The sequence below is a fragment of the Anthonomus grandis genome, chromosome 18 (assembly GCF_022605725.1).
Source record: "Anthonomus grandis grandis chromosome 18, icAntGran1.3, whole genome shotgun sequence".
Lineage (NCBI taxonomy): Eukaryota > Metazoa > Arthropoda > Insecta > Coleoptera > Curculionidae > Anthonomus > Anthonomus grandis.
The window spans coordinates 2856856-2928944 of NC_065563.1; the positions used below are offsets into that span (position 1 = coordinate 2856856).

At 33.7% G+C, this 72089-nt stretch overlaps 1 protein-coding gene and 2 long non-coding RNA genes across 3 annotated transcripts; all 3 read right to left on the reverse strand.

The window, feature by feature from the left end:
* Nucleotides 1-32735: 32735 nt before the first annotated feature.
* LOC126746720 (uncharacterized) lies at nt 32736-39299 on the reverse strand. The gene is made up of 3 exons (XR_007663958.1): nt 39152-39299; nt 32840-32869; nt 32736-32776 (listed from the first exon to the last, which is right to left on the reverse strand). It is a non-coding gene; the product is annotated as an uncharacterized LOC126746720 (long non-coding RNA).
* A 67-nt stretch (nt 39300-39366) lies between these two features.
* Nucleotides 39367-39993, reverse strand: LOC126746712 (uncharacterized). The gene is made up of 2 exons (XM_050455054.1): nt 39802-39993; nt 39367-39675 (listed from the first exon to the last, which is right to left on the reverse strand). Exons 1-2 carry the CDS (start codon nt 39964-39966, stop codon nt 39430-39432), a joined length of 411 nt encoding a protein of 136 aa, XP_050311011.1. The 5' UTR covers nt 39967-39993; the 3' UTR covers nt 39367-39429.
* Nucleotides 39994-56654: 16661 nt separating this feature from the next.
* LOC126746727 (uncharacterized) lies at nt 56655-58232 on the reverse strand. The gene is made up of 3 exons (XR_007663965.1): nt 58116-58232; nt 57783-58008; nt 56655-57664 (listed from the first exon to the last, which is right to left on the reverse strand). It is a non-coding gene; the product is annotated as an uncharacterized LOC126746727 (long non-coding RNA).
* Nucleotides 58233-72089: the final 13857 nt, after the last annotated feature.

Consider the following 72089-nt stretch of genomic DNA (forward strand, 5'->3'; position numbering starts at 1 on the left):
GGAGTTTTGGAAGTTATAGCCATTAAGTTTTTTTAATACATCTAACAAATCAACAATTTTTTACCAAAAAACTTTCGTTTGTAGAGGTTTGCAACCATGTTAAATCGATTTAGATATTTATTACTAATTGCGTAAAAAAGTTTCATTTGAATCCTTTGGGAGTTTTGGAAGTTAAAGTCGTTTATATTTTTCTACATCTAACATTTCAATAAGTTTTTACCAAAAAACTTTCGTTTGTAAAGGTTTGCAACCATCTAAAATCGATTAAGATATTTATTAGTATTTGCCTAAAAAAGTTTAATTCGAATCCTTTGGGAGTTTTGGAAGTTAAAGCCATTAAGTTTTTTTAATACATCTAACAATTCAAAAATTTTTACCAAAAAACTTTCGTTTGTAGAGGTTTGCAACCATGTTAAATCGATTTAGATATTTATTACTAATTGCGTAAAAAAGTTTCATTTGAATCCTTTGGGAGTTTTGGAAGTTATAGTCGTTTATATTTTTCTACATCTAACACTTCAATAATTTTATACAAAAAAACTTTCGTTTGTAGACATTTGCAACCATCCGAAACCGGTTTAGATATTTATTAGTAGATACATAAAAAAGTTTTATTCGAATCCTTTGGGAGTTTTGGAAGTTATAGCTTTTAAATTTTTTTTGTACATCTAAAAATTCAATAATTTTTTACCAAAAAGCTTTCGTTTGTAGAGGTTTGCAACCATCTAAAATCAATTTAGGTATTTATTATCTTTTATAAAAAAAAGTTTTATCCAAATCCTTCGGGAATTTTGGGAGTTAGAGCCTTTTTCATTTTTTTACCATTTGACTTTTTAATTAATTTTCACAACAAAACTTTAGTTTGTAGAGGCTTGAGACCATCGTCAGTCGATTTAGGTATTCATTGTTAATATCTGGACAAAAAATTATTAAAATTCCTTGGGAATTTCAGGAGATACGGGCATTATATTGATTAAATAACAGGGAGCGCGGACTATAAATTGGTCGCTGGCAACCGGCATATGCTGCGTTCTCGATTTTGGTTGCTGGATATCGATCGGACGCTAGCTTCACACACATCGAAAAATGGTCGGGTTTTTTGCAGAGTAGGTAGATTTCGATATATATTTTTCACTAAGAGTGGCGGAAAGCCAAATTTTATCACGAAGAGGGCTAATATCACGCACTAAATCACTCACTATAGGACGCGATTAATCATTAAATTAACCTTATATACCATTAGTTTTGTCAACAAATAGGTGACAACTGAGTTGAGGTTAGGTGTGGTGTTGCCAGTTTTGTTGCGTTTTGTCACTCTGCAGCTAAAGCCTTGTCTCCAGTCTGGCTTTCTCTAAAGTGGAGAATTCATTCTGTATTTGAATCCCATCCCATTCCATCAACACCCAACGGGGAGCTTACGCTCCCCGTTGATGAACTCTTGGGTGTTATTGAACCTCCCAACGGGGAGTGTAAGCTCCCCGTTGTGAGGTTGGTTTGGCTTGGGTTGGGTTGGGTTGGTTTGGGTTGGGTTGGGTTGCGTTGAGCTGGGTTGGGTTGGATTGAGTTACGTTGGGTTGGGTATATCTACGGTCTGTGCGCAGCGCCTTATGTTCCCCTCGCGGTGATAGAGAAACGGAACAAACCAAAACACTGCACACATACTCCCAGAGTCGACAACCTACCAAGAAAAGGTAAAAACAGTTTTTGTGAATTTATTTTACGCATAATACCTAACCTTTCACGTGACTAAAAAATATAGAGTGAATTCGCCACTTTAGAGAAGGCACTCATGAGTCAGCCCCATTGGGGACAAAGCTGAAGCTGCAGAGTGACAAAACGCAGTAGACGACAGAACTGGCAACACCACACCTAACCTCACCTTAGTTGTAACCTATTTGTTGTCAAAACTAATCGAATACAGGGTTATTCTAATGACGTTATTCTATTCATGTCCCATAGTGAGTGATTTAGTGCGCGATAACACCCTCTTCGTGATAAAATTTGGCTTTCCGCTACTCTTAGTGAAAAATATATATCCAAATCCACCCATTTCGCAAAAAACCCGACCATTTTTCGTTAGTTTTAACAAAAGCCGCTAAACTGCAGAATTACCTTTTATTTATACTTGTATTTCTTACTTACTTACCGATGGATGTTTTGGAAAAATATGCATCTGGGCATTAGATTTCTTGCAAGTAGGCACACAACATTTAAACACCATTTTGTTTATTTAAACTGAATAGAGGACCGGGAAATTGAAAATCAGAAAGCAGGCACCACAAACACAAATTAAACCACAGACGACAAAATTCATAAAATAGTTAAAAACCGACGCGAAATTTGCTAATCCAAAATGTCTATGTACTGATAAAAACAGAAAACCAGGTATAAACGATTAAAATAATCTAAAATATTGAAAACACCGGGATTCCAAACATATTGACATTGAAAATAAAAACTTGTTTTCGTCTTTCCCCACCGCCACCGCCCACCGCGCTCGGCTTCGGTCGACTTCGCATATTTTCGTTTGGTAGCTAGCGGCTTGCTCCATCTTGGGTCTTTAGTAAGAACTACAGTCTTATTGAACCAATTTTAACATTGGAGTTCTCATAGTGTGGTGCTGAGCAGTAGGTCGACTGGGTTCCCAGGACCCGTCAGTAGTGATTTGTGAACATAGTTTTAATAATTTATCTCCTAGTTTGTGTCAGAACAAGGTGTTATTTTTTCAGTGTTTGAATATTGTACAGGTAGGTGATTTTTTTGTTCTACATTATACGGGTTAAAAAAATTGGCTCAAAACTATCACACTAACCTACATAGTTATTTCAAGTTTTTCATATACAGGGTGTTTTGGACTCTCTAGGTTGTTTAGGTTTTTTTTTTGTATAAAGCAATGAATGATGGATTTGATAATATTTATATGGATGGGCCATGTAATATTATAGGATCTATATACAGGGAGCGTAAATAGTAAAAAAATATGGTATAAAAATATGAATTCGTAAGCATGTGCTTTTTTTGCACCATATGTCTTCCTTTCATAGATTCTTCATCCAGAATAAATTAGTATCACGTAATTTTTTTTTATTTTTAGTATAATGGCGTGCAGTTCACAAGGTTTGTCAAAGAAACAGTTAGAAGAAATTTTAAACGACGAGCAGTTTTGGGAAGAAGACGCTGTGGATGAAAATTCCGACCAGGAGGATCGAATCGAATAATACGGTTTTAAACGAAGTTACTATATTGGAAGAACTAGAGACCTTTGCCGATCAGAGTGACCTGGATAATGACGAGGAAATTTTCAGCGACTACAACACTGCCAGAGAGCAAGAGATTTCAGACTCGGACGAAGAAGAGCTTCCAATTAGAAATGCTTGGTATGGGAAAGATTTCACCAAATGGTCAAAAACGCCAATTATAAGGGGGCACACGGCAGCTCATAATTTAATTACTGTTTTACCAGGACTTAGAGGGGACTGCTCGAAATGATCCTCCGTCAACACCCCACGAGGCTTGGCGTTTACTGCTAACTGATGATATGCTGAGAAAAGTAGTTACTTATACTAATATAAAAATAGGTATGTGTCGAGAAAAATATCGAAAGTTTCGAAGATTCAAAAAAAAATGTAGACCTGCATTTACGAACGATACCACCTTATCCGAAATAAGAGCATTTTTGGGCCTCTTATATTTACAAGGAATTTTTAATTCCGGTCATTTAAATTCCGGTCATGAGGACATTAGATCAATGTGGGCGACACATGGAACTGGAAGGCCTATTTTTCGAGCCACAATGAGCCTTGCTTGGTTTTTATTTCTATTAAGTTGTGTCAGGTTTGATGACGTTACCTCTAGAAAAGAAAGGATTAAAACAAATAAATTGGCTGCAATATCAGAGCTTTTTGATGAATTTGTAAGAAATACTTTACTTACTTACAAAAAGTTATCCTTTAGCCCTGGATATTATCTAACAGTTGATGAGATGCTAATATCGTTTCCCAGTAGGATTTGTTCTGGTTTGTTAGCCAGTTGCCGATTTCCCTCTACCAGATCTTACGTTGACACAACATGTTGGTTCAGGGCCTACCAGGCTGTTGCTGGCTCCCTGAGTTGCAAGTTGGATAGCCCTTCTTGCAGCCTTATTGTTGCCCATATTCTCTGCTAGGATTATCTCTGGCCTATTTTGGGCTTCGGCGAGGTTCCTGAGATCCTCCCAGCAGCTTTGCACAGTCCTCGACTTAGTCTCGAACTGTTGTAGTGCAAGTGTTCCAGCCTGGTCTCCTGTGAAAATTGCGAAGGTTTTGCCTCTTGGCAGCCCTTCTCTCATCAGTTGGACACAGGTTTGTATTCCTATTATGCCTGCCTGTAAATTTGTTGTTTCCAGGCCCAGGTTTAGTATGAGTTGTCTGCCCTGTTGTTCGTCCTCCACCATGCCCACAGCTACCCCGATCTTGGATCGTTTGGTTGCCGTGTGCCATACTGAGTAACCTCTTTGCCTGAGCCTGTCCGCTTCTGCGTCCAGTGGTCCCCTTTTCTCTTTGATGACAAAAGGTTTGTCTAGGTATGTGACCTTGGTTCTGTCTGTTCTTAGGGCCAGGCGCCCAAGGTCCTGTATCTTGTCAAATAAAGCATTGTGCCCATCTTTCGATAGGATTGTTGCGCCATTTGGCAGCAGTCTTTTCGCCCCCGATATAGCTTCAGCCCGTACCACTAAGTGTAGCGGGCTTAGTCCTATCAGGTTCTCTAGGGCAGCAGTCGGCGTTGTTGACATCGCTCCTGTTATGCCCAGACATGCTATTCGTTGTGTTTTGTTGAGTATCTGTATTACAGTCCTCTTTTCTGCCGCATGCCACCATATAGGTGCTGCGTATGTAATGATGGGTCTAACCATTGTCGTGTACATCCAATGTACCATTTTTGGTGACAGTCCCCATGATCTACCGAACATTCTCTTACAGTACATAAGAGTTTTCGTGGCTGTATTTGTAGCCTGGATTACATGCTTCTTGAAGCTGAGTTTTTTATCCAGGGTTATACCTAGATATTTGACCTCGTCTTCAACTCGCAGATTTTCTCCATAAAATTTTATGTTTCTAATGGGCTCTAGTTTCCTTCGTTTGGTAAAGGAAACCAGAGTAGTTTTTGTGGGATTTACTCTTAGTTGTTCTTTCTCACACCAGTGATCGACAGTAGTCAGGGCTCTTTGCATTTTTTCGAATACATGAGCCTGACTACCCCCTCGTGTAAGGATGACTATATCGTCAGCATATCCTATAGCGAGGATAAGCTGCCCCTCCAGTCATGTCAGCAAGCTGTCCGATACAAGGTTCCACAGCAGCGGTGACAGTACGCCCCCTTGCGGTGTTCCCCTGCACACTTTGGTCTTAACCGTTGTGCTGTTGAGATTTGCTGCTCCTTTCCTATGATTTAGCATTTGGGTTATCCAGCCGCATCATGGGATGTATTCCTCGTGCTGCTATCGCATGGTTGATTGAGTCATATGATGTATTGTCGAATGCTCCCTCAATGTCTAAGAAAGCTCCTAGGGCGATCTCTTTGTTGTTCAGAGATTGTTCGACCCTCTGGTTTATCTCGTGAATCGCTGATTCGCAAGATTTACCTGTTTGGTAGGCATACTGGTGTCGATGTAGAGGGTTGACCCGTAATACATTGTCCCTGATATGCCTTTCTATGAGCTTTTCCTCTGTTTTTAGGAGGAATGATGTAAGGCAGATTGGTCGGAAGGATTTAGGTTTCGCATAGGAGTCGCGTCCCGTCTTTGGTAGAAATACTACCTTTGCTTCCCTCCAACTCTCTAGTATATGCGCCGTGGCTAGACTTGCCCGCATTATTTTACATAGTGCAGGCAGCAGCAGTTCGCTACCCCCGCTGTAACATGACTGGCATTATGCCATCCATTCCGTAAGATTTAAATGGTTTGAAGGAATTTATCGCCCATTTAACCTTCTCGTAGGTTACTACCTTTTTAGCTAGTTCCCAGTGTTCCCTTTTGCCCCTGTTCGGAATGATAGAAGTTGGGTCCTGGGTATGTTCTGGTTAATGGAGAATTTTCGATCCCGGAAAGTGCGTGTTCAGCATTAAGCCAAGCGTTTCTTCCTCGGTTGTCATATATTCTCCATCGGGTTTTAGACAAGAACCTAGGGTTTGTTGTGGCCCTTTGGATATTGCCCTGTGGAGTCTAGCATATGCTGGTGTCTCTGTTAAGTCCCGGCATAGCTTCCTCCACCCTTCTTTCTTTGCTCTTTTTATAGCATCATTGTACCTGGTTAAGTGTTGTCTGTATAGATTCTGCTCGCCAGTTCTTTTGGTTCTGTTAAAAAGCTTTCTTACTGTCTTCCTTAGCTCGCCCAATTCTTGGTTCCACCATGAGGTGTTCTCTGCTTGACGTGGTTTGCTTAGTGGACATGAATTTTCAAAAGCAACTTTAATAGCCTCAGTGACTGACTCTGTCAGCACTTCGAGCTCTACATTGTCTTTTGCCTCCGTTGGACAGTTCTCCAGTTCGCGTCCTAATATCTCATTGAAGAGGTCCCAGTCCGTTTTCCTGGCGTTCCTGTAGGTCTGCGGATTTGTATCCATAGATTCTAGATCGAATCTTAAGTATCTGTGATCCGACAAACTTGGTTCAGATACATGACATTTTTTTAACGAGGTCGCAGATGCGTCCCTTGCCAATGGTTAGATCAATTACTTCTCTGCGGAGTATGTTGACGAAGGTCGGTTCCTCCCCCACATTAAGTATATTTAGACCGGAGGCAGCACAGTAATTTAATAATGATTCGTCTTGTTTGTTTGTTCCAGTGCTTCCCCAGATAGTGTGGTGAGCATTGGCGTCACAGCCTATTATAAGGTTTTCCAATCTTTGATGGTCTATCTACCTCCGAACTGTTGTCGGAGGTGGTTCCCCTTGTTGATCGTGCGGAAAGTATGCTGATACTATTATTGTATCGTAGCTCCTCTCCGCTGTTTTGATTTGCACTTTGAACGCCGCTGTGTCCCTGTCACAAAACTCCCACAGCGGTGTGGCCTCTATATCTTTTCTTATAAAGATACAGCTTCTTAGGTTAGGTCCCTCTTTTGGGTCTGACACTAGTCTCCCGTTGAGGTTGTTTCCTAGTCCCCTTATCTGGCCCCTATAACTATAAGGTTCCTGAATCAGGGCTATCTGAATATTATTGTCGGCTATGCATTTTTGTAAGGCCGCAGTGGCTGCTTTGCAGTGTTTATTTGTATCAGCCTCACACCCATTGCGGAGAGCGATTTTAGGAAGAAGAGGTTCCCGGCAATCCCCCTGTTTCCATAGAGGTTGCCTGGTCCCTCTTCTCTTTCTCTTGGCTGCTGGCCGAGAGTCTGATCTTTATGCTGCCAAAGTTGAGGTATAGCGATTGATTCGCTTCTCTTACTTTGGCCCAGGATTTCTCGTCCATGAGGAGCGTTACCAGGCAACCCTTGTCGTCCTGGTCCTTCCTCATATCGAGCACTTTCCACAAGCTGGTGTTGATGTTGTTTTGAACATCCAGCTTGTGTAGGAGTGCTTTCGGTTCCTCAGTAGGTCCCGGCATTCAGGTTATTGCCTTCACCGGTCTGGGAAGTTTGCCGTCCTCCGTTATCTGGAGTTCAGCTCCTTCCCAGGGAGTTTCCTTCTGCACCAGTTCGACGAGCCAATTTTTAGCTGATTCGTCGACACAGGTGATGTGAAGAATTCCCCCACCGTGGCTTACGCCTGCAAACTTGGGCGCAATTTGCGATCCGCTCTGCAGAGCGAGCGTTTTGTTGAGCAGCCAGCCCTTTAGGGTTTTGCCTGCTCCTCCGAGACGAATGCCTCGGGGTATTTTTTAGCTGTTATGGCCATTCTTAGAACCCCCGCCGCAGCATCCCGATAGGACAGCCCTGGTTCCCGTCTTGGGACCCTGGGCTTCTTCCTGGGTCTTTTTGACTCCGGCGGAGTTTCTCCCTCCGAGCGATGTCGTTTTTGCGTCTCGCTCGTATTGGCCTTGGTCTGGGTGGGTGTTAATGCCTCTTTGCCCCCCCCCCTTCCCTTGGCCGCCAACAGTTTGGCTTTTCGTCTTTGAGCCCCCGACAGTCGTTTCCTCCCGGCAGGTCCCTCTTTGGCTTTCTCAGCGGCGGTTCCTTGCGGCCCCGCCGTTGACTTCTCAACAGCGGTTCCTTTAGGTCCCGCCATTGCTGGCAAAGGTTGCTCTTGGCCCCCTTCTTTGGTATTTTGGGTATCTTGGTCCATCATAGATGTTCCCACGAGTAGCTAGGGAAAGGGTGGTCCACCCCTGCAGAGCCCCGCATGCAGGGGTAAGGCTGTATACAATGGGGTGCGCCTTGTTCCCCAGGGTTGGCCGCTAGTGACTGGGCCTCCTCCCAGTCTTGCATCCCTTGGCGCGCTATACCCTAAGAATTGGGAGATTTTATAGTGTTCTCACCACGCGGTCCGGGTGGTTAAGCCCAGACCCCCGTGCTGTTCATCAGCACGTACCCCACGCTCCCTTTCAGGATAATGGGGGTCGTTGCGCCGAATAGACGGTTTACGGTATATAGCTGGTCCACGACGATGACCTTCAGTTGGCCCGGACGGGTGTAGGCCCGTTGGCTTCCCTTATAGTCACCGTTAACCGGAATCATTTCTGGTTTTCCGGCCGTTCTCCTATCCGCCACCTGGAGACGCGCCTGATAGGTTGCTAAACCCTTGCAGATGTTTACTGCGGTATCAGGTGCAGACAATCTTAGAGGGAAAAGAATTTTGTTACGAATTGATAACACAACTGTCATTGCTTTTATAAATAAAATGGGGAGTATTCGCTTTAGAAAATTAAATAAATTAAGTAGGATTATTTGGGATTGTTGTGAAGAAAGGCAGATTTTTATTTTTGCATCTTATATCAAATCCTCAGAAAATAAAGAGGCAGATTTAGGTTCACGCCAGTTAAATTTATAAACAGAGTGGGAACTCGACAGTAGTTATTTTAACAAAATAATTGAAACATTTTATGAGCCGAGTATTGACCTTTTTGCAAGTAGGATTAATAAGAAGTGTAGGGTTTTTGTGTCTTGGCATAGAGATCCTAAAGCCTATGATATAGATGCGTTTACATTAAATTGGGAGAATCTGGATTTTTATGCTTCTCCCCCTTTTATTTTGATTTTAAAAACCCTAAATAAAATTCAAAATAATAAGGCTACTGGAATTGTGGTAGTTCCTGATTGGCCTACCCAGCCATGGTACCCAGTCTTTTATTCCATGCTAATAAAACCCCCTTTAATTCTTAAACCGTCTTGTGATTTGCTCTTTTCTATTGACAGGTCACCTCACCCGTTATGGAAGCGCCTTACCCTGGTGGTAGGTGTCTTATCAGGGAAGCACTGAAACTAAGTAATGTTCCGGTCTCAGCCATTGATATCTGTTTGGCATCCATCACAGAAGCCACTATTAGGCAGTATGATGTCGGTTTGAAGTTATGGTGGTTGTTTTGTAAGGAGAAGCAAATTAAGGTAAATACTTCTTCGATACCTGAAGTTTTAGATTTTTTGGTGTCTCAGTATAATAAAGGAGCCTCTTATAGTGGTTTAAACTCCTATCGTTCCGCTATCAGCCTTATCTTAGGCCATCACATAGCGGAAGATAGCAGGATCAAAAGATTTTTTAAAGGAGTTTTTCACCTAAGACCTTCTAAACCTAGATCTATAAATACTTGGGACCCGTCTTCAGTCCTTTCTTTTAGTAGAACTCTTAAAAATGATGATATTTCTGTTGAATACCTCACTTATAAGTTAGCCATGTTAATGGCATTGGCCACAGGACAGAGAGTACAAACATTAGCTTCTATTCAAATTGCAAATATTTCAAAATTCGAGAGGAAAATTGAAATAAAAATTGTAAATAGAATTAAAACTTTTGGAAAAAATAGACTTCAACCGTTACTTGTATTACCTTTTTTTGCTGACTCTGATATTTGTGTTGCTAAGACTCTTTTGTGTTATTTAGATCGGACTAAGAGTTTAAGGCTTTCTAATGTGGATTTATGTAAAAATTTGTTTATTACTTTTAAGAAACCCTCCCATAATGCTTCTTCTCAAAGCATTTCAAGATGGATAAAGAAAATCATGGGTTTATCTGGTGTAGATATTTCTACTTTTAAGCCGCATAGCACTCGACATGCGGCAACATCGGCTGCTTTGAGAAGAGGTCTTATAGGTTAGTTATAATACTATAAGATTAGCCGCAGGCTGGTCAGCTGCATCAACGACTTTTGCAAAGTTCTATGATAGACCTGTTTAAGATCAGGCTGATTTTGCAAAAGCCGTTTTCGATAATTCTTAGTTTTGTTTTTGATACGTATATAATATATTACATTATGTTAATTATGTATTAGGTTTGTAATACCTTGTTACCTGATTTGATACATTGAGTTTATTTTTTGTTCAAAATTGCTCTTACAATTCAGAATTAGATATATTTGATTTCATTATAATTTTTGTGTTTTTTGTTTTACCTGGAAGTATAAGGCCAAAAATGTCTTTCTTTAAACATCTACAATAATATTCTTATTTACGAGACGAGGACCAATATAATTAATTGATCAAACGAACTTACCCTCAGTGAAGTAAATGAAGTGTTTTCGCGACGAAGGCGGTTCGCGGTTCGTGCCGGGGTGTTTATTTATACAGGGTGTTCATTTGAAAAGTTCCCACCACGGATTTATCGAAAACCACTATTTAAAAAAAAACGCCGAAATACCTCAAAAGGTTTGTCAAGGGGGACAACTTTCTAACCTAAAATTACTTCACCCTCTGCCCCCAGGGTCATCCCCTTAAAAATTTTAAACGGCAAGGGGTATCGAGTAATAGCTTGTTTAAAAAGTCTTTTATTTTGATGTTTGATTTTTTTTAAATTGGTCGATTCGTTTTCGAGAAAATTAGAAAAATCTTTGTTTATCTTAATTTGTTCAGATAGAAAACAAAAACATGAAAATATCAGTTTTTATAAGTGTTCAAAATGTTGCCCGTTTTTGGCCAAACAATGATATAGGCGATGTTCAAATTCCTGACGGACATTTTCAAAAACATATTGTGGGATATCATGGCAGCTGTCGATGATGCGTTGACGAAGTTCATCCAAACTTTCAGGTCGGGGAGTAAACACAATAGATGTCAAATGACCCCATAGAAAAAAGTCTAACGGCGTTATATCAGGAGATCTAGCAGGCCATTCTAAAGGCCCCCTTCGCCCTATCCATTTATCTGGAAACTCGTCGTCTGAAATAAATTTCCAGCAAGACGGCGCTCCTCCTCACTATGTTCTTCCCGTTTGGCAATGGCTTTATAGAATGCATACAACTTCTAGCTAAATATGATGGATTCTTGAAGATCATTTACATGCATGCAATGAAAGTGAAAAGAGAAATGTTTTTTCAGGATTTTCTAATCGAATACAAAACGATTTAATCTCTTTAATCGCTTTTGTACTCAAGGAAAAAATACGACATGAGTTGAACGAAACAGAGGTCGTGGCTATTATGATTGATGAGACACTAGATATAAGCGGCAAAGAACAACTTTGTGTAATTTTTACAGACTCAAATGTCATAGTTGATCGATTTATGCGATTTATCGGCGTAAGTGAAAATCGAACTGCAGAAGCGCTAACCAAAATTATTACGGATATCTTGAATGACGACTATAAATGTACTGATAAACTAGTAGCTCAAACTTACGATGGAGCCACTGTTTTATCGTCTAGTAAAAATAGGGTTCAGCAAAAAGGGGGAAAATTGCGGGAAATTTGTCCTGACGCGATATACGTATGGTGCAAGTCATATTTTAAATTTAGTTTTGTCGAAATCCTGCGAGAGGGTAGTGGAAACCAAACACTTTTTTGGAACAATTAAAAATTTGGGCACATTTTTCCACATGAGTACCAAAGGTGCTGATTTCTATAATCGATTTTGTTCTAAAAAATTACCACGTGTTGTACAGACTCGATGGGCCTATAATTCCAGAACTGTAAACGTAATTTTCAGTGAACTTTTTAATTTGAAAAACCTATTTAATAATATGCTTAAAAATCAATCAAACTGGAATGTAGAGAATTTTTCGGCAGCTAGAATGTATTTATTTACACTAGATGATTTTGAATTTAATTATTTTTTAGAAATTTTCAATCAAATATTGGTTGAGACGGATGTACTGTATAATATAAAACAGTCGAAACTATCTGATAATGGCTATTGTATTAAAAAAATGGAGAGTTTCAAAGCATTTTTGGAAAATTTCTTCATAGAATTCGAAAAAATCTATAAGTAAATGTGCGAATGCTTATGGCGAACCTCGAACAAAACGAAATATGGATGATGTTAAAACGCATTACAGGCGAATTTTCAGAGAAATAGTTGACAACATCAAAAGCGAATTTGATGATCGCTACAGGGAAATTAGATTATTAGATTCTGTCCGTCTTTTGGATTCTGTTTCGAAACTTTTAGAAATAAATTTCCAGATGAAATATTCAATAGATTAAAATTGAAATACGGACAAAAGTTTGATTTTGAGAGATTGAAAACTGAGCTTAATTGTTTGTATTCATCATCAGAATTCAAAGGCATGAATGCTTATGAAGTCATACGTTTTTGCCAGGAAAAAAAATGTGCGAAGTGTTCCCTCAAATAATCAAATTAGCAAAATTAATCGTAACAATACCCGCTAGCTCGGCATCTGCAGAACGTTCATTCTCTGGATTAAAACGCATCCACACGTATTTACGTAATACTTAAGGACAAGAACGGTTTAGCAGTTTATCAATAATTTTCTTGGAGAAAGAACTCTTGCTAGATTTAAAACATTGCATTTTTGGTGAAAAATCGTCGTATTGAACTAATTTATAAAAAATGATTGTTTCTTTTTCTCAGTTAGTCAGACATTTTTAAATAAATTTGTGTAAGTAAAGACAATGTTCCACTTCATCAAGAAAACGATTCTTCTCGACGATTTTTTAATGGTAAGTACATTTAAAAGAATTATGCTACCTTATTGCCTAGTGCCTACCTTACTCTTAATGCCACTGCACGCCACTGGTTGGCATGTGTTATAAGCTATATGTAATAATCTGGTGGCAAATACTAACATTTAACTGAGCCCCAATTAAGTATTTGGATTGCAGTAACAGTTGATCTGATAAAATATAAAAGTATAATAATATGCAAAAGTATAAAATGTATATGTAGCAGTAAAAAAATTGGTAAAAAGCACTTAAAATAGCTCAAAAGCAAGTCTTAAAAATAAGCATTTAATCTGCATTTACCATCATTTATGATTATGTACGTATCTTCATTTATTTTTTTTATTTTTCAGATTTACGAAGACGAATTAGTCTGCTTGCCTATACAAAGACCAGAAAAGCATCAGACCTTAGGCCGAAGAAAAAAAAACTATATAAGATTGCCTCTGACCTAAGAAGAACAGCAAGAAAACTGGATTTCCAATGCAGTGATCTTCGGGAACAAGTAAAAAAATATGAAAATTTTTCAACCTGTGATGAATTTCTTAAGGCAAAGCTAAATAACAAAACATATCAATTTGTCATGTCACAATTGAGATGCCAACCACTACATCCAAAAGGAAGGCGATATACATTGGATGAAAAAATTCTGTTTTTGTCATTTTTAAAGCAAAGTCCAAGAGGCTATAACCTACTTCGAAAGCTATTTGCCATTCCATCAAGAAAAACACTTACCAACTTGTTGGCTAATATTCCCTTTTACACCGGAATTAATAAAAATATTATGGAAACTCTAAAAATAACGGTAGAAAAAATGAAGGACATTGAAAAGATTTATTCAGTAATATTCGATGAAATGGCTGTTGAACCTTTATTGCAATACAATAAAAAAACCGACTTGATAGATGTTTTCAGGACAATAGTGGACGGGAGACCCGAAGACATTTGATTGCAGATAAAGCCATGGTTTTCATGGTGAGGTATGTTTGCAAAAAATGGAAACAACCACTGTGCTATTATTTCATTGAAGGAGGAATGAAAACAGATGTGTTGGTAAAAACAATAAAAGAAGTTGTCTTTGCTTGTCAAAATACTGGTCTGAGTGTTAGGTCAATTGTATGTGATCAGGCCAGTGCTAATGTGGCTGCGATTAAAAAAATATATGAAGAAACCCATGAATATTTTGTTAGAAGAGAATAGGAAAACAGACTATTTGCAGTTCTCATTGGGGGAAAAGAAATCATCCCACTCTATGATGCTCTACACCTTTTAAAGGGCATCAGGAACAATTTTTTTAATTATGACGTTATTTTTCAATGGAGAAATAATGCACCAGAGAAAGCTCGATGGGACCACATAAAACAAGTATAGTCGCTTCGCTCCTATACTTTTGGTCCGTGGGGACCAGTTTGGAACCTTTAGGTCTTGTATGTGAAAAGCCATAAGGGAATTTAAAAAAACAATCAAAAATTATCAGGTGTACTTAGGTGAGTCAGGGAGGCTAACGTCTACCTGCCAAGGAAAGAGCGGACCAGTTGTTGGGGTATCATGCTTCAAAGAACCATAATTTGTTATATAGTCGCGTTGTGTGTCAATATACTGTCTTATATTTCAAATATCTGTGAAAGTATATTAATTGTATTCTAAATAAAGCCTGAATACCAAATTCGAACAGAATCGGACCAATAGCAAAAAAGTTACGGTAGTCACGTGACCTAGGCTGAAACTTAAATGTCAGTTATCTGTCATAATTTATTGTATCCTAAATAAACCATAAATACCAAATTCAGAGAGAAGTTCCCATAAGGGTCTATTTATTGAAATAGAACAAACGGGATTTTACGTCGATTTGTTTTAATTTTTCTTTTTATTTTAAAATGTAATAGTAATAAAATATCAAAAGAATTGACAGGAGAAGAATAAGAAATAAAAAAAACCATAAATAAATTGAATCGAAGCTATAGAAGCCGAGATATAAGTAAAAAAATGGGGAGGAACAAAAGAAAACTGGTTTTTTCCCACGGTATCATTTTTTTTCTTAAAATAATTTATGACAAATTTTAGTTTTAGCCCTAAACTTGTAATTTTCACAAAAAAAACCCAAGAAAAAAAAATTTTTTTTTGGTCGAAAATCGAAAGGGGTATACCCACGAAAAATTTCGAAAAAATGGTTTTTATTTTTTTATAAATAAAATATAACTCTGACAACTTTTTGTCTTATACAAAAGTTTTCGGGAATATTACGAGGTATCCGTGCGTTAAAACGAATCGGTTCTAGCTATTATACAATCGGAGAAAATTGGAAAAAACTATTAAACATAAATATCGAATTATCAAGAGCCCTATGGAAAAATTTCAATTTTTTATTTTTCTATCCTGTACTACTTCAGAGTATCTTTAAAAAAGATTATTACCAATTTGACTCTAAAATGAACGGAAAACCTATTTCTTTGCATTTTTCGATTTTCGAACAAAATCCGGGGTCAAAATGACAATTTTTTCAAAATATGCTCCGAATTCAAAATTTCTTTTTTCTAGTTAAAAACCATTCAAAAACTAGTAAAAAAGCTTAATGCCAAAATTTTCCATGATTTATACGAGTGCCACAATATAAAGAGAAATATTAGGTCCCATAAGAGTCTATGTATTTACGTCGATTTTTAAACTTTTTCAGTTTTATTCCGAACGGCAATTGTAATAAAATATAAAAAGAATTAACAGGAGGAGAATAAAGAATAAAAGAAATCATCAACGAATTGAATCGAAGCTATAGAAGTCGAGATATTAGTAAAAATGTAAAAAAAAATAAAAGAAAACTCGTTTTTTCCCACGGTAGAATTTTTTTTTTTTAAATGATAACTGACAACTTATAATGTAAGCCCTAAGTTGGCAATTTCCAGTAAAAAAAACCCAAGAAAAAAAATTTTTTTTTTGCTCCAAAATCGACAGGGGTATAGTCATGAAAAATTGCGAAAAAATGGTTTTTATTTTTTTCTAAATAAACTATAACTCTGACAACTTTTTCTCTTAAATAAAAGTTCTCGGGAATATTACGAGGAATTCGACTGTTAAAACGAATTGATTATAGCTATCACAGAATCGGAGAAAATTGTAAAAAACTAATAATCATAAATATCGAATTATCAAGAGCCCTATGGAAAAATTTTAACTTTTTATTTTTCTATCTTGTACTACTTCAGGATACCTTTCAAAAAGGTTATTATCGATTTGACTCTAAAATGAACAGAAAACCTATTTCTTTGCATTTTTCGATTTTCGAACAAAATCCGGCCCAAAATGAAAATTTTTTCAAAACATGCTCCAAATTCAAAATTTCTTTTTTCTAGCTAAAGACCACTCAAAAAGTAATAAAAAAGCTTTATGACAAAATTTTTCAAAATCTATAATAATGCCACAATATTACGAGAGAACATAAGATCCCTTTAAAGCCTATGTATTCGAACCGATGATTTCTTAATTTTTTTTTTAAAGGCAAATTTAAGAAATAATTTAACAAAATAAGATAAAAGGAATAGGGTAATACAAAATATTATCTACAAATATATACATATCATCTAATAGCCAATTTCAATCAAATAGGAAATTTTGATAGTCACGTGACCCTAGAACTCAATATTTTAAAATTTTGTAAAAAATCAACAATTGCATCTTAAATAAACCCCAAATTCCAAATTTGAACCCAATCGGATCAATAGTAAAAAAGTTATGGAAGTCACGTGACTTTAAAATTCAATATGTCAAATTTCTGTCAAAAATGTATTACTGGCATCTTAAATAAAGCCCAAATACTAAATTTCAACCCAATCGGATCAATAGCAAAAGAATTATGAAAGTCACGTGACTTTAAAATATAATTTGTCAATTATCTGTTAAAATTTATTAATTGTGTCCTAAATAAAGCATAAATATCAAATTTGAACCCAATCGGACTCATAGCAAAAAAGTTACAATAGTCACGTGACCCGGAAGTCAAATGTCAAATATCTGTCAAAAATTAATAATTGCATTCTAAATAAAGCCCAAATACCAAATTTGAACCCAATCAGACCAATAGCAAAAAAGTTACAATAGTCACGTGACCTGGAAGTCAAATGTCAAATATCTTTGAAAAATTAATAATTGCATCCTAAATAAAGCCCAAATACCAAATTTCAATCAAATCGGATAAATAGGAAGAAAGTTAAGGTAGTCACGTGACCCTAAAACATAGTCATGTCAAATATCTGTAAAAATTTATTAATCTTATCCAAAATAGGTACTAGGTACCAAATTTCAACCAAATCGCACCAATACCAAAAAAGTTATGATACTCGACTAACCTTAAAAATCAATAATTTCAAAAAAATTTTATTTATATCCCAAAAGCAATGTTTAAGAATTATTAACATATATTAATAATAAACTAAATAGTAAAAACTCACCTAATATCTAAATTTTTATTTTAAATTAAATAGATCATTACGACTGACCCGTGTATATATTCGAATAATTTTAATAAAATAATCGGGCAAATTTCATTTCGTCTCACCCCGGTATAAAACCACTGACTTTTCAAAAAAACGGCATTTTTCGAAGACGTCAAAATGTTTGCCGAATTTTCCTGGCCGCAATACACAATTTCCCCAATTGATATGCACAGATTCGGAAAGCCCATTCATTTTCTGATTCGGTGATTCCTTTCCCTGATCGTTTCCGGTTCATTTTCATTCATAATTTTACAAAAAACCAAACAAAGTCCCGGCCACCTGTTACGAGCAAAAAATTTGTAACCACAATGCGTCAAAGTATTGTTCCCACTAGCCATTTCATCAGAGTTTAGGTTGACACCTCCAATTACCTGCAAAAACGCAAAAAAATGGACTTTTTTCATAAAATCGCATTTTTCGGGTACTTGTACTATCGCTGGAACCCTGAAATTTTAGTATGTGTTGTAAAACAAAATTTCGGATCCTTTAGATGTTGTTTGATCTTTTCACCATATACAGGGACGCGGCAAATGAATTAAACGCGGAAATTCGAATTGCCCAGAACCTATTAAGGTTGGAAGATTGTAATTTTACACAAATAGTGGGGTTATTAAAGTATTTAAGGCCTGAGAATATAAATGGTCCAGGTGCCACTACGAAAAAGTTATTAAATAAAATGTGATTTTTGAGTCGGACCTTCATGGGTAAAGTTCATTATTGCTCGCCCTGTATGGCTTACGAAAATTTCGGTTATATGGCATATGAAAGGTAAAGGATGAAGATATTTTTTGAAAAAAAAAATTTTCCCAAAATAAGTATTGTTTGGCAGAAAATTCCAAAAAACTGAAAATGCCAAAACTCGTAAAATAATTTTTTTACAAAAAAAAGCTCCAAGTATGTCAAATCTCTTATAAAATAAAGTATTTTCGCCGAAACACTTTTTTTATAAAAATTTTTTTTTAGCTTCTAGAGAAGTTTGAAATTTTTTTTTAGTCACTTTTATTCGCTTATAATAACTCGCCCTGTATACCGATTTGGCCCAAAAAGTATACAGCTCTTAAGCCCCCACCGATCCTTATGTCCTAAAAATTTCAAGTCGTTTAAAAGCTTTTTATTTGAGTTCTCGCGTCTGAAAGGAATTTGACCCGTTTTTTTACGAATTTTTGACTTTGAGACAGTACCGCTCCGTTTGGTGGTACCGGAAAAAAAAATTGTTTACGGATCCATCATTCCCAATGTATTGAGAGACCCTATGCCAAATTTCATCGTTTCGCTAGCCATACAGCCAAAGATATGAATTTTTATTTCCAAAAAAACACGATTTTTCGGGCCCGACGTGGCGTGCATAATATAGTCTGCGACTATATAACAAGTTTATGACTTTGAAGCAGCTGAAGATGACGACTATAAATTGTGTTCAAAGCTAAGTTACAACCATATTCATAATAATAAAAAAATGAAAGTATCTATTGCAGCTCAAATATTAAGTAATAGAGTAGCTAGTGTCACGAACAGAATGGCAAAATGTAACATTTCTAATAGCCCTGAGGGTGTATCAAAAGATGCAGTTAGCACTGCAGAATTTATTCTTTTTATGGACAAGGTTTTTGAAAGCGCAAACGGTAGTGCTATTACCACAAGACATGGAAAAGAATTAAAATCTTCGGTAACTATGCATTGAAAACATGTTAATTTTTGGTCAGAAGCTGTAAAGGTCTTTCAGAGTATAAAATTTGTGAACAAAATAAAAAAGAAATACTCCCTCCTTCACTAAAAAATTGGATTCATACTCTCAAAGGCTTTTCATATTTATGGAACCAATTAAGTAAAGAGAGTGTGGCATTTTTATGTACAAGAAACCTAAATCAGGACCCTTTGGAAAACTTTTTTGGTTCCATCCGAAGCCATGGAGTAAGAAATATAAATCCAAATGTTACAAGTTTTGTCAATTCTTTCAAGACATGAATAATTAATAATTTTGTATCATCACATTCAGCTTCTTACAATTGTGAAGATGATGAATTACAAGGGCTGGAAAATTTTAAGACATTGTTACTAAATGCAACAAAACCGGCAATACCTTCTGCTTTGTCCATCCCAAATGTAGATGTGCCTTATATAGACTTGAGCAAATGTTCTCTTTTAAGAAGGGGCAAATTAACGTACATTGCAGGATTTGTTGCTAACAAAATTTTAGAGAAAATTAAACTATGTGCAGTCTGTAGGAAAAACTTAATTGAAGGTGATAGGAGTCGAGAAGAATATTTCTTAATTGAAGCTCGAGCTTATTCTCCTAGAGCTCTTCTGGCGCCTTCAACAAACTTTAACATATTTTTTCAAAAATGTATTCATTTCTGCCGTTCCAAGGCAAAAGAATGTATTCGCAAAAAGCAAGTTTTGAGAAATTAAGGTTTTCCTTATTTTTTGTGCCCTGCGGTTATTAGTTGACGTATCTTTATAAAAATTTGCGAACCTATGTTTTTTTACCATACCTTTTAGACTATACTAAAATAAAGCTCTATAAATATCAATTTAACGCAGTTATGTCGCTTACATTCTTTTGCCTTGGTAATTATTTTTTAATACCTAATTTCAAAAAATTGCAAAATAATGTATTGTACATCATTTTGCCATGGTTTAACATGCGTAGAAAATTCGTAAAATATGTCAAAACAGTGTATATTTTATACATTTATATCGCATTTCTGGGATTATAAATAAAATTAAAGGTAATATAAAAGGTTTTTATTAAGTAATATAAAATGTAGGAAAGATTAAAGGAACATAAAAGTAAAACCTTTAAAATAAAAATAAAAAAAAATTAACAAAATAAAACATAGGTATTTGAAAAATGCATAATAAACAAAAATTTAAATAGAAAATATGCCAACAAAAACACGTTTGAAAAATACATTAAAAAAAAAACAAAAATTCTAACTTTTGCGTTCGCTTAGAAGTAAAATAAAATGTAGGAACATGTTAAAGAAACGTAAAAATAAAACCCTAAATATTTAAATAGAAAATTCTAAAATAATGGCACATTCTGATGCTCATGCATATAATTGATAATATATCAGATAGTATTTTATTCTTTAGTGAAATGTCACAAAGTTTGAAATAAAACGGGAAAAATAAATCTTAAACGTTAAGGTTAAACACGTAATATCATTAAAGCCCCTCTTCCAATAAATCTTCCGCTTCTGTTGAAGAAATATCTTCCCAAAATCTTTTGCGTGATGGTTTCACATATAAAGCCAAATTCCTTAATTTTTTTTCTTCCAGTCAGGGCAGCAAAAGTCAGTTTTATAAAAGAAGTTGTTTTCTCCTTTCATAAAGGATATTTCGACAATTTCCTTTATTAATATAGTATCGCTGTTATTGCTTTTGCTCTTTTTTAAAGTACTTCCGACAAAAATATTTTGAACATTAAAAAAATCTGAAAAAGTCATTTGTTTTGGCACTAAACGTTTAGGGGACTTTTCTACGACTTGTACAAAATCATCCATATCTTCAATTGTCTAAAATTTTTTTGTCGACTATTCTATTTTCCCATGCAAACCATCAGCCGAATTGTATGTATGTTCCTTCAATAAGTATTTTATTGTTACAGAGTGTAATGAACAACATTAGTTATTAATATATAACAAAAGCATGTAAAACAAATACTAATTCTTATTTTGTGCTGTACAATTGTCTGCCTATAAGATTATATCTGTAGCATCTCTACACAAATCTAAAAACCTAACAAAGACACTGGCTACATCTTCACCTCTTCTTCCAGCAATCGCCTCGTGCCACAAAATGGCAAAATGTTCGTCATAATTTTTCTTTAATGAAGCAAAAGTCTCAGTAAAAACAGTAAGTCTTGATGTAAAAAACGAGTCTTTTATTTTGGGCATTCTTGGCAGTAAAAACACTTTCTGCATATCCACGGCATAAACCTTGACGGCTGGATTTTCTAGGAACTACTTGGCATCTTTCTGTTATATAAGGAGCGACGTAGGTAATACTAAACAAAAATAACCATAACAGTTGTTGCTCGTTAATATTATGTTATTAAAATAATTATTCTATAATTAAAATCTGATACATTAAATTTTATTGAAATAAGACAAAAGGCCGAAATATTATAGGCAGAAAACTTCAACGATTTAGCTGGTAGGTTAGGTAGATTCAGTTGCTCAAAAATAATAAAATATTATCTGAAATTGAGGACAATAATTTATTATATTTAATTGCAGATACTGTATGTATATTTTGTAGGAACTTTTAAGTTTTTTGTTAAAGAATAGCAAAAGTAGTAGTTAAAGGCCGGTAAAAGGGTATACAAATTACCTCTGTTATGTGCTCTTCTTTTTTAAGCTGACTATTCTCATCATTCTGAAGGTCCAGTTGAATACAAGTACCACACTTATCGGCTTCGATTTCATAAAACCCAATATTCATCTTGTCTATCTCTTTACGGTAGGTTTCGTAACAGACTTTATTTCCCGGGTGCCTTTTATTGTAATCATCGTGCATATCTTTAATTGATATTTCAGTAGAAAGGTATTTTCTATGCAGCGCGCGCTCCCTCCGGTAATAAGAAGGTTTTGGATTGCAGGAATTTATGTGATCTTTAATGGGTGTTTTGGATTTTATGTTAGATGGGGTGCGCTTTTCCCTTTGATCGTTTGAAGGGGTTGACAGCTTTATCCCATGAGTGTCTTTGCATTTTTTTATTTTTAACATGTGATCGACAATTGTGCTACTTTTATAACCTAAGGTCGACAGAAAAAACTTTTGACACACCTTTATTTCTTCTTTATTATTTGTATTTATTTATTTTTAGCCGGTAAATTCTCGAGAAATTTCTACGGCTCTCTCGAACCTGTCGTTTAGCCTTTTTCTCAACAGTTTCTTCTCAAGTAACCAGATGTGGTCGTGAATATTTTTTCTTTTATGTTCATTAAACAAATTTGTACACCGTTTAAATTCGCAAACTGGATTTCTAAGAGGATGGATATTTTTGTTTCTAGATATCCTTTGATCTAAAGTTCAAGCACGCTTCATTTTTTTTAACTCATTTTTTTCCTCCATTATGACTTTATTTTCTTCATCAACTATATCATCCTGTTCAAGTTCAATTTTTTTTAATGTTGGGTATGTAATCTGGATCCTGTAAATCGTCGTCTTGATCGTCCGGATCGAAAAGGATCGTATCTTGATCCACTACTTCCAAAGCACATTTTTCACTTGTCTGCATTTCCAAACATTGATCAACACTGCTTCTTGTCTTGACCTTTTTAGAAAAAATCAATTGTTTAGATAAGTCCACTTACCTTATTTCTTAACAATTCTACCATTCTCCGTGTCCTGTTTGAATACATTTTGATGTTACTAACGGCACACAGCACGAATTACGACAACGAAGACTGACTCGACCGCACTTGGCAGAGGATTACGAAATACTAAATTAAAACAATGGCAAAGCAAAGTATATGAAACGCATGCCTTATTCTGCCTTAATTCCGTTGACAAATATTGTAAAGTGTTGCCAAGGCAAAGTAATGTATGAGCACATACATTCTTTTGCCTTGGTACGACAAAAAAAAATAATTTAATTTACAATATTTTGTAATGTAAGTAATTGCATATACATTATTTTGCCTTGGGACAGTACCAAAAAAGTGTATATACATTAATTTGACAGGGCCATTATCTCCCTTAATTTTTAAGCTATAAAAATTCTAAAAATATTCACTTATGCAGGAAAAAAATCCGATTCCAAATATCCAAAAAACTCATTTTCGCATTTTTTGCGAGTACATCCTTTTGCCTTGGCACGGCAGATTTGGTTTCAACCATTTTACCCCAAATCTGTTTCTCATTAAATGTAACAGCACAGTCTAACAATGAAATCTATATACTGAAATCTATATACTGAAATCTATATATACTAAATCTATATATAGTTGAAATCTATATACTTTGGTAACAGCAATTTTGATGTTTTTCTTAAAACATTTATGCAAAGAGGACATTTTTATTTTTAACTGTCAAAAACATAACCTTTCAGAAATGCTGTTTCAGTACGAAACAAGGTTCCATACATTTATATGGATCAGAAATATTAATAATATATTGAAGGGAAAGTCCACAATTCGTAATTCAAGTAATTCAATCAAATTGTATGCTTCAAAAAAATATGAAAAGCATCAGAAATTTAAACAGAGGATAGAGAGAATGAAAAATTTGAAATCATGATTTTAAAGTGTATTATGACTATGAAAGACTACCTAAAGAAAGGCTTTGTTAGAAAGACACCTAAGAGTTGTTCTACCTAAAGAATTGTTTTGCTGATATGAGGGGGAAACATCAGAATCGCCCTCACCGATTGAGCTCTCAGTTAATGTGCGTAACCACATAAAATCTTTTAAAAGTAGGAAGTCATATTATAGCCTTAAAAAATCATCAAAGATCTGCCTCCCTAAAGAGCTCAACGATAAGAAAATGCACAAAATGTAAGGCGACAAATTCCCCAATGACCCAATAATTTATGAAGCATACACACAAATTTTCGTCAAAGATTTTAATATTAGTTTCGGGTATCCTCGCTCCGATACGTGTAGTGTGTGTGATAAATACATAGTTAAAATGAAGTCACTACAAGAGAAACTAAAGAACACTATCGAAAACGAGGCACAGTTGGAATTACAAAATAAAATTAAAGGTTTGGAAAATGAAAATAAATTGCATAAACTTAAAGCAGCTACTTTCTATACTAGAAAGCGACACGCTAAAATACAGTCCAGAAAAAATGAGTCAATTGAAGCTATAACCATGGACTTTTCCAAAAATCTTCCTACACCCAACATCACTACCAATGATGTATACTACAAAAGGCAATTGTCAGTTTTAATATTCATAAGCTCTCAACCAATGAGGCTTTTTTATACATACCCTGAGACTATTGCCAAGAAAGGTGCTGATGAAGTCGCGTCTTTATTACATGATTTTTGCCATAATATTCTAGGACAAACTGTTAGATGTTTGGAAATATTTTGCGACTCATGCGCAGGCCAAAATAAGAATTACACCATTATACGCCTCTTACATCATATGGTCCATAAAGAAGGTAGGTTTGATAAAATCAAAATTACATTTCCAATTCGGAGGCACACGTACTTAAGAGTGCGATAAAGACTTTGCTCTCATCAAACAGAAAACAAGAGTTGAAGTTCCATCCCAATGGGTTGAGGTTTTTAAAAGTGCTAGGGTTAAACAAATGCCATTTAATGTTATTAAGTGTACTACAGACATTTTACATGCATGGACAAAATTTTTAACCCCTCAATATAAAAAAAACCTGTCCATTTCCAACAAGGCCAATAAAAGAACTAATAATAATCCATCAACATCCACGAACAATTCAAATGCGAGAAAGTTACAATGAAGCTATATCAAGTTTTGTTTTAATATCCCCAAGGCCAGGCATAGCGGCTGCAACACCGGACAAACTTTACAATGGCCTCATTCCTATTCCCAAGTTGAAGTATGACCAACTGCAGGAACTTTGTAGATGAAAAAAAGAAGTTTGTAGATGAAACGTCACAAATCTACTACACTAATTTGCCATATCATGCTAATAATAGGACTGTAGATGATGCAGATATGGTAAGTGACAGCGATGAAGTGATATTTTCTACTAATAATAAGGTAATTTCTTTTTCAGCAAAAGTAACCTATCAATACCAATGTCTATTATAATGTCCGTGCCAAACATGACTCGCTACTTCGGAATGAAGGTAAGCCACAACGGTCTAATATTAAGGTCCTTAGTAATGTTGTATTCTTGTTATAGCGGCGTTCAAACGTAATTCTTGTGGACTTGGATCGTTTCTCGGTACACCGAAGAGAAGGAATCTTCAATTATTTTTTTTTCCAAAATTCTGTTTATTTTTTCGTGATTTTTAGTAGTCTCTAAGTATTGCCCATGTTAATGACTTCTAATAAAAAATAGTACAAAACGATTTATTTTTTATTGTTTTGCATGGAAGTCTTCAAACTTTTAAATTCGTTTTTCTCAAAAATATAAAAATGTGACTTAGATCGTTCTTCCCCTGTAGTCTTCATATACATACGTACCCTTTTCGATTTTCGACCAAAAAAAATTATTTTTTTATTGGGTTTTTTTACTGGAAATTGTTAGATTAGGGCTTACTTTAAAATTTGCCAATAATCATTTTAGGAAAAAAAATCGTACGGTGGAAAAAAACCAGTTTTCTTTTGTTTTCCCACATTTTTAATTATATCTCGGCTTCTATAGCTTCGATTCAATTTGTTTATGGTTTCTTTTATTCCTTATTCTCGCCCTGTCAATTCTTTTGATATTTTACTATTAGCTTACTATTGGCTTTTATAAATAAAACAATAAAATCAAAAAAATTCACGAAAAACCCGGTTGTCTTATCCCCATACATGAATTTTTATGGGACCTGATAAATCGTGGAAAATTTTATCATAAAGCTTTTTTACTAGTTTTTGAATGGTCTTTAACCAGAAGAAGGAAATTTTGAATTCGGTGCATATTTTGAAAAAATGTTCGAAAATCGAAAAACACAAAGAAGTAGGTTTTCTGTTCATTTTAGAGTCGAATTGTTAATAATCTTTTTTAAAGCTATTTTGAAGTAGTATAAGATTGAAAAAAAAAATTTAAATTTTTCCATAGGGCTCTTGATAATTCGATATTTATGTTTAATAGTTTTTTCCAATTTTCTTTTCCGATTCTATAATAGCTAGAACCGATTCGTTTAGACAGACGGATAGCTCTTAATATTCCCACGGACTTTTATTCCATACAAAAAGTTGTCAGAGTTATAGTTTATTTATAAAAAAATAAAAACCATTTTTTCGAAACTTTTCCTGACCCTTTCGATTTTCGACCAAAAAAAATTTTTTTTTTCTTGGGTTTTTTTCTTGGAAATTGTTAGTTGAGGGCTTATCTTTTATTCGGATTCTTTTATTCGGATTCCATGAGATGGTATCTTTTATTCCTTTTTCTCCTCCTGTCAATTCGTTTTATATTTCATTACAATAAGCTTTTAAAAATAAGACTGAAGAATCAAAAAAATCGAAAAAAATTGAAAAAATGCTCATTTTGGCCCCTGATTTTGCTTCAAAATCGAAAAATGCAAAGAAATAGGTTATACGTTCATTTTAGACAAAAATTAGTAATAAACTTTTTTAAGGGTAGGTTGAACTGGTACAGGATAGAAAAATAAAAAATTAAAATTTTTTCATAGGGCTTTTGATAATTCGATATTTATGTATAGTGGTTTTTTCGAATTTTCTCCGATTCTGTGATAGATAGAGTCAATTCGTTTTAACACGCGGATACCTCGTAATATTCCCAAGAACTTTTATTAATAACAAAAAGTTGTCAGAGTTATAGTTTATTTATAAAAAAATAAAAGCCATTTTTTCGAAATTTTTCGTGGGTATACCCCTTTTAATCTTCGACTAAAAAAAATTTTTTTTCTTGGGTTTTTTTAGTGAAAATTGCCAGTTTAGGGCTAACATTAAAATTTGTCAATAATCATTTATTTAAAAAAAAATGTACCGTGGGAAAAAACCAGTTTTCTTTTGTTTTTCCCACATTTTTACTAATATCTCGGCTTCTATAGCTTCGATTCAATTCGTTAGGAGTTTCTTTTATTACTAATTCTTTTCCTGTTAATTCTTTTCAAATTGTAACGAAGTTACAATTTGAAAAGATTTGAGAAGATTTGAGAACAATTTGAGAAGAATTTCCTGTAATTCTCTTATTTATCTATTATAAACAAATACACAAAAACAACAGTAATTATTGTGCACACGACAAACGAAATCTTATCACAGCAACTCGACGGCTCTTTATTGTTCGAGCGGAACACGTAGAATGGATCAACTCAAATCTCGATTCCTCACGTGCCGAGTGCCGACCGTAGGCGATCGGAGTGCTGTTTTCTTTTTTCTTTTTTTGCCTGTATAAGGGATTTTTGAGATATGGAATCCCCTTATCTGTGAAATTCTAACACGGCCAACCTGCGAAATAAGTCGTTCTCGACGTTAGTGATAATAAAAGGCATATAGACAAACAAAAAATAGACGGTTAAGAGCACAACTTAATTTATTAAAAAAAAATTAACAGAGATCAAAACTTATTAATTAATATAATCAGCAGACTTCAAAATTCGACTTATTATTTAATACAACAAACAAAATTACAATCTGAAAAAACATCGCCTAATCCTAATAATAATTATACTGATTTCACTGGTATTTAAAAAATTGATCTAGTATAATCATGATCAATTATTAACAAAAATAAATCAATAGAATATTAACAATATTTAACAAGCAAAGTACAAAGAGAATACAAAAGAAAAATGCGTATATAACGATACAAATATTTTCCAACCATCATGATAACTTTGGGTATATTGTGAATAGGAACTCGAGTAGTGAAGCCTTAAAGATCCTTATCTTGGTCTTCCTGTTCTATGTTTGTAGTCTCTACAGGGTCTTCTCCGATTCCGTTAGAGTCTTCTACACTGCAATAATACAATTTCCACTTTAGGTCACTTGTTTTCTTGTGCTGAGTAATGCACAAAAATAACAAAGAGCTATAAACATGAATACATAATCATGCAAATTGTAATATTTAGGTATCAAAACATACCCATGCAAAGCGTAACAAGCTTTAAAACATACGCATGCAATGCGTAGCAAGCTTTAAAACATGAAACCCTTGCATGCAAAGCGTAACAAGCTTTAAACACGCACCATGCAAAGCGTAGCAAGCTTTAAAACATGAAAACATACGCATGCAAAGCGTAACAAGCTTTAAACATGCCTCATGCAAAGCGTAGCAAGCTTTAAAACATGAAAACATACACATGCAAAGCGTAACAAGCTTTTCAAACATGCCTCATGCAAAGCGTAGCAAGCTTTAAAACATGATAACACTACAACACCAAATAATTCTAACACTGGTCCATAAATCTGTCACTTACTCGTTTTCTAAATCTCCGAGAAGATCTTCCATTTCTACCATCATTGACCAGTGGCTGGGCCAGATCCTTAGTTGTTCTTTTGCTGCCTTTGTAACAAGAGATTTACCAACTCTTCTAATTTCATAGCGCCCTTCAGGAGTAATTCCAACTATTTCAAAGGGTCCTTGAAACTCGTATTTTAGTTTGCTTTGATGCATTTGATCATCACGATGCATAAGAACAAATTCTCCTATATTAAAGTGCTTTGTATTTCGTCGTTTCTCATTTTCTTTAATTTCAGCTTCTGTCAATTTATCCAAATGTTTCTTAATCCTATTACGATTCAACTGCAAATTTCTTAAGGGTTGCAGGTCAGAACTTATATCGGATATTACGCTTTGAATAAGAGGTGTTGAGCTTTCAATTCCAATTAAGGCCCTAAGTGGAGTTTCTTTAGTCGTTTTTTGAACGGTAGTATTTAATACTGATTGAATTTTCCAGAGAGTGCTCGCCCATTCTGACCGAACTTTTGTTTCTACTCGAAGAAGATTCATAATTGTTCTCATATACCTTTCCACTTGACCATTAGCCCTGTGGATATCAGGTGTCGTATAATGGTATCTAATATTTAATGAGTCTAAGAATTCTGGGAGGCTTAGGTTTTTAAAGTTTTTACCAGCGTCCACAGTTATCTGTTTTGGTGTTCCAAACAATGAAATAAAAAGTTGAAAGGCTCGTTTTGTTTCTTCTGCTTTAACCGATTTAAGTGGAACAAGTACGCAATATTTGCTAAATACGTCAATCAATACCAGAACGTGTTTAAACGCCACGCCTTCCGCCGCGTGACCTTCCGCCGTAGTTTCTAAGGGTCCTAAACAATCGGCATGAATTGTATAAAAATCGCCGGAGCATTAGCCAAGCCAAAGGGCATTCGCAAATACTCAAAATGCCCGTCAGGGGTGATGAATGCAGTTTTGGGAATGGATTCAGCATCAATGGGAATTTAATGAAATCCGGAGGACATGTCCAAAGATGTAAACACTTTTCCTTTTCCTAACCGGTCCAACTGGTCATCGATGAGGGGCAACGGGTATCGGTCCTTAATCGTATGTTGATTGAGCTCTCGAAAATCGACACACATCTCATAAGATCCCTCTTTCCTTTTGACAAGGATTATAGGACTTGCGTATGGTGATTGACTTTCCTGAATAATGTTGTTGGCTAGTAAATCATCCACAATCTCTCTGCCTTTCACTTAGAGACAAGCGGTACGGTCTTCTATTAACAAGTATAGTCGCTTCGCTCCTATACTTTTGGTCCGTGGGGACCAGTTTGGAACCTTTAGGACTTGTCAGTGATGGGCCTTAGAGGATTTCTTAAAAAAAATCGCAAATTATCAGATGTACTTAAGTCTGGTCAGTCGGGGGGGGGGGGGGGGGGGGGCTAAGGTTTATCTGCCAAGGAAAAAGAGGACCAGTTGTTGGGGTATCATGCTTGAAAGAACCATAATGTGTTATATAGTCGCGTTGTATGTCAATATAATGTGTTATTATGTCAAATATCTGTTAACGTTTATTAATTGCATCCTAAATAAACTCTAAATACCAAATTTCAACCCAATCGGATTAATAGCAAAAGAGTTACAGTGTCACGTGACCTGGACCTCAAATGTCAAATATCAGTCAACATTTATTAATTGCATCTAAATCAACCCCAAATACCAAATTTCAACCCAATCGGATCAATAGCAAAAGAGTTACAGTGTCACGTGACCCGAACCTCAAGTGTCAAAAATCTATCAAAATTTAATAATTGCATCCTAAATCAATCCCAAATACCAAATTTCAACCCAATCGGACACATAGCAAAAAAGTTACAATAGTCACGTGACCCAAAACTCAAATGTCAAATATCTCTCAAAAATAGTAATTTCATCCTAAATAAAGCTCAATTACCAAAATTTTTATTTATATCCCAAAACCAATGTTTAAGAATTATTAACATTTATTTTTAATAAACTCAATAGTATAAAACTCACCTAATATCTAAATCCATCTTTTAAATTAAATAGATCATTACGACTGACCCGCGTATATATTCGAATATTTTTAATAAAATAATAAGACAAATTTCATTTTGATTCACGGTATAAACACACTGACATTTCAAAAAAACGGCATTTTTTCACGTCAAAATGATTATTTGATTTCATAGTCCCTTAGAAATAATACAATACAAACAGTAACTATAGTTGAACGATACAAACAGCGTTCCTAACAACCATTGTTTGAATTTTATTTTGGCTCATTTCGTACCAAGCGATGGATCTTGACGCTATGGCCGAAAGCCTACAGGCTATTATCGAGTCTGTACCGGTAAGAATTTATTTAGATTATATTTTGAATTAGTTGTTCGTTATATTTTATCGAATAGTCGGAACCTCAACCCAACCCGAGGCAACCCATCCCAGGCCAGCCCAATCCAACTGAACCAAATCCTCCCAACCCAACCCAAGCCACCGAATCCTCCCAACCCACCTTCCTCGCAACGCAGTATTAATAGTAAGTATAAAATTCACTGGATTGAGATATTGCCATTTTTATTTTCTTTCTAATTCCCGCGGAAAACATTAAAATTTTTTATTTCGTTACAGAAGAAAATTATAATAATAGAGGGAGGAAATGGAGATCAAGGAATGGCAGGGTCGAGATGCGTAGAGAGCGCGTCAATCTCCACCAACAGAGTAATATATAACGTTTTTATATTGTATTTAAGTTTATTATATTTTTTTTTCTTTCAGAAACGTTATTGTCGGCCGTAACGGACGCGGTGGCCGGTGCAATACTGAAGCATACGAGTTACAGGGGCCATTACCGTGGTCGGGGCAGGAGAAACAATTAATTTTTTTTATTTTTATTGAATTATGTTTTTTTATAAACATATTATAAACATTTTATATAAGTATTGTTGTCTTATTAAAAAACTATAAAACATATGAATAGACTGGATATTCTGTGTACTGGATTGCCTGTATAATACTAAAATGTGATGATAATACTAATGTGTGAATGTGATCTTTTGAGAAAAGTGTAAAAGGGTTTTTTTTAATTTCATAATATGCTAACAGATGGCCATTGACTGGGGTATATTTGTGTTATACTTGTATGTCGCTCATTAAATCAAACTAAAAATAGAAATATATGTTACTGCAATGCACATTTATGTTACTCCAACAAAAACGCTCCTATATAAAGTCCAGTGCAACGATATATTAGAATGGTCACCCGTCAAAACACCAGCATTTTACTTCTCAAACAATGTAAATAGAAGGTGGATGACATTGTTTTGCAGGTGGAATGCTGGTGTTTTGACGGGTGACCATTCTAATATATCGTTGCACTGGACTTTACATACATCCTATAGTCATACATTCATCGCTCTCAAATATTCCAGTCTAGGGCCACCTTAAACCTGAAAATTCAGGCAACATATATCTCTAATATCAGCCCATATATGTTGGCAGAAAATAAAAATCTTGGATTTACTGTTAAAATAATAAAAAAGGAGAATATACTTCAAATGATGATTACAGCTGTCAATTTCACAAATATCGAAAATTCAATAAAATTAAATTTTCCTTGTTATAAGCAAGTGGAGAATTTTTACATATAATTTTAGTTATTACTAGTAAGAAATGTGTTGGTAATTTATTAAACAGTTTATATATTTTAACCAAGAATTTCATAGAACTCTACTTGTTTAGTTATTATGTTAATAATAATATATAAATTATTGACACATGATTGTCCAAAGATATTATGCCTCTTTTAAGAAATTAACACAAAATTTAGCATATAAATCTTAATTTATTATGGTCACGCTATAAAATCTGACTGATTAAAAAACTAAAAGGAATTAGAAGATGATTATCACGGTAACAATGATAAACGTAACTATAAAAATATGTAGAATTACAACATTTTTTATTACATTTTATTTTTCTCTTCAGAAAACACTAGTATTGTTAATAAGCTCTTCTGCTCTCCCCTGCAGGGTGTCGAGGAGACGGGCATAGGGCATATACTTTTTTCGTTAGGTTCTTTTTTCTGTAACAAAAGGCATAATTACATAATTTATTTAAAAAAATGATATGAAAGCAATGTTATACCTATATTCTCCACAGGTTGGGTTGGGTTGGGTTGAGTTGAGGAGGCGGGCATAGGGCATATACTTTTCTCGTTAGGTTATTTTTTCTGCAACAAAAGGCATAATTAGATAATTTATTTAAAAAAAATGATATGAAATCAATGTTATACCTATATTCTCCACAGGTTGGAAGTCCGTTTCTGGAAAAAGCGGTACCAAAGTAGTAATATCGTCATCAATCTTAATTTCCTAAATACAATATAATAAAGAATGTATGGTTAAAAAAAAATAAATATTAAAATATTAAATTACAATGACAAAACATTTGTCACAATCAGAAGATAATGTTGCTAAAAAAAGAATTTTATTTGTTTGAAAATCATCCAGGACTTGAGAGGCACTTGTCAGAGCGAAAATCAGTTTTTTGTAAATCGCGAATTAATTACATCAACTTTCTCTAAAAATTTCTTAATAAATTAACATAATAATATCTCATATTTATATCATGAACATTTATAACGAAAACTGATTTTACGAGGTTATGCTGTTTTAAATTAATATAGCATATTTAAACAAAACAGACATGGTCTGTTGATTTGCTATTTTTACAGATAAACCATACATTTCCATATCACATTGAAAATAAACCATAAAATATAAATTAAAGAATTAATTGTGCTTAGTAACCACATAGCAAAATTATATGTTTTACAAATAAATATGAAATTGTATAGTTTACTCTCCCAGAGAGACTTTTATAATTAAATATATATTTAAAATATATATAAAACTAGAAAAGGGATTTTCATTGTGAAAGCGAATGATTAATAGTAAGCCATGCCATTAGCACTAGGCACTTCTACAATTATCTACTATTTACCACACGCTAATCATTATACTCCGACTTTTGATACCTCAAGACGATAGCAAGAGTTGCCTCGCCGAATGAAAAATCCGCCACCCATTGCAATAAGTAATTACATGCATTATAACAAATTGGCCATTAAGCTAGTAGCCCGGGAGCCAGTGACAGATTTTTGTCAACCATCGCAACCCTAGCCAAACTTTGTGGAGTGTTAGATTTAGTTGTCCTCTAAAGCAAAATGACCGTCAGCTGGTCCACTAGCGGTGGGTGGGCCAATGGGAGGGCCGAAAACACGTAAAAAAATTTCAACTTTCAGCCATTTCAACCCTGCCGAAATTTTTGTAGATGGTAGTTTATATAATTATTTAAATTAAAAAAATCGTCAGCCGGCTGCATGTTGGTGGAAAGCCCGTCAGCTGACCATGAAAACATGTAAAATCTTCGCCGTTCATAGAAAATGAAGAAATATTAGATTTGGTAAAACAATACGAAGAATACAGTGAAAAAACATTGCAAGGCGATCATGGAAAGACCCCACAATACTAAATGCTATACATACGTTTCGTCGACTATTATTTGTTGCTAAATGCAAGTATTCGCAAAGGCGACTTCCAGTTATTCAAATATATGTTATCAAAAATGGTTAACTTATTTTTCACATTTAATCAGCCAAATTATTCGAGATATTTAGTTAAATATCTCGATAATTTGCTGAAAATTGACGACACACATCCTGGCCTGCGTTCGCAGCTAGAGGAGGGATCATTCAGCGTTAAAAGGACAAAGAAACCTTTTTCAAGGCAATCAGTTGACCTCACTCTTGAGCAAACTATTAATGCAGATGCTGCTAATAAGCTGACTGGAATTTCTTATATCACAAGTTCGATAGCAGCTAGACAGCGATGGTGCCGCAGCCACACCATTCGATCTGCGATTATTAGTCATACGTTAGATGATGCACATTTAACTAAAAAACAAGACGTGACACAAGATTTGTCAAAGGGTGTGATTAAAAAAAACAGCAGTCAACTAGCTCGATTAATTAGTGGAATAAAACGAAATATCAACCCGTTTGATAAAGTTTTAAACAAAAATAATTTATACAACATTTCTACTGGCCAAGCTGCACCAGAAAATATTGCTGACTTTTTGTTGAGTGTTGAAGAAACTGGAAATCAGCAGAGACAAAAATTTATACAATTGTGTGTAGACGATCCAAGTAAGTTTGATCAGGCTATTTCACAAAATAAACTTCATACTTTTGCCAGTATCATCAGTAAAAAAAAATTGTCAATTGCTGGAAAGGAAGTGGAGCTGAGAATGCAGCGTGATATTTTTGGCAAGCTTCTTTACATTTCCATGCAAAAAGAAGTTAATATTGCAAAGGTTCTTGCGTACCCATTAACGCCAGTACCTTTGTCAATGTGCCATCTTGATGGTTCTATTTGCAAGACTGAAAAATCGGCTCTGATGAAATTGTTGGAGAAAGAAGTTCAATCACAAGCACCTACAAACACAGATGTGATTATCTACGATGGATTTTTCATTCTTCACTTGATGAAAGAAGTACCAAATACTTTTGGAAACATTTCTCTACAACTTCTGCAGTGGATTTGTGCAACTCCAGCAAAAGTTATTATAGTCACATTCGACAGATACATTTTCCCGTCCATAAAAGATACGGAGCGTAAAATGAGGGGTATGGAAATATCTGATTATCGGATTGATGGTCCCGATCAGTTGCGAACGAAAGATTTGGCTACGGAGTTGAAAAATCCGAATTTCAAAGAAGCAATCGTCAATTTCTTCATTCAACACTGGGCTGAAAATCACATGGCACCTTATATGAATAATAAAGAGATTTATATCAACTGTGAATCATGTTATAAATATCAAGTGAACGATGGAAAAATTGTCAAAACGTTGGAGCCGTCATTGACGTGCCCCGCGCACGAGGAGGCGGACACCAAAATGATTTTTCACGTTTCGCAGTTGAAGTTCGATGCGAATATTACAATTCGTTGGTCTGATACAGATGTGTTAATCATCATGCTCGGTAATATGTCTCAAATACGTTACAACCATCACATTCATATGGAAGTTGGTACCGGCAATCACCATCGCTTTATTGACGTTACGAAATTATTCGACACTCTTGGAAAAGATGTGAGCGAAGCGCTGCCTGCCTTCCATGCTTTCACCGGGTGCGACTTCAATCCATCATTTTTCCGCAAAGGAAAAAAGCGACCGCTGGCAATAATGAGAGAAAGTTCTCGCTTCATTGAAGCATTCACACAAATGTCGATGCCATCGCATGAGAAGAGTGAACCTTTTAAAGTGATTGAAGAGTATATCTGTGCTGTGTACGGATTTAAAAAATTACAAAAAGTTAACCAGGCAAGAGAAGCAACTTTTCATAAAAATTACAAAATTGGTAGAAATGACGTCTTCCGTCTACCGCCGTGCCAAGCTGAATTAGTCAATCAATTTTCAAGAGCATGTTACATATCCGAAACATGGGCACATTCACACCTAAAAGTGCCCAATGGAAATGATCCATCGGAATATGGATGGACACAAGTCAATGATACTTTTAGGTACATCTGGTTTACTGGAAGACAGTTACCAGTTTCTGTCGATGACATCACTATGCAGCCTGACGAAGGTGAAAATTTTAAAATTTACTCTATACTTTTATTATATTTCGTTTGATACGGTGCGTAAATGCTTACATATAATTTTTTTTTATAGATACCATTAGTGATGATGATGACCTAATATCACAGGCAAGCTCTGATAGTGAGTCTGAATGCGATGATCAAGATAACGATAGTTGTACCAGTCACAGTGAAGATGAAATTGATGATGAACAGTGAATAGCCTTTATTTTGACAAAAACTTGCCTTTTTCACTACAAAATGTATTTTTTAATAATTTTTTTTTTAAACTGTAAATTATATATAAATTTCATTAATTTCATAAAAAAAATTTATAAAAAAATTTATAACGATTTATAATGAGAAATATCTGCTACAATGCATGAAATATATGTATCACTAACAGGTTTGTACGTATCATGTAAAATTCACGTCAAATAATATTATAATAATAATGTAAGTCATTTTAACCCTGCTGAAATTTTTATAGATGGTAGTTTATGTAATTATCTAAATAAAAAAAATCGTCAGCCGGCTGCATGTCGGTGGAAAGCCCGTCAGCTGATACACTTAACAACGCGGGTGGGTGGCATATGTGATTTACGCGCTACACCTTTCACAGCGCTAGCTGACGATTTTTTTTATTTAAATAATTATATAAACTATCATCTCTATAAATTTCAGCAGGGTTGAAATGACTGAAATAAAAAAAAAAATTACATGTTTTCATGGTCAGCTGACGGGCTTTCCACCAACATACAGCAGGCTGACGATTTTTTTTATTTAAATAATTATATAAACTAACATCTGCAAAAATTTCGGCAGGGTTGAAATGACTGAAAGTTGAAATTTTTTTACGTGTTTTCGGCCCTCCCATTGGCCCACCCACCGCTGGTGCGCTAGCTGATGGTCATTTTGCCTTAAAGCACAACGAAATTTAGTACTCCACAAAGTTTGGTCAGGGTTGAAATTGGTCAAAAAAATCTGTCACTGGCTCCCGGGCTATAGGTTTAATCACTTATCGCATAAGATGGCTCTAATATATAAAGACATCACATAGTGAAATCTTTTGGGGGTAGGGGGAGATCATAACCTAATATCTGAATCTAAGTGCGTCAAGAGTTTTGGTTACAGTCGGGCCGGATAACCCCTAGATGCATGTTGAGCTAGAAGTGTGAGTAAACTGATATTTTATTTGCTTGCAATGTAAAACTCACTGCTCATACTATCTGAATATTGCTTTGCTCATTTGTAATTTTGTTTATGTTAAATAGGTTTGTCCTAGTATTTTAACAAAATTTAACATTTTTCTAAGAGCAATAAGTATACATCTTCTAAAGGGTTATCAAACCCAGACATTCTAGTTATGCGATTATCATCACATTGCCACCATTGATCGTTATTATTAACTATAGATGTATAATGGCCAGATCCAATGGTGTTTCCATGATGCTTAACAACACTTTTTACTCGGAATATTTGCTCATCCAAAATAACACTTTCAGAGGCAAAATTGTAAAATTTGGTATTTATATTATTCCCTTGAGGGCCAATTCTCTGAAGACATACTACCAAATATTTATGGCATATAACCACTGAGCGTGTTTTTAGATTATTGTTACAGTATGGGCATAATCTATCAGAGTCTTTTAGCATTAACGTTGAATTAAAATCAATTAAATTGCCACAGTTTTCAGGAAAATAAAGAAAATGAGTGTATATTAATTGTTCATTTTCATTCATATTAATATTACAGTTTTGACAATTTAAAAGTTCATGACCATTAGCTTTTATGAAAACGCTAAAATCATCTGCATCTAATCTTCTGATTAAAGATTGACAAAATGATTGAGCGTCCATTTGTTGATTTACAGCAAAATTTTCACCATTTCGACCAGACACCAATTGTCAAACTTTTAATGTGGAATTCATTTTGGTCAACATAATATCATTAAGAATACTGTTTAGCGCTGTATTTCGCTTTGAAATGGAAAAGCGACATTCAGGTAAACATAAAAATGACTGTACGATGCTATTTGCATAACATGATACCATATCGGTATTTAATAAAGCAGGCGGTTTAGTAAATAAGTTGGGGTTGTTTTCGTCATCTGAACTAATATCTACTACCATATTGTCATTATTATCTTCTACACTTTGGTAAGTAGAGATACCCAATGAATTTTGTGTTGGTAAAATTTGCATTTGCTTGGTATTAAATTTTAGTTCAGAGCCTTTTGTAGATTGTTTATTTTTATCAACGTTTTTTACCTGCTTGGGAATAAAACCTTTATCATAAATACTAACCACTAGTGATTTATGGTGACTATACACAGTACATATTGTAAATATTGTAACTCAAATTATTAAAATTACTAAAAAGCCAATCAATTTGAGTTTTTGATTTTGTAGTTGATTCGCCAACACTCAATTTGCAACTTAAACCTTTAGATATTAAACAATTTTTCAAACCATTTTCATTTTGATTGATAATATCTTGATTAAAATCACCGATGATTAGGATATCACTTTGTTGATCAATAATCTCCTCCAAACAAAATTTAGCATGTGCAATGCTCAATTTTGGGGGAATATAAACTGCTATGACATAAATTTCATTCAAGTAAAATGTGATTGCTTGAAACACTATACCACAGAAATCTTTGGTGTATTTTTTCACTGACTTTATTTTTGCTGATACATTTTTTTTCTTGAAACAAATTATGCCAAAGGGTTTACTTACAGTTTGATCGTTATTCAGGTTGGCAAACACTTCAAAATCATTTATTTTTAAATTTTGTTTCTTTTTAAGTAACCAGGTTTCAACAAAAATTAGGAAATGTGCGTCTTTAAAAATGGGATTATTTTTTATAAAATTAAAATTTTTTGGTAGACTTTGCACATTTTGATAAGCAATAATGTATTTGACATTAGAATCATTAAGATACTGAGTGTCATACCTGGATGTTATAAGTTTGTTTTCTTGCATATTTACCAGTTCTTTATAAGCGGCATCCTTTTCGGTTACCGGTTTGGGGGCCTTAAAGTTACCAATGATGTAGAGGCCACTAAGCTTTGTGGCCCGACTACAAGCAACATAGGTACTGGTTCTCGCCATTCGATTACCAATGTGAACAGCTACTTGCTCATAGGTGGCACCATGAGTTTTGTGGATTGTAATTCCTTCACTGATTACAAGAGGAAACTGAAGACGCTCAACGTGAACATTGCTGCCTTTTTAAACTTTAATAGCTCGTGCAGCTTTTTCTATGGGCGTCCAGGTGTATAACACACCCATAGACTTCTTAAGGGATTCGTTTCTCTTGCGGCATTCCTGGCCTGACTTGGAATCGAAGAACTTCATCCACACTCTGAATGGAATTTTATTTCGGTCATAGTCTATTTGACGTAGGATGCCTGTTGCACCATTGACTATTCCATCACTGGTGTCCACATTCATTGAAATCATATATTTGGCATCTACCTGCAATATTAAATTTAACATTAGGCCAAAACTCTCCCCCTTTTTTAAGCTTTTTGCGTGTTCCAGAAATAAATGTTTTAGTAGTTCTGAGCAACTCCCTTTGATTACGTCTCTGGCTTGACTTACGGCTCGCTCGGTTTTAAATGTAGACAGTTTCATTTCATTGAATGCATCTACTTCTGCATTGGTGCAAAATAAATGCATAGTGTCTTCAGGAATTTGGTCAATACTGTCGACTTCCCTGGACTTGATCAATTGCACATCTTCGTCGGTCATTTTACCAAACGCCATATTATTGAGGGCAACTGCAAAAGACTTATCTTCTCTGTCTCATTATTTCTGAAAGTTCAAAATATTTAAAATGATCCCACAGATACGTTCCGCATAATTCTTTATACGGATTTGTTTTTACTGGGCAAAAAATATACATATCCCTTACTGGGGGTAATTGACGATTATCGCCGCATAAAATTATTGAAATATTTCCAAAGATGGCGTCAGATTTAAAGATTTGCTGCAATCTACTGTTAATATGGTCAAACAATCTGGCGCCAACCATGGAATATTCATCTATAATAATCAATTTTAAGTCACATAAATTACAATAAATAGTATTTAAAGTGTCATGGTGTAACGGAATTAATTGTTCACCATACTGAGCGATAGGTAATGATAATGCGAAATGTAAAGTTATACCTCCGATATTAAATGCCGCTTTACCTGTAGGCGCACAAAGTAACACTTTTAAACTTTCAGGATTATTTCCCGGTATTGAGTTGAAATGGCGCAATAACGACTAGGTTATTGCCGTAATCAGGTGACTTTTGCCTGTACCTGCTGGACCACTAAGTGTGCAGTAGAAAGTTTCCCCTTCAATTAGACTATCTTGCACGACATTAAGGAACTGATACTGCTTGTGATTCAGTTTGCTTATGAGGGCTTCATACTCTAAATCGCTTATTTGATGAGGCGTTGGGAAACCGATACGTTTTACTGGCGCTTCGTCGTCTTTCTTATCGATGATGTGATTAAATGGATCATAAATGGGGTTGTCTAGTCCATAAGGCATAAACTCATCATCGATTTCTCCACCGAATCCATCATCGTCTAATTGATTGGATCGGTCTTCGGCAAGTTTCAGTGCTTCGTCGATTACCTGTTCATCTAAAACATTGAACTTTTGTCGATTTGCAACAATCTCTTCGTATCGATCTTTGTATATGGTCTGTTGATCAATGTTCTCATTTTCAACTTCATCCACTTATTTCTCCATGGGATGTATAGCATTATTTGTTCCCTATAATAGTTAAGAGGGTCTTGCTGAAGTCCATAACTACGGTAGGCTAAAATTTTAGCATGACCCCTTTTAACTAAAACGCCACTTCCATCTTTTAAGGGTAAACCATTAGCCTTTGTTTCTGCTTGTTTCTTAAAGAAATCATAATAGGCCGCAAACTCAGCCAAACATATGTTTTCCATCTCATCAGGCCGCTGTTCATAGTGTTCTATAAGACCATCACAATAAATATTGGGATCGTCATTGTCCATTTCTTTAAGTTGTGCTAATGGTTTCAACATTTTTGTCCTTTCCCTGATTGGATTTGTATGGATGTATACATAGGAGGTACAGGTGTCATGCATCGGTAGTTGTAACACGCTGTAGGCGGCTTCCTGGGCACTTACTTCGCTCGCATTTAAGAAAGCTGCTGCAAGAGATTTAAGTTTGCCCTTAACATCTAAATTACCTTTTTTAATTTCTTCCATAGTCTTCATTAAAATATCAGATACACCTCTTTGAGACTTATTGATATAGTTGACTATGTAGGTGCAACAACCATATGGCTCAAAAACTAATTGAATGTCCATGTTGCTCTTCATCATGGAGAACATTTCAGCATTAAAATTGTTAATAAATCCATCTTTTGGCAGCCTTTCTAAAAATAAAGTGGTTTTAAAAATGTTGTGCTGTATAACATTAAGATACTCATCCTTAGACATACCAAGGTCAGCCAAAAAGTTTTCGAATGACAAATCTGGTTTATCTTTGAGCCTACGCATTATCATCAAAAACTTTTCAGACATGGCCTTACGTAAATCCGCTTCCTTGGTTTTGTCAATTTTTATTGGCGTTAGAATTACCGATTTATCCATTGGAAGGTATGGGATACCATACCTGCAAACTTTGTGTCCCCGCACTTCTTTTTGACACGATTTAGAATGATGCTGCGTATTAAACTGAATTGTATCACGGACACTTTCTAAATCACTATTACAGGTAATATACCTGTTCGCGAATTCGGCCACTCTTTGAAACTTTCTGGTGTTTCTTGGAATTTTGGAGCATTTGATAACCACAATAACCCGTGAACATGAGGAGACCCACGATGTTGAAATTCTATGCGGTAATAATGATGCTCTATGGGATTTTGTTTAAAGGGTCCATTTTGACTCTTCACATGTTTAAATAGCAGTTTGAACCGATAATCAAAGTATCTGGCACAAGTTATCGGATCTGTTCTAATTAAGCGAGTTTTTTCTAAGTAGGGCATACTCGCGGCCTCCTCTAGAGTAACATCTTTTTGATCAACAACTTGTGCTAATACCTTGATTAATTCGGGCCATGCTGTTTCGGCTGCTGACACGGTAAAAAACAGTGTAAGGATTCCAAATTGGCGAATCATACACAGTAATTTTGTCTTTTCGTGCTTCCAATAAGCAGGTGAACCTGCAATTCTACTAAGAAAATGGAATCCCATGTCACTTCGATTCAGCTGGTCTAGAAAATTTGCTTGTCTTACTTGTCCAGCTGTATATTTTCCATCCTCATTCCTCTTTTTTCTGAGACATGTTGCAATTGCACTGGATAATTGGATTAGTTGACGTTTTTTAAATGTATACAACAGATAGTCTGTCCTTGCAAATCGCCTGTCTTTGTGCTGAAGTTGTATTTTCGTCTGGTCAGAATAGGAGAATTTTGTAAGAAATTGCTTAGCATGTCCACAGAAAAGTGTAGGAAATGAGAGTTCATCGCTAAACTGGTCAAGCATCAAATGTATTGGCGTTTTACCTTCTCCTGGGGCAAAGCAGATATTTTCTAGGTTACATTTGTCAAGCAAAGTTTCTTGGCCCCCAGGATTTAAAGGCTCTTCTTCTTCATCTAAGAATTCCTCTAAATTGTATATATTGTTTTTTTCAATTGAAGATTCTGCTTGAATATTTTTATCGTCATTCTTAGATTCTAGGGGCACTTCCATTGTTTCGAAAAACGCATTATCGAACAATTCTTCAAAATTTTCACTACACACTATTTTAGAATCCAGTTCCACCACTTTTGAGCCTTCATTTAAGATCTGTGCAGAGGATTCTACTTGAGATCGTATATAATCATTAACATTTTTTTCCCAATCCTCTGATTGCTTTATGCCTTCTTGTATGTAAAGAGGTTGTTGACACAAAAATTTTGTCGCTTTTAGAACAAGTGCGGGCCGTATGGTTTCCAGGAGATAATCATTTTTATAGTTCATTTTTCTCTTGAGCTATGAAGAACAATTTTTTGTTCGTGATCTTTGCCACCATAGTCATCTAACGTGCCTGTATACACTGCAAATTTTTGTACTATTACATTAGGGGTTGACAAAACATAAAGTTTAATACCATACTTATGCCTTTTGTTTTTGATATATTGTCTAAACATTAATCTACCCCATTTCGGTTTGTTTCTTCAATAATTTTTAAAAGAATATCATTGGTCAACAAAAAACGGAAATATCCTAAAGGCGTATTTTCAGTTGGCTGAACTAGCAGTTCTTCAGTTTTCGTAAAAGGGTGACTAACCATGCCACCCGGAGCGTCTTGCCAAATAATATCATCATAATTTACATTATCTGCAACTTCTGGTTGTTCCTGCTCTTGTAAGCTATCAGGGGTGGCACTATCATCTGACTCTACTCCACTGGGAAGGGCATAATCCTCCTCGTTATCAGAAAAGTTGTAATCTGTATCAGAGAAATCACTGTCTTCTAGAATCTGTAACAACTCCGCGTCACTAAGTTTTTCTGAAGGCTTCTTTTTTTTAGCTTGAGAAGGACCCGCCACATTACTATTGTCGGCCATTTTCCCGCCCGCACTAAGACAATCAGCGAAACAAAAAACACAAACCACGTACATAAAAGTTTACAAAAATGTCTAACCTGTATGCCTATTCACCCTTCCGAACTATAATAGCGAGCCGCGTAAACTGAAGCACCATATAATAATATATCGAAGGCGTCGCCTTATGGCGACGGGGGCACAGCAGTCTAGACAGCAGTGTCGCCAATTGGCGACAGTGGCAGCGAAATTGTTAACCTGAATAGTTTGTGTCTCCTCTACATTTCTAGGCAATAATTTGGTCGAAGTATCTATATTTATAGGGACATTGACTATTTGGCCAGTTATGTAACACTGTCGTGCATATCCTACCTGTCGGATTTGCATGAAAGGTAACCTGGCCGACACCATCCTGTCTTCAAGGATAGTCAGATCTTTTAACTCAACTGGAATAGGGTGAACAATATTATGATCGCCGGACCAGAACTTTGGCAATTGTCCTTTATAAATATTCGATGAGCAAGAGTTGCAGAAGAAAACCCCATCATTACAAATTTGTGTAGTGAATTGGTTTCCAAATTTGTTTTCTAGCATTTGTAGATCTATTTTTCGACATGAAGTGAAAAACCATAATCGCATACAACAACTGCAAACAATGGTGGGGCCTTCTCTTAATGCTAGTTCAAACTTGGTTGGATGATTGATTGTAGTGTCTTCCTGCATTTTGTCACTATTCTGAATTTCACCTGTATGAAATAACTTTTGAAAAGAATCAATAACTTTTTGTTTTTTATGATTAACAGTTTTTGATGACAATACTTCATTGTTGTCAATAACCGTCAATGACTTTCGCTTATTACTCTATTACAACTTCATTAAATTTTACCTTACTTGTACTATCCTCTGGGATCTTGTTTATGGGCAACTTGTGTTGCACATGTACTTGTTTACTAGTATTTTGTAAATTTTCCTCTTTGTTACGGCTTTCTGTATTTTCCAACTTTTTGGATAAATATATTTTTTTTTGCTGGATGTTTTTCGTCTTAACGGACTTTTTACTCATTTTTGGCATCTGAAAAATTTATTAAGCATACTTTAACGACAATCCTGGATACATTATAGAAATTGACAATTTAACCAGTAATTTTAATATAACATTTATTGAAAAGTTGTCCAGCAAGAAAATATTATAGAACAATCTATGTCACTCATCTAAAACATAGTTATATGCATATGTTGTATAAGAATTTAAAGACTTTTTTATTTTAGATTTTTTTATTTAGAATTGTTATATATAACTTATAGGAATTTACTATATTTGTGGATGGAATTTTAAATGACAAAAATAAACCTCTAACTAATGTTAAATCAAAATTAAATCAATTAAAAGATATTAAAAATTTAGATGAATGAAATAAAGAATCTAGACTTTATAATTAATAATGAATAATAATTGATTAAGAGTAATTTGTGTATAATTATTATGGCTATAGTTTGTTATCGGCAAATTAAAATTCCTTAGCATATTTGGATATTTAGGCCTATTATTATTAGATTTATTAAACGTCTTTAAACTTTTTTGTTCCGCTGACTGAATTTGAAAATCGTTAACTAACATATTTAAAGCTGTATTTAAATCCTGTGGATTTTTGGTTCTCATTAATGAACCAATTGGATCTTTTAACTCTCTTAATAAAACCCTTAAAGCTAAATTTCGGCAGTATTGAGACAGCACTGGAGATTCTATCACACTTGAATGGGTTGAAATAAATGATATTTGCAAATTTAATAAATTTTGTATTTTATTATAAAACTCGAATGTTGTCTCTTTTTCTTGTTTTATTTCTGACATTTCGATATTTAACGTATAAATATCACGCTTATCAGCATAAGCATTTAGTAATGCGTCTTTTAATTCTTGCTAATTTGTTATTAAACTAGATGAAATATTTATTGCGGCTTCACCTTTTATTTTAGAAATTAAACTTGACATTAATTATTTATTTTGAAAATCAGTTAAATCTAAAGTATTGTAAAATTTATTTACAAGTTTTTCCGAAATATTTAAAAATCTAGAAAGTAGTTCCGTTTCGCCATGAAACTCGGGAACCATGTCTAAGTATTCCTTTTTTAAGGGAGGAAAGGTTGGAGTCGAAGCTCCCGCACCTTCGTTAGGCATATTAAAATTGTTAAAGTTACTCTCTTGAGTTCTTTTTTCCTTATTAAAGTTTTTGCGATGTGCCTTCGCTTTTACTTTTAAAGGAGATCTTAAACGATACTTAAAATTAAAAGAACTTGGTGAGCCAGAATTAATATTCTCTGTATCTGAAGATGATGAACTTTCGTATGAGCTATCACTATCAGTATTAGACACTCTAAATGACATTAAATGTACTTACAGCAAAACCAGTATCTTGGCCATACGTAGCCCTTCAATGTCCCTTTGAAGTCTTGTCTCTGGATCTGGCTGCTTCCGACGTTGATATTCCGTCAACAACGTAGTACTGTTCCGGATCTTCTCGTTGAGCTACTCAATGGGCTTGGAAAATTTAAAAAAAAAATATATATATTTTCCCAAAAATAAATACAACAGAAGTTTATAAGAACAATGACGTTTATTTCAAGTTGTTAGGGTAAGTATTTACAAAGTTATAAGGCTGCTAGTCTGGGGTTTTTTATACCTCCCGAGATTCCGTCCCAATTACGCGCTACGTCATAGACGCCGACGCGACGCGACGGTGTATTATAGAGCGCTCGCTAGCCAGCCAGCAACAGCCTATAGTGCCCGGGCGTTATTTTGACAGGGTGGTTTTGTTTGTTGACATTTTGACTTTTAACTTTTATTATTAACGTATTTTGCTTGTTGACTAATTACAATGGAGCAGGGATTTGTTCGTGGTCAGTCAGACAACTTACCCATTATATATACGTAAATATTTTAAAACTATAAATTCTATTAAAAAATAAGTAAAAATAAACTTTTACTTTGACACCCTGTGTTTCAAAAACTAAGCATTTTTCTTAGATAAGGAAAATGAGGACCTGTAATCACCCACCTGAAACGAGCTGCTTGCCACCAAATCTGCAAAAATGTCATCTGGCAATTATTTTTCCTACGAAATTTAAATCAAAATCCTTTATCCAAGACCCAACATCACACTTTGATGTAATATCCAAAAAGTATAGATTTAACCAAAAATTTTACTTAAAAAAAACCAAGAATCTCTTAAAATACACTCAAAAACAAGTAAGCGTGTCACCATAATGCAAGAAAAATTCTTGTATATTGTAAATATAGGCTAATACCGGTCCAACCATCTTCCTTGTCTAAGGCGTTTTTCGACATAGAACATATGTACATATGAACTGATTAAAATATAATACAATATTTATAGCAGGAATGTGGAGCAGACATTTTGAAAAACACAAACAACAGCAAAAACAGGCATAATAATATTAACAAAGCAGCGTGCGCGGTCGACATGCTAGCGTCGGTCGTCGCGTCCACTTGGGCGCCTGTGACGTATCATCCCGGCCGCGCTGGTAAGGAAAAAATTAAACATGGCGTATTTATACGAACTTTGAAAATTAATTGTGAAGTAACTATAAATGCTAGAGAACTGAAATAAATTGCTAAATTTAAGTTGGAGCCTGCTCTTTTTTACTAAAAAATAATCGAATTGTCGTTTCCAAGCTCATTCACCTAACTGGTTAGAAGCGCGAAAACGACGTAAAAGTCCAAAACCGCACTCCCGAAAACAAAGGTTCACCTCCCAATACATCGTTAAAACGAATCGTACTTTATGCTAAGAACGTGAGAGAGTCCTAAAAGCCCGACTGCGCCAATTATGTAACGATACTACGGAACTCTGTTTTTAAAAAAAAGTTTATTCAAATTAGATATGTCTTATACAGTACAGAGTTAATTCTAGACTAAATAATAAATTGACGTACAATTAAAGCTAAAGCTTATAAAATGCTGAACATAGGAAAAGGCAAAATGCTGGTTGGTATTGTACAGTTTCTTATAAGTTAAATAGGGATATAATATATAACTTATATACATTTTTCTCATTTTGTTCTTGTTCACACAATAAATTTCTTTACTCTTTATGCATCTTAAAATCAATTTAAACCTCTGATTGGTATACTTATAGAATAGTACTACAGCATACATAGACTTACAGCATGCACATCCTTTTAATCTGTAAATACATATTTATAAGGAGAATGGATTTTAAAACTGATAAATGTCAAAATATTGATAAAGTTAGATAAAACTTACCTTTGATTTTGTAGAATGGAACTATGTACCAATACTATAGGATGCAATGAGTCAAATATGTTCAGAAACTTTGCTTGCTTGCTTGGTCTATCACTGCAGCAGAGCAAGTGCAGGTCTAATAAGTCTAATAATAATTATTGCTTCAGATCACAAACCTATAAATAATAGAAAATTAATGTATAGCTATAAACGGTTGATACAACTTTGAGTGATCCTTAAAATTAACACAAAAGAAACATTAAAAAGTTCCAAAGGAAATTTTAAAACTCTTACTATGTAAAAAAGAATATAAAATGAATGTTTACATCATTAACCCTAGTTACCACTCAGTGTTCTGCTGAATTTTTCACCTTCCCATATTTATTATATAAAAAATATCATGTTTATAATATACATAAATTATGAAAAAACTTACCTTGATTTTTTAAATTGAAACTGGAGAAAACATAATCTATGGCATACAATGAGCAAACTCTATTGCTAGCTTGGTTTAGGCCTTTGAGAAAGGCAATCGCCACAACAATAAAACTTAACTGCTTATCAAATTATCAAACCTCCAAATCACTGACCTTAAAACGAACAGAAACAAACTTATAACTAAAACCGATTATAGAACGTCGAAATAATTAATATTCCTCAAAATAAGCACAAAATAAACCTTAAAAAATTTCCGAGAAAAATCTTATAACGCATATAATGCAAAACGGAATCTAAAATGAATGTTTATTTACGCTAGTTATCCCGGATACCGCTCCATATACGTTTGTTTGTGTAAAGCAGGCTTAAGCTTGTCCTTGTAGTTTTAAGGTGTTTCTATGTAGCGATGATTTAATGGAGCGATTCGCAACGGCGACATTTAAGCGTCGTCGTCACTGACGAACTTTTTTTTGCTAGGTTTGGGTTTTTTATTATGTTCATTTTAGGATTTTACGAATAGGTTTCTGGATTTTTGTATATAATATTAATGTTATAATATTTAATATTAATATTATAATATTAGTTGATGTTAACCATTTTTGCCTTCAATGGTATTTCAGATTCGTGGCGACCATCGCACTGTCAAACGCAATATTTTTATAGAAGCATTTTTTAAAATTTCGATTGACCTTATCAAGTCTAATTAGTTTTTTATTTATAATTTAATCGACATAGGGAATGTTAGTGAAGAAAATGCTTTTTTATAAAAAAATTGAAATACAAAATGTTAGTAATTATTCAAGAGTTACTAAATAACGTTAATAGTCAGACGTCATGACTATACATTTAGTTGAAAAAACCTAACATGTTTGACTAAATACATTTATTGCTAATAAAAAAGTTTTGTAAATATAAAGCCTAAAAACTCATTAAATCAAATTACAAAGTTCAACTAAATCGGACCGGTAGCAAAAAAGTTACGGTAGTCACATGACCTAGGCTGAAACTCAAATGTCAGTTATCTGTCATAATTTATTAGTTGTATCCTAATTAAACCATAAATACCAAATTCAGAGAAAAGTTCCCATAAGGGTTTATTTATATCTAGGAATAGAACAAACGGGATTTTACGTCAATTTTTTTTAAAAGTAATTGTAATAAAATATGAAAAGATTTAACAGGAAAAAATTAGTAATAAAAAAACCATCAACGAATTGAATCGAAGCTATAGAAGTCGAGATATTAGTAAAAATGTAAAAAAAAATAAAAGAAAACTAATTTTTTCCCACGTTACCATTTTTTTCTTAAAATGACAATCGACAAATTATAATGTAAATCCTAAGTTGGCAATTTCCAGTAAAAAAAAACACAAGAAAAAAATGTTTTTTTTGTCGAAAATCGAAAGGCCATGAAAAATTTCGAAAAAACGGTTTTTATTTTTTTTTTAAATAAACTATAACTCTGACAACTTTTTCTCTTAAATAAAAGTTCTCGGGAATATTACGAGGTATTCGGCTGTTAAAACGAATTGATTATAGCTATCACAGAATCGGAGAAAATTGTAAAAAACTATTAATCATAAATATCGAATTATCAAGAGCCATTCAAAAAGGTTATTATCGATTTTACTCTAAAATGAACAGAAAACTTATTTATTTGCATTTATCGATTTTCGAACAAAATCCGGCCCAAAATTAAAATTTTTTCAAAACATGCTCCAAATCCAAAATTTCTTTTTTTTGGCTAAAGACCATTCAAAAAGTAATGAAAAAGCTTTATGACAAAATTTTTCAAATTCTATAGTAATGCTACAATATTATGAAAGAAGATAAGTTCCCTTTAAAGCCTTTGTATTCGAACCATAGACTTATAACCAAGGATAGACCAAACTACTCATTCATAAATCGCAATAAGTAGCGATCAGTCATGGAAATTTAGGAAAAGCGATAAACCATCGTTTGGCAACGTCGCACCGTCCCCTGCAGCGACTGCTGCTTTGATGTCGCCGTGAAACACGCATGCCTCAATGTATATATTTTTCATTTCAGTCTTTTCGTTTCAACAGCCATAGGCGTACTTAATTTTTTGTAATACTATTTTTTCTTCTCAATATATTATTTATTTTAATTATGACTTTAAATTTAATAAATTCTTAATTCTTATAAAATATCTTTATAAACTGATAAAATATTGTAAATATGATATACAACCGGATGTCATTTGGATTCCTGAGACAATTTGAAAATTTGTCAACAAACTTATACCTATTACGTGTGGCAGATAAACGAAAAAGTGGTAAAATGAGAGTACACACCCGTTTTATATCATAATAACAATAATAATAAATGCCATACGAAACGTACGGGCTGTTTTTGGAGCGGAAATTTTAAAAATTGTAAAAAAAGTAGGTCGGCAGCAGGTTGAAATTTAAAGGGCTTGTTTATTTTCGTGTTAAGATTCCATAAACAAATTGTGTCTCTACCGCTCAGTGTTTTAGAAATTGAAGCTTGAATTTACGCGAAAATTTTTATTTATTTTTTTTTAAATCGGTATAAAATATTATTTAAAATTGTTAAAAACCGATAGCATTGGCCGGTAACATTGTTACGAATTTATTAATCAATGAATTAATTACATATTTAAAAAAAATATATTTTTTTTAAGACTCGAGGTGTTTAAGGTTCGCCATGGGATTAATACTTTTGTAATAATTGTTTTTTCTTATAAAATGTTATGGGGTATGCAGTAAAAACGAAAACCAAAGATTTTTTATAAAATAATATATAAATTTATTCACATAAATAAATTCACCGTATTACTGTACACAATTACCTATTTCTCTTTAACAATTTAATTTTGGTGACCTAATTCTATATCTTTTCTTGTACAAGCTAGTTGAACAGGTGTTTAAGTCCAAAAAAAGATATTGACCACCTCTAAGTTAACCACTGACTTAAGCTAAAGGAAAGGCCAGTAAAAGGTTCAACAAAATGTTATATAAAAAAGGTGTTAAGGTTATTTGTGTATTTATGTTAATTTTATATATAAAATAAAATTCAAATTCTTGTGACTACCTATAATTCTATAACGTTAACACCTAACAATGTATATTAGATACAAAATTATTCCAGGAAAAAAATATATATTCTTATTAATTCTAAGAATGTAGATAAGGTCCATAGACTTATAACCAAAGGTTCCTTGGTTATAAGTCTATGATAAGGTCAATATATACAAATACAAAATATTATTAAGGCTTATATAAAGATATAGATAGGTGTATCTTAAGTGTTGATAATTTCACTTTATATACAAGATACTTACGTCGATACTCGATAACTAACAAATCTAAGATAATATATAATTAATGTCAAGATAAGTAAGTAAAAAAATCTTTATTAACTCCAAAAAACAAAAACATAAAAATGTTATAATTTTATTTTGTGCCTCTGAGACACATTACTTACTTATGATATTATTAAAAAGCAAATTTAGTAAACCCAAGTAAATTCGATATTATTATTTTTTAGCGCTATTTTGCACCTGTGAACCGTATATTATTTCTTGGGTCGGATATGGGGTATACTACCACTAATTTTTAAAAGCTACATTTTTGAAAAGTAAGTGTATGTAGAAATGTATTTGTTAGGCACCATGGATACGTCACAATTTAATAACATTTATTACATAACACCCTGGTTCATGGATAATAATATTGTTTGGTTTCAACTAAAGAGGAATTGGTTAAGTTTATGCGAAGTCGAAATTTAGCGATAGCGCATTTTTAATTAACAACGGCAACGTAGCGGCGTGACCGAACTGCCATGCTTTCTTCCCGATGGGAGTGCGCGGCGCTTCGAGTCGAGTCGTGTCAGTCGGTTTAATGTTTTGATTGAAGGGGTTAGCTTAGCTTAGCTCGTAATTTTGTTTTGGAGCTAATGCTGGCTGTCAGTAAAGTTTTTTATAGAACAAAACAGTCTTTAATTCAAAAAAGATACGGAACCAGCTATCGAGACAACATCAAATTTGATGAACTAACATCGGCATCAAACATTTTGGTCCAATCGAGCGGATTGGTTAGAATAGGTATTCCAGCCTAGGAAGGATCAAGAAGGGTTCTGTTCTTGGGGGCAAGACCGGCTCAGTTTTTAAGGTTGTTTTTGAAACATAAAGGAAACAGGAAGGCAGCACAAAACTAGGGGCAAACGAAAACTAATTCATTGTGAAAAGTGCAAGTATTTGACGTTTGAGGTAGGTGCTATACATAAGAGGTGAGTGCCAATAAAAGCAAATTTTGTAAAATAAATTTTGTGGTCGTGTTTTTGTATTTTTCACAAATTTGTAAAAGGTTTTACTTGGGTTTCATTTTGCATACAAACTTAGTAGCACACTTACAAAGGTTTTGCATAGAATTTGACAAGGTTATATTAGGTTGTAATAAAAAGGGCATTTGTTTACACAGATTCTTATGCAAATTGCAGCAAACGATTTTACGGGCATTTTAAAAGGTTTTGTATATTTTTACAAGGTTTAAGTAAAAGATATTTAGGTAAAGGTTTATGTAATATTCTGCAGATGGTTAGGTTGTATTTTTCACTTTGCATAACATCTAACACGGTTTAGGTTATTAATATTTCACAGATGCTTGTGCAAAGTTTTGCAGAAAACATACATGTATTTTGGTAGTGTTATATGATAAGGTTTTAGGTTAATAAGGTCTTTTACTATCTATGCAAAAACTTTGAAAGGGTTATATTTTTAAATAATTTACATAAATAATAAATATCACACAAAATGGCATCTGAAGGGGATGAAGGTAGCTCGTATCAAGTGCGAGAGGATTCAGATGAAGAATTTAAAGTTTTAGTACGAAAAAGGGGAAATCTTAAACGCAATTTTACATTGCAAAATAATTTTTTAAGGGGTTACGATAGTTCTAAGATTTCTGAGGTACCCATGCGCTTGACAAAGATAAACGAGTGGTTTAATGAATTCGAAGTTATACAGTGTCAAATAGAAGAAATAGACGATTTCGATGATCAGTTAGATGAGCGAGAGGCATTCTGTAACTCATTTTTTAAAATAGTTGGGCAATTAAATAATATTTTAAATCCAATAAGGTCGCCAAATCTAGATGGGGGGCTGCAGAATGACGTTGTACGCATGCCGCCCAACACAGGTACAGCTTCAAAGCCAGAGGTAAAACTTCCAGCAATGGAAATTCCGCATTTTTATGGGTCATATAAACAGTGGTCAGAGTTTTATGGTTTCGGTTACAGAGAGCTGTAGCATTTGTTTTACGATTTGTGCGTAATTGTAGAAGATCTAAAGGTTTACGGAATACTGGGCCTCTAACAGTTTTGGAGTTATTAGAAGCATGGGTCTACATAATCAGGTGTATTCAATTGCAGGATTTCAAGGCCGAGATAAATGATATTAGGCAGGGTAGCTTTGTTTCAAAATCAAGTAGGCTAGTGTCATTGAATCCATTTATAGACGATAAGGGGCTGCTAAGGGTGGGAGGCAGGTTGGCAAATTCCAATTTAGAATTTAATCAACGGTTTCCAGTAATTATTTCAAATAAAAATAGGGTTACTAAGTTAATCATATTACATGAGCATTACAAACAATTACATGCAGGGCCTCAAGCATTATTGGGGTACATACGACTTAAATATTGGCCAATATCTGGGCGTCGTACAGTACGCGACGTACTAAGGGGTTGTATAACGTGTTATAAGGTAAAGCCAAGAGGGTTTCAACAACTTATGGGTAATCTGCCAAAGGCCAGGGTAACGCCTTCTCGACCTTTCACAAATTGCGGGGTAGATTACGCTGGGCCATTCACTACTAAGGTTAACAAAATCAGGGCCTGTGTTGAAACAAAGACATACCTTTGTGTGTTTGTATGTTTTGCCACGAAAGCTGCTCATCTAGAGTTGGTGACAGATTTAAGCACACACGCTTTTTTAAATTGTTTTAAAAGGTTCATCGCTCGAAGGGGGTTATGCAAGAATATGTTTTCAGATAACGCGACTAATTTTACAGGGGCCAATAATGAGTTACAGGATCTTTTCAAATTTTTACAGAATAAAGAAAACCAGAGTGTTTTTTCAAATTTCTTTTCGAAATCTTCCATAAGGTGGCATTTTATTCCGCCACGCTCACCTCACTTTGGCGGGCTGTGGGAATCTGCAGTGAAGGCGGCAAAATTTCATTTGAAAAGGGTAGTTGGGGTACAGAGGCTGACCTTCGAAGAGCTCTACACAATTGTAACCCAAGTAGAATCTTGCCTTAATTCACGGCCTCTTACGCCATTGTCAGAAATGCCAGACGATCTAGATGTTCTCACGCCTGGGCATTTTTTAATTGGCACGTCCCTAAGCGCCTTACCTCAGGAAGATTTGGAAGATGTAAGTTCCAACAGGTTGCGTCGATATCAGTTACTAACGCAGCTCGTGCAAGGGTTTTGGAAAAGGTGGTCACAGGAGTACCTTGGTCAGCTTCAACAACGAACCAAATGGACTACTAATGGGGACTCGATTTCGGTTGGTGATATGGTGTTAGTGAAGGAAGAGAACCTTCCACCAATGAGGTGGCAATTAGCGCGAGTGATGGAACTTCATCTAGGGTCGGACAATAGGTGTCGAGTAGTGACTATAAAAACATCGAACGGATTTTGTAAAAGAGCCGCCTCAAGGCTTTGTATTTTACCATTTGAAAGGGATGTTAAGGAGTAGATTAAGGAATTTTTGTTAAGTAAATATTATGTTACTAGGATCTAAGTATTTTAGGTATATATTGTTTAGGTTAATTGAAAGACAGGCTTTCAAGGGGGGCGGGATGTTTGGTTTCAACTAAAGAGGAATTGGTTAAGTTTATGCGAAGTCGAAATTTAGCGATAGCGCGATTTTTAATTAACAACGGCAACGTAGCGGCGTGACCGAACTGCCATGCTTTCTTCCCGATGGGAGTGCGCGGCGCTTCGAGTCGAGTCGTGTCAGTCGGTTTAATGTTTTGATTGAAGGGGTTAGCTTAGCTCGTAATTTTGTTTTGTTTGGGTTTTTTCTTTCTTACGACGTAGCACGTGTAAATTCCAAAGTTGTATTTTTATTTTGTTTTGGAGCTAATGCTGGCTGTCAGTAAAGTTTTTTATAGAACAAAACAGTCTTTAATTCAAAAAAGAAACGGAACCAGCTATCGAGACAACATCAAATTTGATGAACTAACATCGGCATCAAACAAATATTTTATTTATAAGGGTTTTATTCACCTCGAAAATGAATAGTTTTAGTGTTTACACTTCTGGTCCAATCTTTTCTTATCGAGTCTAATCGTTTATTTGTCTCGTGAAATATTCTTATTTTAAAATAAAATTTTAAAATTAATTTTGTAACTATAAATGAATGATTTTCCAGTGGCTCTATTTCATATAAATGATCACCAAAAACATTAAAAATTTGAGGAGGTATATTATGCATGGTCTTAATAATTAATTTATCATACAAGTTGTTATGGTTCTTTAGTATGCCAAAGGTTTTATCGAAATCCCTGAATTCTTTTTCTGCTATTTTACAAAGATGCTCAATAAACTTACTAGGCTGAAAGAGTTTTCCGTACGATTTTCTTTTTTGAAATTGTGTAGGTGTATCATCAGATTGTAATATACTCAGCAAGTTATACATTTTTGTAAGCTTTTTACAACAAATCCTGCTATGTAAGTAACTATGTCTTCTACATATGGAGTTAAATGCCCCACTGGTGAGCCTAAAAGTTCATTTTCGTTTAATTTATTTTTAATTTTTTCCTCAAACAATTTATATTCTGAAGTTTCTAACATATTTTCCCCATCAACAGTATTGGTTATTTTAGTGCCAGAGCCGCAAGTCAAAATAGTTATTTTTTCTAAATTTACACAATTGCCAGTATTTGGCGCTGAAATTTGACTATGTACAAGGAGTCTCTTAAAACTAGATTCAAATTGTCTCGCGGTGGGGTTGTCATTATGACCCCCTCTGCTTCTAATCGCTCCAAAAAATAATTCTAGGTGGTCTTGCGATAATTTATATGTAAGAATATATTTTAGTAATCTTTTTTGTTCTACATAACATGAATACATATTCTGAAGACTCTCAATGTTAATTAGAAATCCCAAAAAGCCTGTTCGCCTCCGAGATTTTAAAACTGATCTGTTATTAAAATTTACGCCTAGAATATAATCCTTAAAACTATTTAAATAAGCGAAAAATATTGGCTTAGATTTTTCTGAAAGGGGTTTTTTGAAAGAATACTTTGCAAGGTTATTCTGCGAATTGAAAATGTCAAAAACATTATTACAGAACAATATAAAAGCTGAGGTGGCCTCAGAATTAAGAAATTGGGGATCTTTTAGATCTTCACGTAGATAGTCAAGAGCAACACTAACACTTCTGCTCAATGTTTGAGCTGCTATCCTAACTTTCATTTTTTCTTTATACCACTGCATATGTCGGTTTTGAACCTTTGTGGCCAAATGTAACCCCTCCTTTTTTTGTTTGCTATTTAGGTTTTCTATATGGGACCAATCTATTGGTTGGCCATTGGAATTTGTTAACCCAACTTTATTCCCTTTTTTAGAAGCCAAACAATTGCGAACCAATTTGAGCATATGACATGCATCTAAATAAATAAAAATAGGATCACTTGTAACAGGGTGCTGAAAGCTAGTTTTTAGATTCCAGAAATTTTGAAAATTACATCCTAGTTTTTCTGCCATGCTCATATTTACGGGAGCAACATCGAATGTAACGGAAGTAATAATAACATTTGCCTCATGCACAAATCTGATACAATTAATTACTAAGTCTGCTTTAGCAGCAGATTCAAACCCATTGAGAAGAAAATACCCAACAGGCACTTTCCAAGAATCATTAATGGCTACCACCATAAACACCAATGCCTCCTTAGCTTCAGAAAGGCTATCTCCGTCAACATTGGCTCCAAAGTCAACATACCCGGTAAACTTTTGCCCAGTCCACTCCACTTGACGTCGTATTGAGGTATAGATTTATTAAACGTATTTCGCACGAAGTTATAAGCTCTTGCAGAATAGAAGGCAAGGGTAATCGCAAATGACCTAAGAGATTCATTGTATCTCTCAGTTGTTGGTCCCTTTAACATCCTTTCAAAAATATCTGCTGCTGGGCCCGATACAGATGCCTAAAATGAAATTGAAAAATATGTTAGATTGTCTCGTTTATTAAAAAAGATAGTTTGATGATTACGAAGTTAGTAATTTTTAATATTAATGTTATAATATTATTACAAATAAAATTACCCTTATTGCGGATTCAGCATTTTCCGAAATAAATGCCTTTTCTTTAAGATAGTCCAACAAAGAAGTTAGATTGGTGATTCTTAATTTTAGCCTTCTCACTCTCATTTGCAATATATGTTTTTGTCTCCTCAACTTAACGTCTCTTGTTTTAATTCTTTTAATAGTTCTTCTTGGCTTTTCAGGCGTAGAAAAATCATCCGAGGAAATATCTCCTATGTAATATTTTCTGAAAAAGATATAATTAAGTAAATATAATTAGATTTTTTGCTTTTTGATTCAAATTGGTCATAATTATTAAAAAAATACCTAGAAATTAAAATACATAAGTATTACCTTTTTTCTGCTTAACACCTTGAGACACTCCTGCCTTGGACTGTAATGTGGAATGATCAGCTGAAACACTAGTACAGGCCTCTGATTCAGCTTCAGAGGCAGTAGCTGTCCTTGAAGATGTGGGTGATCATCTTCAAGGACACTTCTCTGTATCATTTCTGAAGGGCCAGGTATGCAGGATAATTCATGATCAATGTCTGGTGAACATTTCGCAGTAACATTACGAGCGACCGGCTCATTTTCTGTAAGCTTGGATTCACAAGGTGACAAACTGATGTTAAAACTTTCAGATGATGAACTGAAAAAGTTTTACTTATAAATCTACAGCAATTGTAGGTACTAATATACAAAACGTGACATAAAAATTATATTGTACATATTATTGATAAAAATATGTACTATAATTACGTGGTGGCCAAAACAAAAATCGTTTTTAAAAAACAATTTTATTTAATACAGAATAAGCGACTACTAAGGTTACAAGACAACTGATTCGGATAAGCTAAAGCACACATATTTATAGGCTTCTATTAAGAAGCTGAATAAGCAAAGTATAAAAATAATTAAATACTAAATAGACATTTTAAAGTGCTAAATAGACATCTTAGAGGGATGTAACTCCTCCATCCTAAAATAAAAGCATACCCTTTAGGGTGTGGTTTTTCATAACCAATAAGCTAAAATATATAAAATAATACAAATCAATAAAAAATTGTTATACAATTATTTCGTCATGATCGGGAATGTTACGTTGTATAATTATGCGTTTTCTTAAAAACAATGAGTATAGCCATTTTCCTACAAAGAAGATAATTAATAATATTATTATTATATACAATAAAATTGTCCAAAAACTAGTTGAACGAAAATTTACTGGATTCTTGATATCTTCAAGGCGTTTTCTTTCTTGTTGAAGTTCTATGGAGATCTTCTTTGTTTCTTCCAGGTTTATGGAATTAAGGTCCAAAGTGAAAGGGTTGGATATCTTCTTGTCATCGTGGAAATGGAAGCTCATGTTTAGTCTTGGCAGGGAGACGTCGTCATAATTGAGTTTGCTTGGTTTGTAAGTCCTCAGGATGAATGATTTGATTTGGACAACACATTCATTGGTGGCTTCAACCAAGTAGGATCCATGAAGTGGAACATTATCTTTTGAATTGGGACATGAAACAGGAACGATGAGTTGTTCAGGAATGGTCAGCAACCATTTTCCATCCATAATCTTCTTGACTTGGACATCGTGGATTTTGATACGAAAGGAGCGACATGTTGTAGCATTTTGTTGGTATTTGATTAACTGGACAGCACAAGGAGGGTCCTTGTCGATATAAGCTGTATGTGTATCTTTACATAAATATTCATTACTTTGTAATTCTGTACACAATTGATCCATGTAGGAAAATTTACTATCGCTAAGTGCAAGGAAGGGTTTTTGTGGTAGATTTAGGTAGAATTGTTTTTCTTGGTCTTCGGGAATTAGTAAAGGATATAATTGATAGTAGTGATATACATCCGATTCAACCAATGGCAATTCCAGTATGAAAGTTATGATTCCATTTTTTGAGTAAGATTTGATCTCAATTATTTTTTCAAAATTAAGAATATTTTCAATGTTAGCTTCTAATGGCAATTTATCAATAGTCAATTGATTTTTAAATAACTGTATTTCTTTAATTAATTCAATTGGATCGATTATAGAATTATGCAAGGTGTTTGACTTAGCGAATGATATGGCTACTTCTGTTTTTTCTAATACATCGTAAATAGCTTGATACATCATGGATATTTGATTAATCATCAAGTGTAATCCGAGATACTGATTACTATTTGTTTGGTTAAGAGCTACTTCTTTTATTGTCGCTTCTAATTGTAGAATTCGGCTTTTAAGAATATATTGATTAGCAGAAATATTTGATATAATACTTTGAAATTGATTAATTGATTTTTCTAATAATGTTACTTGATTTTTGAAGCTTCTTTTAACTTATTTTGATTTTCTTGTAATTGACTAATTAGATTATCATATCTTTCTGCGTCATCGCTATCCAAATTTCCTGTAATGACTTTTATAAGTGAACCAAGAGGATTAAAAATTCCTCGCTTTTGTTTCCTATTAAAATTAATAGGGTTTATTTGCTTAATGTTGTTTATGATTCTTTTCTCATAGACAAAAAGGGGTAGTAATGTATTTTCATATTCTCTTATGTACAAAGGTTCAGTTTTTAGGGTGTTAATTAGTGAATTAGCATGTCTCTTTAGAATATAAAATTCTTCTATAATTGGGTTTAGATTTTGTATTTGAATTAATGACTAATGGTTTGTAATTATTTTGGCTGTACCTAATTTATAGGGTAGCATTCCAGGGTTTCCGTTTAATTCGTGAAATTTTATTCGTGTTGCGTTGATATAGATGATCCATCTGCAACAATGGGTATTATTTTAGTTTCGTTCAGATGTACAATTTCTTTTTTGTTATTATTAGGATTTTGTATTTCAATTTTGTTATTTTCTAAAATATTAGTTAAAATAAAAGGACCTTTAAATTTAGGATTAAGTTTTCCTAAACGTTTTTCTTGTTTTTTATAGATATAACATCCTATTTGTAATTCTTCGGGTTTTTTATTTTGATTGTGTTTGGCAATTGTTTTTTCTTTTAATTTAATTGTATCTTCTTTTACTTTATTATATAAAGCGTTAGTTTTAGTTCTGTGCGAATGTATATATTCCGCGTAAATTGTTGCAGGCATTAATTTCATGGGATCTTGTGAGTCTGTATGTCCTAATACAAGTTCGTAGGGAGTAAAATGCGTACTTGAATTTATAGTACTATTATACGCGATAATTGCATAAGGCATTAATTGTACAATGTCTTCGTTGGGATCTTTTTCTTTTAGAAGTCTTATATGTTCTATTAAAGTAGAATTTAAACGTTCAACGGGACTATCAGATTCATGATGATGGGGAGTTATGAAATGTATTTTAATATTATGTGAAGTTAAAAGTTCTTTAACGGTCTCATTTTTAAACTCAGTACCATTATCTGAAACGATTAATTTCGGGATACCATAAAAAGAAAAGTATTGTACGAGAGTTTGTACTACTGAGATAGCAGTTCCAAAATATGGTAGTGCTTGTCCATATTTAGAAAATTTATCGATTATTACTAGAAATTTTTCTTTTCCAATAAGAAGGGTATCAATATGAATTATTTCGAAAGGTTTCGAGGGTGTTTCCGTTAGTATTAAAGGAACATTAGGAGGTCTCCGATTATATTTTGCTCGTTGGCAAATTTCACAATTGTTAATATAATTGGTTATATCACTTTTCATAGATTGCCAGTAATAATTTAATTTAATTCGAGTAAGTGTTTCTTGAATACCACGATGATTAGTTTTACCTTCGTGTGAGAATTGAATTATTTGATTTCTTTCTTCAGGTTGAACATTATTAATTAATTTGGTGCATTCCATTAATTTACATTCATTAAATTGACTACTTAATACTTCTTGGAATAAGGGTCTTAAATCTTTTGATATAAAATACACGTAAGTAGTTTTATTAGTTAGGTATTCCTTAAAGAATTTGATTATTGCTTGAATTTTAGCTGGGATAGTAATATAAAAAATTCTTTTATTTTCAAAAGTTTCAGTTTTGCATTCTATAAACTCTTCATAGGGTGATTTCTTTACAATAAATTGAGTATTTTTATTGTTTATTATTTCGTCTAAAAGAGGTATGTCTTTAAGGGTTTCATTAACATTCGTGCTGTGTACTGTATTGGAAATTTCAGAAGGAATTAGTCTTATGTTTTGTAAAATTTTAATTTTTTCGTTTCCTTTTGAGGTTGAGGGTCGTTCTAAACTATCTAGGGTTTTAGCTACGTCATCAGGTGGTAATTCATTGGGGTTAAAATTGTCAAGACTAAAGTTTTCTAAAAATTGGTCAATGTCATCGACTATGTCACCGGGATTATTTTGTAAGGAGTTTCTAAAGCATTAAGTTCAATTCTTGATAAAGCGTCCGCGTTGGTATTTTGTTTTCCGCTTTTGTAAATAATTTCGTAATCGTACTCTTCTAGCTTTAATCTCCATCGCATTAATTTTGAATTGGGTTCTTTTAAATTAAACAACCAAACAAGGGATCTGTGATCAGTAAAAATTGTAAATTTCCTACCATAAAGATATGGTCTAAAATACTTACATGCCCAAATAATAGCAAGAAGTTCTTTTTCAATTGTCGAATATTTTTTTCAGTTTCATTGAGCGTTCTTGAGGCATAAGCTACAGGGTGATCATTAGGTGGAAGGTCTTGTGATAAAACTGCACCGATTGCAATATTAGATGCATCAGTGGTTAGGACAAAAGATTTATTAAAGTCCGGATATTTAAGTATTGGAGCATTAATTAAAAGATTTTTTAAATGATTAAAAGATTGTACAAATGGTGGTGTATGAGTTACTTTAGCGTTCTTTTTAAGACATAATGTCATTGGTTTCGATATTTTCGCGAAATCTTTTATAAAGCGCCTATAATAACCGGCTAATCCTAAAAATGACTTGATTTCTTTCTAAGTCTTAGGAATCGGGAAATTTTTAACTGCGATTATTTTGTCTTGATTGGGCTTAACACCATCTTTTGTTATTAAATGACCTAAATAATTGACTTCGGTATGTAAAAATTCTGATTTATCAAGCTGGATTTTTAAATTTGCATTTCTAAATCTTTGAAAAATTGATTTTAGTCTTTGTATGTGTTCTTGTAGGGAAGTGCTAAAAATTATTACGTCATCAAGATATACACAACAGGTTTCATTTTGTAATCCTCTTAAAATATTATTCATAACGCGTTGAAAGGTAGCGGGTGCGTTCTTTAGTCCAAAAGGCATTCTTTTGAATTGAAAATGGCCCGTGTCTGTTGAAAAAGCTGTTTTATGAACGTCATCAGGATGCATCTCTATTTGATGGAATCCGTTGGCTAGGTCTAACGTAGTAAAATATTGAGCTTTACCTAGTTTATCTAAAATGTCATTAATGTTAGAAAGTGGGAATTAATCGTCAATTGTTTTTAGATTTAATTTCCTATAATCAAGAACTATGCGCCATTTTTTCTTTCCACTAGAATCAACTTTTTTAGGAACTATCCAAATAGGACTAGAATATGGAGAATTAGAATGTTCAATGATGCCATTTTTTAACATTTTTTCCATTTGAGTCTTAACTTCTTTTTTATGGATATGAGGGTAACGATAACTTTTAGTAAATATTGGTGAATTATCTGTTAATTTAATGTTATGTTTTATTTGGTTTGTGAAAGTCAAAGGAACATCTTCTGAATAAAATATGTCTCTAAATTCATAACATAAATTTCGAATAGCATTATATTCTTCTTTATTGCAGTGATTTAACCTTAAATTTTTTAAATTAGATTTTAATTTGTTATCTAGGTTTTTGTCAAATCCTATATCTGTTTCTATTTTTTCAATAAAATTGTTTTCTAATTCGTTAACGAGGTCAATATCAAAGGGCTTTAAAATTTCTAATTTAAGACTTACTTCGCTGGAATTCGTTATCATTGTTGTCGCATGATAATTTTCTATGGTAACCAGAGCTTCAGGCATTTCAGCACCATTAAAGTTTTTATAATTAAGTATGCCAATGCCGTTTCTTATTTTTACGGGTAGTTGAACCTTTTGTGTTATACGAGGCTCTAAAATGATGTGTTTGCGTTTAAAGTCTGGTCGGTTAAATGAGTGCAAGGTTGAGCTTACGTTTGGAATATTATTGTTTGGATTTTTTGTTAAATTTAAAGGAGAACAATAATTACTCATAGGGTTTTTTTTATTGATAAATCAATGGGATTATTCGGAATGTCAAATTGTAGGGGTAAAATTACATTTGGTATTTCAAGGGTTCAGTTTTTAAAATGTATTATGGCGTTTACATCCATAAAGAAATCTATTCCTAATAGGCCGTCGAATTTTTCAGAAAAATCGAATAAATAAAAGGAATGATTTTTATTTATTTTAAAACAAGGGAAAATTGGTATGTCAATTACTTCGTTATGAATTGAAGTACCATGGGCTGTTCTTACAGTAAAATATTCGTTAAAAATGTGATTGGGATATACGTTATAAGCAATAGAAGGTTTAATAAAGGATTTGCCGCTTCCAGTATCCAATAAAAATCTAGCATTTCTGGAATATAAAGAATCGGTAAATTTGTTGCTGTATAGGTATTTAAATATATTACGTCACATCTTCTGTATTCTGGGTTATTTGAAAATTTCTAGAATCATCTTGTTCATCTGAAGGGGAAATTTTTTGATCTTCATTTTCTTTTTCAGAAAATTTTTCGTAGTAATATGGGTTATAGTCAAAGTTAGGGTCGTAGTTTTCTAAGGGATTTTCCTCTAAATTATTTGCAGAAGAATAATTATTTTCGTCAGAATAATCAATCGATTCTAAATTATTATTAAAAATTTGTTGAGGTTTTTGTACAGATCTTAGTCTCGAGTTTGAAGAGGATGTATCCATTGGTTCTGGAAAATTATTTTGCGTATTTTGTCTGGCATTAAAAGTTTGATTATTAAATCGATTTTGATTTAGGTTAGGATTATATGGTCTAAATTGGGAAGAATTATTAAATCGGTTTTGATTAAAATTAGGGTTATGTTGTCTAAACTGGGAAGAATAAGTTTGGTGTTGCTTAAATCGTTGGGTATTATATTGATTAGGTTGATAATTATTATGAATTCTTTGCAAATTATCAAATCTATTCAAGGCATTACTATAACTTATAGGAAAAATTACAGGTTTTTGATTATTAGGTTTTTGATGATTGGCCCGTTGGTTAGAGTTACTAGAACTATTATTATTATTAGTTTGATTTGATCGATTTCTAAATTGAAGGAAATTCTCTTCCTCTCTAACAAATGAAAGGGCTTGTTCTAAAGAGTCTGGATTTTTAAGTCTAACGACCAGTTGCATGTGATAATTAAGATTAGTTACAAAAGTTTTTAAGCAAAGATCGTCATATTGGGTAATTTTTAAAAGTTTAACTTCATTATATTGTTGGAAATATTAATTTTTGTAAACAATAGTGATCTAGCATCTTGGATACGTTGACCAAATAAAAATAAGTTTTCGTGTTTTTCGATTTTCATGTTTATAATATCTTGGATAAGACAGTCTTCAGATCTTTGATCCGAAAAGGTTATTAATAAAACATCTTTAATTTTTTGCCATGAATCAAGTTCAGTACGAGGAGCTATAAGATCAGCTGCTCTACCAATTAATTTACCTATGATTGTATCAAACAAACAAATATTGATCCCATTATTGGGATCTGTTCTATTTTGATGATTTTGTAAAAAATGCTCGCATGATGCTATAAATCGATTAAGAGTTTTTGAGTTACCATCATAAGGAGGAATATTATCTGCTTGGTATCGAATCAATTGATAGTTGGGTTGTGCCATTTTATCGAATTCGGGTTTTAAACTTAAATTACTAAATAAAGTGAATAGATATTCTAAATACGAATCTTCCAGATTGGAATTATAAAACGATATATATAAAAATCAAATCAGATAAATATATCAATAAAATCAATTAATAAAAGGAAATAAATTCAAAGGATCACTTACGATAGAAGTGGTAATAGTTTCAACATGGATTCTTAGCTTCTATGGAGTTCGGCGATTTTTGTCCTCTCTCCTCACCAATAGGGCTGTTGGACGATTTTGTTCCTATCCCCTGGTCTGTGAGCTGGAGCTTGGGCTGTTCGTCTTCTGTACGTCTGGACACACGTTCGATAGGCTTTAAATCGTAGAAACGAAACGAACGAATTTTAACCACGATATACCTACATTTTCGGTATATTTTTCGCGTATTTTATAAATTCAATCTTGGCCTATCCTACCGACTGCGCCAATTACGTGGTGGCCAAAACAAAAATCGTTTTTTAAAAACAATTTTATTTATTACAGAATAAGCGACTACTAAGGTTACAAGACAACTGACTCGGATAAGCTAAAGCACACATATTTATAGGCTTCTATTGAGAAGCTGAATAAGCAAAGTATAAAAATAATTAAATGCTAAATAGACATTTTAAAGTGCTAAATAGACATCTTAGAGGGATGTAACTAACGAAACGAACGAATTTTAACCACGATATACCCAAATTTTCGGTATATTTTTCGCGTGTTTTATAAATTCGATCTTGCCTATCCTACCGACTGCGCCAATTAAGTGGTGGCCAAAACAAAAATCGTTTTTAAAAAACAATTTTATTTATTACAGAATAAGCGACTAATAAGGTTACAAGACAACTGACTCAGATAAGCTAAAGCACACATATTTATAGGCTTTTATTAAGAAGCTGAATAAGCAAAGTATAAAAATAGTTAAATACTAAATAGACATTTTAAAGTGCTAAATAGACATCTTAGAGGGATGTAACTGGTTATAAAGGTTTGCTCTGTTTACTTTATATTCACTGATAATGTAAGGTAAAGCATTGTACAAGGTGGCCCGTTTATTATGGGCCTATGTCTTTTCTCGGAATCTACAGGGTGTACAAAAAAGTTTTAATACAAAAGTTTTATATTACCAAGTATATTTTACAAGCTTTTAATATATCAGTTGCCGTGTATGTATGTATGTGTAAATGTGTGTTAATCCTATATATTATTACATTTTTGGATTCTATGCAAAATTTCAAAAACTTTAATGTATCACACGTCATATTTTCTTCAAATGTTTTTAAAATACAGGGTCCTAAAATTTGCACTTTTTATCAATTTAAGAGGCTCTAAACCCAAATCTATTAAAAATAGAGAAAATCTGAGTTAACTTCCCTATCTTAACTTTTCAATACCTATCTTTTGAGATACATGTCATTTATGACACCTGTCAAAAGTTTTGACAGGTGACATGTATCTCACAAGATGGGTAATAAAAAGTTAAGATAGGAAAGTAAGCTCCGTTTTTCTCTATCTTTAATAGAATTAACTTTAGAACCTTTTAAAGTCATAAAAAGTGCAATTTTTAACACCCTGTATTTTAAAAACTGTTGAATAAAAATTACATGTGATACATTAAAGTTTTTAGAAAGTTGCATAAAATCCAAAAATGTAATAATATATAAGGTGTCCCATTTAAGATTTTTATGTTAAAGTCAGTACGGCATTTTTTGAACACCCTGTATTATTAAAACCCAAATATTTAAAAAATATACTTGGAACTATAAAACTTTTGTATTTAAACTTTTTTTGTACACCCTGTAGATTCCGAGAAAAGACATAGGCCCATAATAAACGGGTTACCTTGTACATGAACTATGTATTTAAAAAAAGTCTATATTTTAAGAAACGAAATATGAGGTAAGTATGTGAATAATTACCGCACTCTACCTAAATTAAAATAATATTAAATAAATAGGCACCTACCATCAGTTATACCGCATTCGGCAACAACTTTTCTCCAAGCAGCTTCTTTAATTTCATTGTTTTTATAGTCTTCTGTATCCACTTTCCATAAACATGGGTATTTTCTCACACAAATAACTCCAACAAATAAACAAACTTTGGATAACAAGTGTAGACTAGTCGGCACTCGGCAGCAGCGAATTGCGGCCTCTGCGGGCGACGGGACGCAAGGGGATGGTCAGATATGACCAGATATATTATGAAAATATCGCTCGGCAAGCATATTCGTACAGAGATATAATATATCGCCTGGATATAGATATTTATTATAGAATTATATGGCCATTTCCGATGATCTAATAATAATTAATCATTGTATTAGTCATAATTAGTCATAAGAATAATGCTTGTCTCAGCTATTTTCATATAATTATAAATACGACTCCAGTCATTTATGAGTCAGTTCATAAGTTGCTTCGCCGTGGATCACATATTTAGTAATTTTGTAAAATAAAGTTTTTTTAAAAAGCTTAGTTGCGAATTACTGAATAAAATTGGCGCAGTCGGTAGGATACCTTTCGGTGTGCTTTCTGGATTTTGGATTATCAGTGCTTTCTGGATTATCAGTGCTCTCTTAGTAGTGCTTTTACCAGTAACCTTTAGAGTGTAAACTCTAATGTGAAAGTGCCCACATGATCAAGACTGTGCACCCTTTTGTGTCAACAGATTAAGAAAGGAATCAGAAACAGATCCCGGCCTAGAGCTTTGGCTCCTGGTTGAAAATCGCTTTTTGGTACGCCACAACGACGCAACCAGTAAGACGTATTGGCCTATGCTAGCGTCTACTACAAGCAGCAACCTACCCAAGCAGTTCATCTTCTTGGCAAAGCTACTGCCTGATACAGGAAGAAGACAAGAACAATAATTGTAAGTGACTTACTAAAATTGTTTCTTATTGTTGGAAAGTCCTGTTAGTTAAGAAATATTGATTTTTATTTTATTTTATTTTATTTTATTATTTTTTATAAACTGATTGATTAATGAACTTTTAATAACTTTAATGAGTAGAAATAGAACATTCTCTGAAGATATTACATATCCAAGAATTAGTAGTAATTTAAGAAGAAATAGTTTAGTAACAAATACTGATTTTTCTAATTTAGATATAGAAACATTATATTCTGACATTGCTATTTGTACAAATAATTTTAATTTTAAAATGGCTGACGCTTTGAGATCAACAGTTACTCTTTTAAAAACATTTGACGGAACTCCATCACATTTGGAAGCCTTTATTAATCAAATTGATACATTTCATTTAAGATATTTTAATAATGATTCGTCTCAACAAGAGTATGTCAACTTGGCAATAAAATCTAAAATTTTAGGACCAGCTGAAGATTTTCTTTTGACTCGACCTGATTTAGTAAATTGGGAAGAAATTAAACTAGCTCTAAGACAAAAATTTAGTGACCCAATTACTAGAAGTAACTTGCAACAACAATTAATATTTTTGAGTAAAAAGAATGAATCCACTCAAGATTACATACAAAAGCTCAAAGCCTTAGTTACTAAAATAAATACAAAAATATGCACCGAAGTTAATAATATTGAAGCAAGAACTATCTTAATTTCTCAAAATGAATTGACCGCAACACAAAATTTATTAGCCAATATTTCTAATGAACTAAGAACTTTATTAATAGTTCAAAATCCTCAAAACTTGGACAGTGCTATTGATATAATAACAAACTATGAAATTTTGACAAGTCAAGCTAATTTTAAAAATAATTTCGTACATAATCATTCTCAAAATAGACACAATGCAAATCAAAATACTTCTCCAATCAATATTCCACGAATGATGACACCCAACCAAATCTCTAATCACCCAAGAATGTCAATATTTAATAGACAACAAAGTCAACCTCCTCCATTACCCCCAAGAATTCCCTTCAAACCACAATATCAACATCAATTTTTGAATTCTAATCAAAGGAATGTCCCAATTCCGCCCAGTAAACAACAATATCCACAACCCATGTCAGGAGTAAGTATCCAACCTAAGAGAAACCATTCTCAAATAAGACCACCTCAAACCTTTCAAAGACCCTTTCAAAACCATTTTCAAAACTCAAAACCCAACTATCTAATTCAAGAAATAACGCATTTAGAAGATGAAAATAAAACTGATGTTAATTATGAAGGCAATGAAGAATACTTCATTGACCCACAATTTGAATCATCTGAAGATCAACCTTCAAATAATGATTTCTATCAAGAAAACCCTTATAATGATTACTTTGCTGAAGAGACTTTAACAGAAAAATTAGAAAATTTTCAGTTACAAGCCTCGGGAACAAATCATGCTTGAATTTAAACAGTTTTCAAGTCAATCAATTACCCTATATCGAAATACCCAATTATAACATTCGATTATTAATCGATACAGGATCTCATGCATCTCTTCTCAGACCATCAATAGTTGAAAACTTATTCCCTGAATCAATCGTACTCTATATTTCTACCCTTCAAACGTGTGCTGGATCAAGGAAAGCCACAGCTAAAGCTAAAATTCCATTACTTTTACCCTTTGGCATAAGCGAACACATAGACTTTGTCCTATACCCATTTCACGAATATTTCGATGGAATTTTAGGAGTAAAAGATCTTTGTAAACTAAACTTGAACATCGACTTAAAAAATCAGAAATTGAAGAATAATTACTTAGAAATTCCTTTTCAATATAGACAAAACTTCGATCAATATACAATCGAAATATTGCCTAAAACAATTCAAAAAGTAGTATTTAAAACAAACCTACCTAATGATTCAACTTGGATAATGCCTTATTTTTCCGACGAAAATATTGAAATTCAACCAACATTGATAACAGTTAATGACCATAAATATACAGTTGATATCCTTAATCATTCGGATAAAACTTTCGCTTTTGAATGCAATATAAATGAAAATTTACCATTAGAATCAATTGAAATTAATAATTACGAAGTAATAAATTTTGAAAAACTCTTGAATGCAGAGAATTAGAATCCTTAATAAGACATCAACATTTAAACCCGGAAGAACGATTTCAGCTCTTTAAACTTCTAAAGAACTTTAGCCAAATTTTAACTAAACCTGGAGATTCTTTATCAAATCATCATCAAATCAAGTCAAACATATTATAAATACGACAGATGAAATCCCAGTTCATTCAAAAAATTATAGATATCCATACATCCATAAGGAAGAAGTAAATAATCAAATAGAACAAATGTTAAAAGATAAAATAATACAACCCTCTAGCGCACCCTGGAGTTCACCTGTATGGATTGTATCAAAAAAGATGGACGCATCTGGCAAAAGAAAATGGAGACTTGTGATCGATTATAGAAAATTAAATGAGAAAACAATCGATGATCGCTATCCATTGCCAAACGTAACGGATATTCTAGATAAACTAGGAAGATGTCAATATTTTACGACCATTGACTTAACAAGTGGATTTCACCAAATTGAAATGGAAAAAAATAGTATTCCTAAAACGGCATTCAACGTAGAACATGGACATTATGAATTCCTAAGAATGCCCTTTGGCCTCAAAAATGCTCCTTCAACATTTCAAAGAGCTATAGAAAATGTTTTAAGAGGATTACTAGGAAAACAATGCTTAGTATATATGGACGATATTATTGTCTATTCGACCTCACTTCAAGAACATATCGATGCCCTGCGACGAGTATTCGAACGTCTAATTTCATTTAATATGAAAATTCAATTAGATAAATGTGAATTCCTACGTAAAACTGTAGAATTCTTAGGACACGTCGTAACACCAGACGGCATCAAGCCAAACCCAAAGAAAGTCGAAGCAATAAAAAATTTCAAGATTCCAAATACCACAAAGGAAATAAAATCTTTTTTAGGACTTATCGGATACTACAGGAAATTCATTAAGAATTTTGCTAAAATTACAAAACCCCTAACTCATTGTCTAAAGAAAAATGTTAAAATAATTCATGATAAACCTTTTGTAGAAGCATTTAATATTTGTAAAACCATTTTAATGAATGATCCTATACTTCAACATCCTAACTTTGAAAAGCCATTCGTCCTGACTACAGACGCATCCAATTACGCAATCGGCGCTATACTTTCTCAAGGTCCCGTTGGATCAGATTTGCCTATAGCATATGCAAGCAGAACTCTTAACCAAGCTGAATGTAACTATTCTACAATAGAAAAAGAACTATTAGCAATTGTCTGGGCCACCAAATATTTCCGACCTTATTTATTTGGTAGAAAATTTACAGTGGTAACAGATCATAAACCACTTCAATGGTTATTCTCCATTAAAGAACCGAACTCAAAATTAGTCAGATGGAGACTAAAACTTCAAGAATTCGAATATACTATCCACTATAAGAAAGGTACTCGAAACTTAAATGCCGATGCACTTTCAAGACCACCGTTGGATATACACCCTTTAAATATAATAGATCCACCATTAACACATATGTCTGCTGTATGCGAAAGAAATAAA

Excerpts from the sequence above, each read along its gene's own strand:
- LOC126746712 (XM_050455054.1), bottom strand. The coding sequence starts at position 39,966 with ATGGCGTTTGGTAAAATGACCGACGAAGATGTGCAATTGATCAAGTCC. Across the intron at positions 39,676-39,801 it reads CATTTAAAACCGAGCGAGCC|GTAGATGCCAAATATATGAT; the intron begins GTAAGTCAAGCC and ends TTAATATTGCAG.